This window comes from Chiloscyllium plagiosum, unplaced genomic scaffold, assembly GCF_037043375.1.
Source record: "Chiloscyllium plagiosum isolate Xiang-an unplaced genomic scaffold, Cpla_swu_hap1 HiC_scaffold_24, whole genome shotgun sequence".
Taxonomy (NCBI): domain Eukaryota; kingdom Metazoa; phylum Chordata; class Chondrichthyes; order Orectolobiformes; family Hemiscylliidae; genus Chiloscyllium; species Chiloscyllium plagiosum.
Window position 1 is genome coordinate 24,959,032 of NW_028270162.1, and position 70,679 is coordinate 25,029,710.

Below are 70,679 nucleotides of genomic sequence, written 5' to 3' on the forward strand. Positions count from 1 at the left end.
GAGGCCAGGCTCCTGCTCAATGAAACTAGAGACTACATTAGGGTATTGTGGCAGAGAGAGGGAAAAGGAAATCTGTTGAGGATATTTTGGAGACATTGCAATGTAAATGAGTTCTCATGTTTGTGTAAGTTTCTTGGTTTTCTACAAATGTTTGTTTATCCCTCTGATTGGCCCTGAATGTGATTGCATCAGTGTGATGTCTGACTTCATGGTCACACAGGATGTTCCATGGTTTAAATTCTGTGTCAACGGCTTTCTACAGTGTCTGGGGCCGGTATCTGAGGATGCCTTTGACTCACTGTGTTAGGGCCCCTTGATTGATGGGTACCTCTACGGACTGTGCTAAAGACTCCTGCCCTGAAACCATGCAACATAGCTGACGGCTTGCTGTATACATGCAGTGTGTTTGCTGCATTAGCTGCTGGCATGTGGTGTAGGTGCGAGATTGACCTAGCACAGAGCCATACAGAGGTGCACTCAACTTCCAAATCCCCTTCCCCAATGGAACATTGCTGTGCAGCAAGGCAAGCTGCCATGTTGTGTGCCAGGTATAGCCAGGCAAGGATGCTGTGAGCATGAAGGTAAGCAAGCACGGAGAAAGACGATGGCCAATCCTGACATGCACCCTGCTCCAATTCCTGCCCTGGGTTCTTTTCCTCACATGCAAAGCAGCAGCTTTTCAATGCAAGTGGCCACTGCATCTTGCACTGAACGTCTCTGCTTCTGAAGCAGCATATAGCTGGATTGGACTGGTGACAGAGTTGAAAAATGTGATACTGGAAAAACACAGCAAGCCAGGCAGTATCCGAGGAGCAGGAGAATTGACGTTTCGGGCATAAGCCCTTCTTCAGGAAGCCCTTCCTGAAGAAGGGCTTATGCCCGAAACGTCGATTCTCCTGCTCCTCGGATGCTGCCTGGCCTGCTGTGTTTTTCCAGCACCACATTTTTCAACTCTGGTACTCCAGCATCTGCAGTCCTCACTTTCTCCTAGTTGGACTGGTGACAACAGGGTTGTCCAATGTTAGTTGCTAATGTAAATGGAAAGGGGCATTGTGTGGCTGATGCCCATGGATTGTGCCCTGAGATACTGATTGATGTTTAATAATGTGCAGCCCGACCACAGAGAGCAGCGATCTAAGGTCACCAGGTACCAGCTCTGACTTCCATGTTAAGAATTCACGTACTTTTTTCTCCCAGCATCCCCACCAGTAACCTTCCACTGACACTCTCATTCATTTGGCTGAACTGGTCCTCACCCTTAATAATTTCTCCTTTGAATCCTCCCACTTCTTCCAGATGAAAGGGGTAGCCATCGGCACCTGCATGGGCCCAGCTCTGCCTGTCTCTTTGTTAGTTACAAGGAACAGTCCATCTTCTGCAGTTACACCAGCACCATTCCCCACTTTTTTCTCTGCTACATCGATGACTCTATCAGCATCACCTCGTGCTTCCACGAGAGGTTGAACAGTTCATCAACTTCACCAACAAATTCCAACCTGACATTAAATTCACCTCGACCATCTCAGACACCTTCTTCCCCTTCCTGGACCTCTCCATCTCCATCAATGGTGACTGACACAACACTGACATTTTCTACAAACCAACCCACAGCTACGTCCCACCCTGCCTCCTGTAAAAACGCTATCTCTTATTTCCAATTCCTCCACCTCCACTGCATCTGCTCCCAGGAGGACCAGTTCTACCACAGAACACACCAGATGGCCTCCTTCTTTAAAGAATGCAATTTCCCCTCCCACATGGTCAATGACGCCTTCCAGCGCATCTCATTCACTTCCTGCACCTCTGCCCTCGAACTCCACCCATCTAACCGCAACAAAGACAGAGCCACCCTCGTCCTCACGTTTCACCCCACCAATCTCCATATACATTGCATCATCCTCCACCATTTCTGCCACCTATGAACGGACCCTACCATTAGAGAATATTTCCCTCCTCACCCCTATTCGCTTTCCATAAAGACCATTCCCCCGCGACTCCCTTGTTAGGTTCGCTCCTCCATCAATCCACCCTCTCCTGCTGGCACCTTCCCCTGCCACCTAAGGAATTGCAAAATCTACACCCACACCACGCCCTTTACCTCCATCCAAGGCCCCAAAGGAGCCTTCCATGTCCATCAGAGTTTCACCTGCATTTCCACACATGTCATTTACTGTATCTGTTGCTCCTGCAGAACGCTTCAGAGAATATCTCTGGGACACCAACCAAGCCCACAACCCTGTGGCTGAACACTCCAATGCCCCCTCCCAGTCCACCAAGGACATGCTAGTCCTGGGCCTCCTCCATCGCCACTCCCTAACCACCCAATGCCTGGGAGAAAAATGCCTCATCTTCCACCTCAGGACCTTCCAACCCCACAACATCAATGTGGATTTCACCAGTTTCCTTATTTCCCCTCCCCCGAACTTACCCCAATTCCAACCTTCCAACTCGGCACTGTTCTACCTGTCCATCTTCCCTTCCATCCATCCACTCCACCCTCCTCTCTGACCTATCACCGTCACCCCCACTACCATCTACCCATCACACTCTCAGCTACCTCCCCCCATCAACCCCCCCAGGCCCCCACCCTCCCACCACCCCCCCAACTCCCATTTATCTCACCACACCCTCAGCTCACAGCCTCATTCCTGATGAAAGGCTTTTGCTCGAAATGTCAATTCTCCTGCTCCTCAGATGCTGCCTGCCCTGCTGTGCTTTTCCAGCACCATACTCTCAACAAGAATTCAGATAAGAAACTGAATATTAATAGGGGAACTTCTGACATTAATAAAGTGCTTAACAAAAAATCGCTCCCTAATTGGGTGGCACAGTGGTTAGCAGTGCTACTTCAACAAGTGTCAGGGACCTGGGTTCGATTCCACCTTCAGGTGTCAGTTTTCTATATTCTCCCCAAATCTGCGTGCATTTCCTCAAGGTGCTCCAGTTTTCTCCCTCAGGTTAGGTGGATAGGTCATGAGAAATTGCCCATAGTGTTCAGGGATATGCAAGCTAGGTGGGTTAGTCATGGGAAATGCAGGGTAATAGGGATAGGGTAGGGGGATGGATTTGGTTGGCAGCATTTCAGAGGGCCAGTGTGGATCTAATGGGCTGAATGTCCTGCTTCCAAGCTGTAGGATTCCATGATTCTTAATTGGCAACTCTTCACTGTCTAACAGGGAACGTAGCTTGCTACTCAGCAAGTAATAAAAGATTAAACAAATTGTTCCCGACGTTGACAAAGACCTTACTGGACATTCCACCCGATTCTGCCTCAGACCTTGCTACGGCCCATAGTATTTTGTCAGATCTTAACCCGAGGTCTATCGTCATCACATTTGGTTGCATTATCTCTGTTGTTTCCCTTAAGGGTATTTGTTTTGCTCTCTCAGCTTGGTAAATTCAGAATGTTTCATTTTAATAGACTAGAAAATTGGCATCTCTTCATCAGCACTTTCCAGGTTTCCCAAGATATATTGAATGTCAAGCTTCCAAACAGGGACATGAGGGTTTTGGCCTGCATCCCGCTGCAGTCAAATCATTTTGTGATTACCAAAAAGAATAGATGGTAGAAAGAGCTGTTGAGTGACAAGACTCTGCTATGTGGAATGTTTCTGCTTGTGACACCCATTATTGATGCCCCTGTCACTGGATATCTCCATTGAGATGAACTGATCAGCCACTCTGTTTAATGAGGAGCTGTTGAAGCTGGTGGTCTCTTCACCAACATCTGAATATTTACGAGAGGTGTACAGACCAATAGAAAGGCTTGAGGTGCTGCACTATACAGAGCCTTGAAACTGCAACTCTCTCCAAGGCTGATTACTCCTCCCCTTTGCACCCAGCAACGCTCAATTTCTCAGAACACTGCAGGGGGGGTGGAAGGGTTTATACCCCCTTCACATTCTCCGTGGATTAGCAGGGGATCACACCCACAGGGATGGCAGAAAAAGGTTACCCTTCCAGCTGGTGGAACAATGCTCATGAAGTGTAAAAGAACAGAATTGCTTTTCCACCCTCATCACTCCGTTTCCTATCGGAATGCTGGATGGTCACTAATGTGGGGCACCATGGAGGTTTATCATGTTGAAAACAGTTTATAAATGCAACCTGTAGGGTTCATGGGGTGCTGTGGTAATGTCACTACCTCTGGATCTGGAGACTGCATTTAAGCCCACCTGCTCCAGAGGAATATGGTACTGTCTCTGAACAGATTGAATAAAAATATCTATGAATGCAAGTTGTTATTGTTGCATCAGGCATGTTCTACTTCACTGTCTGTCACTAATGAGTGCTGACTTGAGAAATTAGCTCGGAGGTGGAGTGGGTCAACTAGCAAGAGGAAGCTCTATCCTGCTGCGTCTTGGCCTCCATTTATACTCACTCAATATGTGGGAGTCAATGTCCATCTCTAAATATCCTGGAGAAGGTGGCTGGTGAGCAGCCTTTGTGAATCATTGCAACACTGAGGGTGTAGTGCTGTTAGGAAGATCATTCCAAGATTTTGACCTGGTGACAGTGTAGGAACAGTGATGTCATTCCATTTCATCATGAATGGCTTGAAAGGAAACCTGAAGATGGAGATGATCGTGGGAAATGATATTCTCAATCAATTAAAACATACCATGACGATTTCCCAAATGCATCATGCCAGTGAATTGTTAAATCATTCTGTTCAGGAAAAAAGTATGACTTTTCTTGCATTAGTAAGCTAAGGAAATATTCTCCCATTAATAGGGCAGCATCAAGTGATCGACACTATGTATCTGACCTGTGCTATGTTTGACCTGGGTGTACTTCATGAAAATTGTAAAGGGAGCATTTCTTTGCACTGAATGATTCTTCATGCAAAGCCAAAATAGAACAGATTGCAAAGGTTAAGGATGAGTGCTTGTTTTTTTTATTCTCGAAGCATTTCCCACACCAAGAAGCAGACATTCAGCTCGAGCCCTGACTGTTGACTGCCTTTTAGACTCGAACATCATCCGTGCATTTTGGAAGTCATCTCCACACTGAATGTGCAGTCACCACTGTGCATGACATTCACTGACTTACAACTCATCTCGTGGAGCTTTTAGTGGAAAATGCTGGAATTCCTTTGGGACTTCTTCTCCCTTCGCTGACTTTTTGTAGAATCCCAATGATTCAAGGAGAGCTGAAAGCTGGTCGGCCGTCATATCCCTTACCAGGTAACGCTGGAGGAAGGAGAGCAGAAGGAGCTCAGTGGAAAGACATCTCTATAAGACATCAGTTGGAATAATTATCTTCAACTGCTAGCAACTACTTTTGATAAAATTACATAGAGAAAGTAAAAGAAAAAATCAACTGATCACTAATTGTCATTTCCTAGAGAAGTTGGGATTGCAGAATAGGTTAAGAGGGGATTTAATAAAAGTGTTCAAACACATGAGGGGTTTTGATAGAAACTGTTTCCATTTCCAGGTCAGTCAATAGCTAGAGGACGTATTGGCAAATGAATCAAAAACAATACGGGGATAAATATGGTCTAGTGAGTCATTATGATCCGAAATGCACTGCTTGAAAGAATGGTCAAAGCAGATTCAGTAGTACCTTTCAAACAAGGAATTGGATTGCAATGCAATGGGTAAAGAGTAGGAGAGCAAGATTAATTAGAGAGCTCTTTCAAAGTGATGACACATGTACAATGGGCCAATTGGCCTCCCTCTGTGCTGGAAGATACTATTATTTGTAACTGTTAGCTTGTGGTCTGAGGCCATCAGCAGAGTGAAATGCTGCACAATAATCTTTTATTTTTACATGGGATGAGAGACACTCTGCGCAACAAGGGTCAGGTGTGGATGCTCTTGCATTAGTCAACTGACTGACATAAACATGAGAAATGGTTTTTTATTGTATCACTAGAAAACTAAAGATCAGATCCCTAGCCTACTTCTGAGATCAACTGAGAATTTGTTAGCCTCTGTTAAATCATTCTTTGTTAAGTGCTGACTCTAATTACTCACTGCAAGACCTGTCCTGACACAGGTCAGTGTATCAATGACAAACCATTCAGCTGCAGTTCCTGCTCCCTTTTCTTTCTTAGCGATAATGAGCGAAAGCATTTATTGAGCAGCATCCTTTGTGCATATTTCTCAGTGCTCTGTCCATCTCTTTCCCCATCTGTATTATTCATCCTTTTCTTTGCAGACTTCCTTTGTTTTTCTTTTCTCACGCGAACGTTTGCATGTCTGCATGTCTTCCCCTCTCCTGGTTTAGTGTAGCATGTTTAGTACACCCTTGTTTCTTAATCCACACTTGTTTGTTCTGTGTGCTGCTGTCTGACTGAACAGGTCATTAGACACAAGAAAGACTCAAAGTATTGAGTAGGTAAGTCTAAATCCTTTCTTTTAAAGATTTGCATAACAAACCAAATCGAAGCAAAAACTGACCTGAACAACTTCATCCTTCAGGTTGTAGAAGAGGAGCTCAGGTTCCTTATCATCCTGTAAATCATACTGCAGATTGTGACTGAAGGATAGAGTTAAGGAAACTGTCTAAGAGATCCACTTGTGGAGAGCATGGGATCTTTTGCCAATTTTTGAGAGGTCATTGCTCACTATGCAAGCTTACATTCGACTAGAAAACCGATGACTCTACCAACCAATTATGTAGGAACTATCCATTGCTGCTTGAGTAATGTTGAATATCAGAAATATCAAAGGGCACACAGAATTGTAAGGATATAACTTAACCTGTTAACAATTACTCCAGAATTTGGAAGCCTTAAATCCAGAGGATTACACAGCGTGTTTACAGCTCCAGTGAATCCCACACGTGAAAGAAAGAACAGGAATGAAAGTGCACAACACTTGTCTCCTCATTAAGGTCATACTAAAGGATACTACAATGCCAATCGGTTCAGAAGAAACTCATACAACTCTGGCATCTTCTTAATTGATCATCCAACCAAACTAGGAGCCTAAAAAACAAAAGCAAAATGCAGGATTAACTGGGTGCAGAGTGGGTGAAATGATCTGAATCAGTTATTGGGTCAGTTACCGTAACCCATGCCTCTGGTTGGTGCATCTCACTGTGCACACAAATACAAGCCAATTCTACTCCAGATTCTTCCATTCTTAGAATCAATATCAGACAGCAGCATTGGAACCAAAACCTGGTGTATCATTTAAGTTGAGCTTTAGCTGCTGGTCTGCTCCACTGTCTTACATTAAGGTCTTACATTGCAACCCGTCAATGATGTGGGAGACCATCAAAGCTTACATGCGAGGTTTGATCATCTCCCACTCAGCGACCCAGAAGAAATTGAAGGGAGAACAACAGCGTCTGCTTGAAGCCCGCTTAAAAGCGGCTGAAACTGCATACACTGATAGACCTTCTATTATTAAATTGCAAAGGATTACAGCTCTTAGGACAGCTCTAAACACTATGCTTACTCAAACGGCTAAGAGGGAAATATTATTTGCAAAACAAAGGTTATATGAATATGGCGACAAACCGGGTAGATACTTAGCATTTCTTGCAAAGAAGAAAAAGGCCCCTCAGACTATTACATCTATCAAGGAAAGTACGGGTATTTTGACTCATGATCATAAAAAGATTAATGCGATCTTTAGAGAATTTTATTCTGAGTTATATAAATCGCAGGATTGTGAAGGACGAGGAGGATGCAGTCATTTTTTAAAAATTTGACTTTTCCAGGCCTAACTCCGGAGCAAGTATCGGTCTTAAATGCTCCTCTTACACTCCAAGAAATACTTGATGCAATTAGGCAACTTCAGAATGGTAAGGCGCCGGGCCCAGATGGTTTTCAAGCTGAATTCTATCAAGAATTTACAGAAATATTGGCTGGTCCACTTATGGACATGTATAACTATGCATATAGTCAGGGCTGTCTCCCGCCTTCGCTGAAAGAGGCAAATACCTCTCTTATCCTTAAAAAAGGAAAGGACCCAGAAGATTGTACATCATACAGGCCAATATCCTTGCTAAATGTAGATTTGAAAATCCTTTCTAAAACGTTAGCACTGAGACTAGAAAGGGTACTGCCACATATTATAAAGGAGGATCAGACGGGGTTTATTAAGGGCCGTAGATCATCCAATAATATTAGAAGGGCTCTGAATATGATTCAAGCCTGTCATCAGGGAAAGATACCAGGAGTAGTGGTTTCATTAGACGCGGAAAAGGCATTTGATAGGGTCGAATGGTCATATTTGTTTTACACATTGGAAAGGTTTGGCGTTGGACAGGTGTTTACCAAATGGGTCTCAACACTGTATAGTGATCCCAAAGCAGTTGTGGTTACCAATGGATTAGGTTCGGATAGCTTCAGTGTGGGTAGGGGCTGCCGTCAGGGATGTCCCCTCTCGCCATTGTTATTTACGCTAATAATTGAACCATTAGCAGAAGCTATACGAGCTGATCCTAATATAGTGGCCCCAAGGATTGGTACAGGTAAACATAAAATTACCCTTTATGCAGATGATGTTCTTCTATTCCTCAGTAATCCTCTGATGTCCATACCTCGCCTAATCCAAGTTATCAATACATTTAGTGCATTCTCAGGCTATAAAATTAATTTATCAAAATCGGAGGCTATGCCAATGGGTGGCTTTGCTATGATACCCCACAGCGGATGGATCCCTTTTTCCCTTTTGTTGGTCCCTGGAGGGCTTCTTATATTTAGGCATTTTTATTACTCCAGTATTTGGTCAGTTGTATAAGGCTAATTTTGTGTATTTACTGGAAAGGATAAGGCAGGCCCTCCAGCGATGGGGAGACCTGCCAATTTCCTGGTTGGATAGAATAGCACTAATCAAAATGAATGTCCTGCCCCGTCTCCTATATCCTATGAGAATGCTTCCGGTGATGCTGCCGAGGACGGCTTTATGTAAATTATATGGCTGGCTGGGTTCCTTTATCTGGAATCATAGGCGGCCCCTCATTAAGCTGAAGAAGCTACAGCTTCCACAGGCAAGGGATGGATTGGACTTCCCAGACTTTAGGAAATATCAGTTAAGTTCCCTATTAACTTACATAGCTGATTGGGTCTTGTCTGATCCACAATCAATCTGGTTGGACATCGAGGCCTCTCAAGTAAAATACCCACTTATTAACCTTTTATTCTCAGACAAGAGGAAAATCATTACAGATCACTGTAAAAACCCTATAGTACTAAATACAATCAAGGCTTGGAATATAATGCGGCAAAATGAGGGCAATTCACATAAAACATCCCCCTATGCACCGATAGTGGGAGCATGGGGATTCCAACCGGGGTTAACAGATGCCACTTTTAAACTCTGGAGATCCAGGGGTATCTCATGTTTAGGGGATCTATTTAAAGATGGGGTCCCAATGTCTTTTGAACAGCTGCGTCAGAAATTCAGATTACCTAATGGAGACCTCTTTCGATACTTCCAAATTCGAGATTATATACAGAAGAAGACTACGTTATTAGATAGTCTTTATAAATCAGATAGAGAATGTAGTGTCCTACGACCAGTGGGGGTATCTTCCGTCAGTACTATTTATCATTTACTACATGATGAAGTATTGGGAGATATGGATAATTTGCTTAAAACATGGGATCAGGATTTGGGACTAGAAATCTCGATAGAAATGTGGAATGATATTTGGGAAAATGCTAGAAGAATTACTATCTGTAACAGAACCCAGGCTATCCAGCTGAAGATACTTCATAGGGCCCATATAGCACCGGTTCGATTGGCAAAATTTAAGGCAGGAGCATCTCCAATGTGTCCTAAATGCAAAATAGAGGTGGGCACTCTTGTACATTGTCTATGGACCTGTCATAAGATCCGTAGATATTGGACTAAAGTAGCAAGTACCCTGACAGAAATTTTAGGAACGGAAATTAAAGTGGACCCTGTATCTCTCCTCTTGGGCTTTTCGAACTTTCCCTCCCTGGACACGTACGGGAAGAGATTATTTCCTATTCTTTCTTTCTGTGCAAGGAAAAATATTTTGGTGAACCGGGCGGCTGAGGACCCCCCTGGACTTTCAAATTGGCACAGATTAATTATGGAATGTATTCCCCTTGACTTCCTTACAAATATGGTGCACCAAAAGACCGAATTATTTTATAAAATATGGCAGCCCTTCTTGAATTACATAAATACAGATATTTCAGCTATCCTAACAAGGGCTTTTATTTAATTGAGATTACAAACCTGGCTGGTCCAGGGCCCCTCGGGGGAGGAATTCCGCACGAATACGGGTTTTATTACATCTGATGTTAACACATTCCGAGCATGTAAGAGACTTAAATATACACTCTGGTTAGTTGTAGGTTAGATTAGTAGATAGTTGAGTTTTGTTTGTTTTTTTTCTTCTTTTTCGTTTTTTTTTTGTTTTTTTGTTAAATTTTGGCTATTGTATATTTGAGCTAATTGTATATAAATGTTTATATCTGAGAGTTTTGTTTATTTTTGTAAACTTGTAAAAATATTAAATTTCTAATAAAAATATCTATTAAAAAAAAGGTTTTACATTAAAGCCTGGTTTACACAGCCAAAACCGGCATACAGGGCTGGGAAACTTCCCAACACATTTCACGCAGCACTGGAGAAGTCTCCTGAGTAATGGGTGGGGTTTGGGGGAGGGAGTGTGGGTACTTACTGGAGTCAAAGCCGGAAACAGTCTGGGGGGTAACTGTGGGCTGCTGTGCTGACATTCTGATGCCTTGGTGCTCTGGAGCTTTGTCTCAGTTGTGTTTTGAATCTCACCCTTGCCCATTGGGCACACACTCTCCTCATATGGTCCTTCTCCCTGTGAACCCCTCTGTCTATCACCTACTTCCCCTCATACTTACAATAAAATCTATGTCCCTCATACCCTCCGTGCCAACAGATTCCCCTCGTCTGAACCCCATGGCCTCTTGTACCATCCATGTATATTCAACCCATGATATATTATGGCCCCTATGTCAACTTATGTCCTCCACTGATTCCCATTGCTACCTACATCCCAACTTCACCTTAATACAAAACATACCAATACATGATTCCCTGCCTGCCATCACTTGGCCCTACACACTCCATATCAACTCATCTGTATTAAGATTAGACAAAGGATGTGGGCTTTGCTGTCTACTCCCATCTCTAGCTGACCTTCATAAGGTGCTGCCTTCCTGACCTACTGCAGTCTCTTTGTTGTTGCTACACCCACAATGCTTTTACAGATGGTGCTCTAGGATTTTAACCCAGTGATGCTGAAGAACGGCGATATATTTCCAAGTCAGGATGGAGAGTGGTTTAAGGGACATTTGCAGATGGTGAAGTTCCCATAAAGCTGGAGCCCTTGTCTTTCTGTATGGAAGAAGATCTGTCTCAGGAATCTTGTTGAATTTCTGCAGTGCATTCTGTAGATAGTGGTCACTGCTGCTACTAAGTATCAGTGATTGTAAGAGAGAATGTTTGTTGATGAAGTGGCAATAAGTGGGCTGCTTTGTCCTGAATGATATCAAGCATCTTGAGTGTTGCTGGAACTGCACCCATTCAAACAAGTGGAGAGTATTCCATCACACTCTTGACTTGTGCCTTGTAGATAGTGGACAGGAAGTGGGTTACTCACTGCAGAACTCCTGATCTGTAACCAGCTCTTGTCACCACAGCATTTATTTGGCTAATCCAGTTCAGTATCTGACCAATAATAACGCCTAGCAAGTTGATAATGGGGGAAATCAGCAATAGTAATTCCATTGAATCTCAATTGGATGATAGTTGGATTCCCTCATGTTTGGGATGGTTATTACCTGTCACGTGTTGTGACATGAAGGTTACTCACCACTTGTCAGCACAAGACTGGATGTTGTCTAGATCTTGCTGTGTTTGGACATGAACTGCTTCAGCATCTGAGAAATCATGAATGGTGCTGTAAATTATGCAGTTGTATTCTGACCTTATGATGGAGGAGAGTCATTAAGGAAGTGGTTGAAGATGGTGGGAGCTGAGACGGAGATGACCTGGAGCTGAGACGGACCTGCTACAACTTCAACCATCTTACTGTGGGCCAGGTAAGACTCCAGACTGTGGAGATATTACCCCCGATTCCTACTGACTCCAATTTTGCTAGGGTTCCTTGATACCACACTCAATCAAATGCAACTTGGTGTCAAAGGTAGTTATTCTCACCTTCCCTCTGGAATTCAGCACTTTTGTCCATGCTTGAACTAATGCTGTAATGTGGTCAGGAGCTGAGTGGCCCTAATGGAAGCCAAACCAAGCATCACTGAGCAAATTATTGCTGAGTAAGTGTTGATGACACTGTTGATAACCTTTCCATCAGTTTACTGATGATCAAACGTGAACTGATGGAAATTGATCAACAGGCTATTGCATTAGAGACAGTGCAGAGGAGATTCTCCAGGATATTGCCTGAGCTGGTGAATTGCAGGTACAGAGAAAGACTAGATTAGATTAGATTAGATTAGATTCCCTACAGTGTGGAAACAGGCCCTTCGGCCCAACAAGTCCACACCGACCCTCCGAAGAGCAATCCACCCAGGCACATTCCCCTACATTTACCCCTAACGTTACGGGCAATTTTGCTTGGCCAATTCACCTAACTTGCACATGGTTAGCTTCTTGTCCTTAGAACAAAGGAAGCTGAGGCAGGACCCGGTTAAGACGTATAAAATCCTGTGTGGATATGCAGGGTAAATAGGAGGAAACCCTCCCTTAGTAAAGGGATCAATAATCAGGGGGCATAGGTTTAAGGCAAAGGACAGGAAGTTTAGAGAGGTTTTGGGGAAGAATTGGGATGGGGCGGGTATCTGTAACACACTGCATGAAAAGGTGGTAGAGATGGGAACTCTCACAACATTGGGTGATTCTTAATTTGATGTAACATGCAAGGCTACTGACCAAGTGCTGGACATGGGACTAGAGTGGATAGGTGCTTGATGGACCGAAGGGCCTACGTTGTAAGACTCTATGACCATTATTATAAGCATGAAATTCACTCCTGTTCTCCTCCCTGAGCTCGCACCAGATAAAAGCCAAGATATCCCCCTCAGTCTCAGCTTCTAACTGAGACTCAGGATTGGGGAATCCTACCTCCCCATTCTTCTACAACACACAGGTTTTTATTTTAAAGGATAAGGCTTCTCCTTTCATTATTTCATGCTTTTTCTAGAATTGGCAATGTCCTGCAATGTGGGCTTTGCCTTTCTCTCAGCTGCTTAATGGTGAAAGAGGGTACTTACAGCCAATGTCGCGCGAGCTATCTCCATTTCTTCACGATTCACCTCTTCTGCTGCCTTCTGTGCATTGGCATGATGGATAGTCAATGCCATAGCACACAAAAGCAATGCCAGTGACATCTTCCCAAAGAGATCGACTGAGGACCACGTGGCACATTCATGACTTATAACCAACTGAAGGCTCAACCATTGTCCAGAGGGAGAAGACCCAGTGAGCACTGACACAAATTTACATTACTCAGACTCAGGTAACTGGTAGGCAGAAAACTGGTATGCAGAAACAAATTAACTGTTGCACTGAGTTCATTAATGAGTACAGTGTTTCACTTGGCCTGTGCTTTCTGCAATATATCTGTATGAAGATGGTCTAGTCCTTGTTCAGCCTGTACCAGGTGTCAGCTCACTTTCTTTCCCACATAGGTATTAATGTTTAATCAAGGCAATAACCACACGTCAGCACAATGCCTGATGAGAGATGCCAAGCTGACAACAGAAAGCTGCTCCATACTTCAGACCTGAGTCAGGCCTCAGACACCCTGCCAAGGACCAGCTTAAAGAGAAGCTGGAGTTTTATTTTCACCAGTAGACCAGCACACATCAGAAATGTAAAGCCTATGGATGCAAGTGTATAAGCTTGCAAATTCAGTGATATGGAAAACCCATTATTGACTTCCAGAAAATTATCGCCAAAATCTCCATCCCTTTTCACCCAACAGCTGTTAAGGTAGAGTCATAGAAACAGACACAGTGCAGAAACAGACCCTTCGGTCCAACTCGTCCATACCGACTAAATATCCTAAACTCATCTACTCCCATTTGACAGCACTTGGCCCATATCACTCTAACCCTTCCTATTCATATACCCATCCAATTGCATTTTAAATGTTGTGGTTGTACCAGTTCCACCACTTCCTCTTGCAGCTCATTCCATACATGCACCATCCTCTGTGTGAAAAAGGTACCCCTTAGGTGCCTCTTAAATCTCTACCCGATGCCCTCTAGTTTTGCTGTCCCCACCCCAGGGAGAAGACTTTGTCCATTTATACTATCCATGCTCCTCATGATTTTATAAACCTCTATAATGTTATCCCTCAGCCTCCGATGCTCCAGGGAAAGTAACTCCAGTCAATTCAGCCTCTCCCTATACCTGAAATTCCCAATCCCAGCAACATCCTTGTAAATCTTTTCTGAACCCTTTCAAGTTTCACAACATCCTTTTCATAGGAAGGAGACCAGAATTGCATGCAGTATTTCAAAAATGACCTAACCAATATCCTGTACAGCCAACCATGACCTCCCAACTCCTATACTCAATGCATTGACCAATAAAGACAAGCATATCAAATTCCTTATTCATTGTTCTATCTACCTGTGACTCCACTTTCAAGGAACTATGAACCTGCACTCCATGGTTTCTTTGTTCAGCAACACTCCCCAGGCCTTACCATTAAGTCTAGAGGTGAAAATGTGTTGCTGGAAAAGCGCAGCAGGTCAGGCAGCATCCAGGGAACAGGAGAATCGACGTTTCGGGCATAAGCCCTTCTTCAGTAAGTCTAGAGGTCCTACCCTGATTTGCCTTTCCAAAATGTGAACACCTAGCATTTACCCAGTATGTAAATTAAACTCTATCTGCCACTCCTTGGCCCTTTGTCCCATCTGATCAAGGTGCTGTTGCACCTTCTTTGTTATCCACTACCCCAACTATTTGGGTTCATCTGCAAACTTACTAACTATACTTCCTATGTTGACATCCAAAACATTTATATAAATGACAAAAAGTAGTGGACCCAGCACCTATCCTTGTGGCACTCCACTGGTCACAGGCCTCCAGTCTGAAAAGCAACCCTCCACCACCACCCTCTGTCTTGTACCTTCGAGCCAGTTCTGTATCCAAATGGCTAGTTCTCCCTGTATTCCATGTGATCTAACCTTGCTAACCTGTCTACCATGAGAAACCTTTGACTTTATTTTTGTTCTTTCATGGGACATTACCCATCCCTAATTTTCCCAGAGGACAGTTCAGAGTCAACCACATTGCTGGGAGTCTAGAGTCACATATCTGCCAAACCAAGTAAGAACAGCAGACTTCCTTTCCTGAAGGACATTAGTGAGCCAGATGGGGTTTTCCTGACACTCAGTAACGGTTTCATGGTCATTACGTCAGATCTCAATGTTTTTCTTATTGATTCAAATTCCACCATCTGCCACAATAGGACTTGCGACTGGGTCCCCAGATTAATAATAGGCCATCATCTCTCCGACACTGGGAATGCCATTTCCTGTCTCTGAATAAAGGAGATGTCTTAGCAGAGGGGCCTGGGTGTAAGTGCACACAGGTCATTAAAGGTGGCAGGACTGTATGACTATGATTCTATGACTGGTGGAAAGGTAGTTACAAAGTATGCAGTGTTCTCAGCTTTGTTAGCAGGGGCAGAGAGTTCAAGAGGAAGAAGGTCATGTTGAACTTGTACTAGACACTTGTCCGACCTCAGCTGGAGTAGTGAATACAGTTTCAGGTGCAACATTACAGGAAAAGTGTAAATGTATTGGGGAGAGTGCAGAAGACAATTATAAGACTGATTCCAGGATTCAGTTATGAAGAGAGATTGGAAAAGTTGGGACTGTTCGCTTTACAGTGACGAAGGCTCAGAGGAGATTGCTAGAGGTTTTCAAAATCATGAGTAAGCGTGTTTGTAGAATAGATTGGAAGGAGGTAAAAGGAATAAGAAGGCATAAGTTTAAAGTGATGTGCAAATGAAACAAGGCATGATGTGAGGAAAAGCTTTCTCAAACTATCTTTCTCAGGTAGTTCAGACATGGAATGCATTAGCCAGAGATGTGGGGAGGCAGGTTCAGTTGAGGCACTCAAGTGGGTGTTGGGTGATTATTGAATTGAATTAAATTGAATTAGAATTCACTTTATTGTCACATGTATTCAAATGAGTACAGTGAAAAGTTTATAAGCCACCATTACTGCGCCATCTTAGTTACAAGGTACCTAGGTACAAATTCTTCAGTACAGTTCTCAGAAAAAAAAAGAAAGTTAAAGAAATAAAAGTCCAAATAAAAATAAATAAAAGGAACATAGAGGTAAGTTAGAAAATAGAGTAATAAAATCTTCAGAACAACAGTCCTTCCAACCCAGTCCATGCTGGCACCTAATTCTGAGACACGATCAGTTTTACTCAGCAAGTTAAGAACCATGTTGGGATTTTTGATGAGGTTACGATGACTGGCAGAGGCATGTGATATTGGCTTAACCCTTATAGAGATGCTAAGAGACTGTTTGATATGTGAGATTAATGATGTGACCATATAAAAATGCCTTATAGGTGAAGCCCAACTGGACTTGAAACAGGCACCACAACTGGCTTGATGATTGGAAAATGCAGCAATTGGAGTATATGAGTTACAGGGTATTCCGATGGAAGCAGACAGCCTCGCCAGTCTGACTGAGCTCGGGGAACACAAGATGAGTGAAGGCAATTGCATGGTCTCATTCAAGACACATCCTGAACGGAGGGACTCTAGGCCAGCCCACAGCAAAACCCCAAAACAAAGCCACGCCTCAGCCAAACAGTTAAAACTTTCTTCAGAGTGCAGGCTGGCAAGCCATTGTAGTTGCTGCTGGTGCTGAATGGCAAAATAGTCCCACTAGACCCAAACTGAGTAAGAAAACTCATTGGCTGCTGTCCAGGAGATTGCATTCCTAGAAAGCCCCCTTACCTCCGATTTTGAGAAAGTTAAATTACTGAGCAACGTCCAAATCAGAACTAATCAAAATAAACGTCTGGTTAAGCGGTCACCCAGTTCAAATAGAGGACAATACCAGAGCAGCTATTTCAGTGATTGCAGAACCAATGTTTAACAAAATTAACTGTGGATGCCTATCCTTAGGTTTGCACAAGACCTCAGCTGGACTGAGAACCTACACTGGGAAACTGTTACTGACTAACTTCGGTTCCAGTCTCTTATGAGAAGCAGTTGGTTGAGTTACCACTGACTGTAAGATTGATGGGGTGAAATAGCTTGAGAAAGATTCACCTGGATTGGCTCCATATTTTTTTATTAGACAATGGCTGCCTGAATGAAGTCTTAATTAAATACCCGGAGGTTTCTCAGGAAGGTCTAGGAACTATCAAAGGAGCCAAGGCCACCTTGCATGTTGACCAGGAAGCAATTACACGATTGTGCAAGGTCAGTGCCACTTGTCTTACAGGCAAAAGTAGAGGCAGAAATCAGGAGGCGGGAAAGTGAAGGAATCATCATACCAGCTGCTCTGGTGTTGTCCTCCATTTGAACTGGGTGACCACTTAACCAGTCCAGTTTGCCGGATGTGCAGCACCAGTCGTATTGATTGTAAAGACCTGTGGGTCAGTTCACCTTTGTGGGAATTTTAAACAAATGGTAAACCACTTTTTGCAGCTGGATAAATAGCAAGTCCCTCACAGAGAGGATTTCTACACAAAGCCAGCGGTGGGGGGGTTGTCCCTCACAATGCTGGACATGTGTACTTGCAATTGTGGTGGATTGAGGATTCTCAGAAGTGAACCCTCAATTAATACCCCTAAGGGTTTGTATCAATATATAAAACTGCCATTTGGGGTATTGTCAGCCTTTACCCCAGGTTGTCATTTATCGAGCTGACATGCTAATAACCGAGAAGACCAATATGGAGCAATTTGAGAAGCTAAACGTAGTCCTTAGATGTTTCTTTCAGGTGGCCGTACGCCGAAGGAGGAAACATTTGTTCCAGGCACCCAAAGTGATCTAGATAAAAACAATGACTGCAGATGCTGGAAACCAGAGTCAAGATTAGAGTGGTGCTGGAAAAGCACAGCAGGTCAGGCAGTATCCGAGGAGCAGGAAAATCGATGTTTCGGGCAAAAGCCCTTCATTAGGAATAGAGACAGAGTGCCTGCAGGGTGGAGAGATAAATGAGATGGGGTTGGGGGTGGGGAGAAAGTAGCATAGAGTACAATAGGTGAACGGGGGTGGGGATGGAGATGATAGGTCAGAGAGGAGGGTGGAGCGGATAGGTGGAAAGGAAGATAGGCAGGTAAGACAGGTCATGAGGGCGGTGCTGAGCTGGAAGTTTGGAGCTGGAGTAAGGTGGGGGGAGGGGAAATGAGGAAACTGGTGAAATCCACATTGATGCCCTGGGGTTGAAGTGTTCCAAGGCGGAAGATGAGGCGTTCTTCCGCCAGGTGTCTGGTGGTGAGGGAGCGGCGGTGAAGGAGGCCCAGGACCTCCATGTCCTCGGCAGAGCGGGAGGGGGAGTTGAAATGTTGGGCAACCAGGCGGTGGGGTTGATTGGTGCGGATATCCTGGAGATGTTCCCTAAAGCGCTCCGCTAGGAGGCGTCCAGTCTCCCCAATGTAGAGGAGATCTCATCGGGAGCAATGGATACAATAAGTGATATTGGTGGATGTGCAGGTGAAACTTTGAAGGATCCTTTGGGGCCTTGGATGGAGGTGAGGGAGGAGGTGTGGGCGCAGGTTTTGCAATTCCTGCGGTGGCAGGGGAAGGTTCCAGGACAGGAGGGTGGGTTGTTGGGGGGCGTGGACCTGACCAGGTAGTCACAGAGGGAATCGTCTTTGCAGAAGGCGGAAAGGTGTGGGGAGGGAAATATATCCCTGGTGGTGGGGTCCGTTTGGAGGTGGCGGAAATGTCGGCGAATGATGTGGTTGATGTGAAGGTTGGTAGGGTGGAAGGTGAGCAAGGGGGGGTTCTGTCCTTGGTACAGTTGGAGGGGTGGGGTCTGAGGGCGGAGGTGCGGGATGTGGATGAGATGCGTTGGAGGGATCTTCAACCACGTGGGAAGGGAAATTGCGGTCTCTAAAGAAGGAGGCCATCTGGTGTGTTTTGTGGTGGAACTGGTCCTCCTGGGAACGGAGGTGAAGGAATTAGGAATAGTATTTTCCAGCACCACTCTAATCTAGAGCCGAAGTGAGCTACCTCACTACAGAGTCAACAATGCCAGGTTATACCCATTGGAAGATAAAGTGAGAGTGGTGAAAGGTGCCCTGGCTCCCATGTCTGTACTGGAGCTTAGGTCTTTTCTTGGGCTGGTGAATTATTGTGGAAAGTTCATACATAATCTTGCCTCCATCCTGGCACCTTTGCAACAACTCCTAAAACTGGATCAGCTTTGGAAATGGTCACATAACCACACCATAGCTTTCAGGGAAGTGATAAAACACCTATCATTCTCTAAGGTGTTGGCACACTATGGTCCCAAGCAAGATCTGGTGTTGATATGCAATGTCTCCTCATATGACATTGGCGTAGTATTAGCTCACGAGTGGCCCAATGGAGAGGAACTCTCAGTTACATATGAATCCAGGATGTTAGCTAATGCAGAGCGAAAATACACCCAGATAAAGAAAGGAGGTTTGGCTCTTATATTCACCAATACCTTTACAGAGGTAAATTTATATTAATAACGGACCACAAACCCCTGTTATGTCTGCTTAAAGAGGACAAGGCAGTGCTGCCCAGGGCTTCAGGTTGATTCAGTGGTGGACTCGAATACTAAATTTGTGTAATTGCAAGTTGGGACATTGTCTGAGAGCTGAAAATGTGTTGCTGGAAAAGCGCAGCAGGTCAGGCAGCATCCAGGGAACAGGAGAATCGACGTTTCGGGCATAAGCCCTTCTTCAGGGACATTGTCTGAGAGGCCAATTAATGAATGTGGATGCATTGAGCTGCCTCCCGCTGACAGGTACACAACTGTGGTGGTACTGCCACAGGAAGAGTCCGTAATTGTTTTACAATTTCTGGCCACACTTCCAGTCACAGCTGATGATATCAGACTTGGGATGCAGAAAGATCCGGTCCTGGCAAAACTGAAATACCTGGTGGCGATGGGGGAAAGCAAAGGGCCATCACAACCAGAACTGAAACCCTTTTTGGACCCAGAGAGAACACAGTGGAGGACGGTATATCATGGGGATCAAGAGTGATTGAGTTGAACAAAGGTCACTGCCAGATACTGACTGAACTCCACCAGGATCATCCAGGGGTTTCCAAAATGGCAAGAGGTTATGTCAGGTGGCCAGTCTTGGATGCAGACATAGTCACAATGGCGGACAGTGCCCAGCATGCCAACCAGGACAGAGATTACTGCTAGCTTCTCTGCTACATTCATGGGATAGCTGGGTATACCCTGGAATTCGCTACACATGTCTGTGCAGGTTCTTTAATGGGCACAATGTTCTTAGTCATTGTGGACGACCATTCAAAGTGGTTGTACATGCATAAAGTTAATTTCTCAAACATGGGGACAGCAATAGAAAAACCATGAGTATCTTTTGCAATACATGGATTCCACAGATAACAGGTCATTGTTTACCAGCATAGAATTTGAGTATTTCCTAAAGTCGAATGGTATTTGTCATATAAGGACAGCTCCATACCCACCGTCATCCAATGGGGAAAAGAGCAGTCCAAACCTTGAAGGCAGGCTTACAGAAAGAGCCTACAGCTTCTCTAGATACCAAACTGTCCTGGTTCCTATTTGACTATAGGACAGGGTTAGCTCATGCAACTACAGGGATAGCTCCAGCAGAGTTACTCATGAGACAAAGACTCTGCACCAGGTTAAATCTGATCTTTCTGGGGGAGAGGTGAAACAGCATCAGGAATGCTAATGCTGGACACAAGACTCCAGTAAGCGAGAGAAAAGCAAGAGAGACAGTTTACTTCAGGGGATGAAGCTTGTTGTGGGAACCATGGGATTGGCCCTGCATGGGTAAGAGGCGTGGTCAATGCCAGGTCAGGTCTCGTGATGTATAAAGTTCAGGTTGGTGCAATGGTCCTGAACAAGCACACGGACCATATGAAAGCAGCAAACTCACAAACAGTGCAGAAGCAAAACCTGCCCAACCCCTCAGAACAGTCGGAACAGCTATTGAAACCTGTGGGTTCTCCCTCTCCATCAAGCATTGAAAATACCTCTGAATCTGAGAGGGACATGTTAGATGTGGCTGCCTCAATGTTTTTGCCATCTGAAGATGAGAATGAATTTCTTCCAAGATGCTCCAGGTGCAAGAGGAGAACAACTAACTGGTACGCACCACCCGTATCAGAGGCAGGATGGGAGGAACCTGACCCAGTGCTCCAAAAATAGAGATCCAGTCTATGTCCTCAGACTTAGAGGGGGAGGCATACAGTGATTGTAATGAGGTCAGCCAAATGGCGCTCATAGAATACGAGTTCCCCTGATTGGGGCTGTTAACCTGGTCATCTCAGGAAGTCCTGGCTGACAGATATAAACAGTAGTGTCAGAGGTTTTTGTTATTCTGAGTGCTGGCTCTGAGGGAGCTGGATCAGTATCGAGGACTCTCCACATGTGTAAATAAAGGGGAACTTGGTAATGGGACACCAGCCTCTGTGGAGTATTTCAGTGACCACTTTGTTAAATGTGTTACCTAGTTACCTCTCAGCTTCAGTGGGTGCACCAGAGTAACACCAGACACTGCGCCAATTACAGAAAGCTGATCTCACATTTTTGCAGCTGCAGAGACTCGCTGCATGTGCGATCATCTGAGATACATGGAGAAACCAACACTTCCCAGATGGCACAGGATGGGCACTCCACAGAGCCAAGAGGATATTTCCTCTTTGCGGGCACTCTGGCACTAGTGGAGACAATTTAAGGAAAACAGGTCTCACTTTCAAGATGTAGATGGGGAGAAATTAGTGTTTGGAATTCTCTTCCCCTGAAAAAAAGTGCATGCTGTGTCTTTGAACTTATTCAAAGCATAGTTCAATAGATTTTTGATAGGCAAGGGAGTCATGAGTTACAGGTGACAGACAGAAAAATGATGGTGCAGTCACAGTCAGATTAACCACAAATTCATTGAAAAGTGGAGCAGGCTTGTAGTCCTGGTCCAAGACCGAGGTTCCTCTGTCCCTGTGATGCTGTAATACTTTTAATAGACCAGCATATTTTACAATTCATTTATCAAACTCTGTATGATTTGGGAGTGAAGTCTGAAAGTGTAAGATAAGTCCCAGAGGACAAATCCAGCCGTGTACTTTAAATAATTAATGCAACTCACCGCTCCAAAATGTGCTACATGGCAATACAATATTAATTACAAATTTCACAATGAAATATTCACATTGCTTTAACTTCAATTCCCAGATGTATGTTAGAGGATGCAATCTAATCAAATAATCAGGAAGGTTCATATTTGAATAACAGATATCAGGAGTGAGTCACATGCTGGAAGGATCAACAATAATTCATATGTAAGATTGTGAAGATGTGGGTGTCATTTAAAATCTGGAATCTAATTAAAGGGTTTGAATATGGTTTATATGTGGAATCATGGATGTGAGAGACTGAGATAGAGACCAAACAGTCACTCAGACTGAGGTCTAGATGTTCTGCATCATATTTTTTTGTTAAATATGTGCCACTTGTTCAAACTATTTGTTCATTTATGAAGTTTATTTCTCTATTTATAAGACACTGTTTGTTTAGATCAGATCTGGACTCTATAGCTATCATTTTCGGATTGACTGGTTGTGCCAACCTTTCTGAATGTGATGATTTGGAGATGCCGGTGTTGGACTGGGGTGTACAAAGTTAAAAATCTCACAACACCAGGTTATAGTCCAACAGGTTTAATTGGAAGCACTAGCTTTCGGAGCATCGCTCCTTCATCAGCAGTGCTCCCAATTAAACATGTTGGACTATAACCTGGTGTTGTGTGATTTTTAACTTTGTACACCCCAGTCCAACACCGGCACCTCCAAATCATAAGTCATGAACAATTGCAACAAATGTCCATTGGATGGTGCTGTCTACCCATGAACCAAACATTAAGTGGCAAACTCAAACCACAAGAGAAAAACTTCTGTAGCACCATCAATAAAATGCAACCTGAATCATAACGCCACAGAACTCTCCCAGATCCAGCAATCATATCAGGGACACCCTTGACATTAACAGAAACCTTGTGAAACATTTTACAACACATTTATAGCAAGATTATTAAAGTTCCAGACTCAGTTTTCCTATAGTATGGAAGAGGAATCTTCATGACTCATGTCTGTTAACAGGAAAATCAGCATGGCCCACATTTCCCAGAACCACAAATCTATCTTTTTTTTCCCCTAGAAATTCATTGCTCTTGATTTACTTTTATGTTCTCTCCAACTTTGATAATATATCCTTTGCACTATAATTGATCCTTAATTAAAGTTTCTTCATTGAGCAATTCCTTGACTATAGTTGACAACATGGGCCTACTAAGTGGGATGACCAAATATTTACTCATGAAGATGTTGACCTTGAATGAACCTGACTGTCAGTACAGTGTATGCATGTTTTACCCATCTCAGATAAATACTGAGGTAGCAGTGTGCAGATTGTTTACTTACAAGAACTTTTAAATATTTCTGCAGTCAGGAAATGCAATTACAGCTTAGCATCTGAATATCTTCTGTGGTTGACGCTTTATTTTGCTCTGAGTATCCTCCCAGGCTGAACCAACTGAGCACAGATCAGTTACCAAACTCAAATAAACAAACACAAAAGAATCGAATCTACACTGTGCAGACTCTCCACTGTTGAAATGTTGACTACAGTATAGCAGTCTAAATACTCAGTTGGCAGCTTCAGATCCAGCCAATTGCTGTCCATACGATCACACCTTTAATGCATATGTTCCTTTGTTCACTCACAAGTGCACCAGCTCTTCACAAGGACACTCCAGCAGAACAGAGACATCCCAACTCTGCAATTGCAATTATTGAGTTAACGCCCCATATGTGGTTTGATTCAATCCTGCAATCACTTGGTGCCTTAAAAGGTACTGATGGAAAAGATAAACCACATCAGTGGTGTCAGCAGAAACTCACATGATTTGAAGAAAATTTTCACTATAATTAGATTAGATTCCCTACAGTGTGGAAACAGGCCCTTCGACCCAACAAGTGCACACCAACCCTCCGAAGAGTAACCCACCCAGACACATTTCCCCCTGACTTATGCACCTAATACTATGGAGTGGGGTTTAAACCATGATGAGAGGGCAATGCATTGACACACAGAGTGGCAGTGGAGACAGCATTTTGATTCCTACCAGACTGAGCTGTCACTTAATTACCATAAACAAGCAAGATGAGGATTGGGCTGAGGAGGGGAATGGAGGCACAGGTAAGTTAGTGCCCACCGGGTTTGGTATTATGTCATATTTTGTACAGTTTCAATGCTGTTTGCAGGCTGATTCTGATGAAGTTTATAAGGTCTTTGCCTGTGAGGCAGCTGGGAGGAGCATCACTTCTCCCATGTCTAAGAACCCAAAAGCCCAAACAATTTATCAGCACTCGGGAAGTGGAAATCAAAACATGAGATAAGGACCAGGGAGCTAAGTATGTTAATAATCTTCGTGTGAGTTTACTTATTTACATGTGTTTTCACAGCAAAGAGAAAGAATCGGTCTATTCCGAAAGAACTTTGCAATCTAAATGAAAACTACACTAAACAGCTTGAAGTATGACACAAGAGGATATTTTGAGTGTTGAGACTAGTCTTATGAGAACTGCCAGCCAAGGACCTAAGCACCGTCCCATTCAGGGTAAACATCTAGTGAAGCATTTGGCTTATCTGAAGGTCAAGGAGTTTCAGAGTACAGTTTATCTACAGGGAGGAGCAGAGAGAGACTTAAATTTAACATGCCACAATAAAGTGCAGAAGGACATAGCACAGTAATGTGTGACAGCCTGTATCAAGTCACATTGGCAAAGCTGCAAATCAAAATGGGCCAGAACTGTGTCCTATTGCCATTCACTTCAGGAGCTTCACTTGTTACTAGTTAATTGGGTCTCAATATTAAAGCTACTACTGCAGCTCTGACACAGCAACTCACTAAACTAGTTTAGAAAGGTTTGGCCTAACATTTTCTCAATGCACCTTTAGTAAAGGCTACAGGTTCCAGAACCCTGCACACCCTCTGTTGAATTATGAAGCCCACACTTCAGCAGTTTAACTGGCCTGCTGGCCTTACACAAAAACATCGAGCTGAGTCCGCTCAAAGGTCTCTGACCTTCAGCAGAAAGTGGCAATGCCTCTCCTCCAGCTCCAGTCTGTGCTAGAATTTTCATTTGTTGCTACGAAAAGTATCTTTTTGATGGAACGATCTCTGACCTTCTGCTGCATGTGTATTTCTGAAATGTGGAAGATAGGTTCACAATGTTTGATTCTGCAGCTACATGTAATGATTTTCTTACAAGTGTGAATATCCTCCATTCTGTATTCAGTTTCACTCAGACTGAGAGGGAGCAGTCTGATACACTAGGGTTAGAGAACTCACTGTCTAAAGGGTAATTTTTTTTCTTGTAATCAAAAAGATCAATCATCACTCTGGTTAGTAAGTTTGCAAATGACACAAATTTGGAGGTGTGGTGGACAGTGAGGAAAGTTGCTTCAGAATATGATCCACACAGTCATGGTGGAGCAGACGATGGGGTTGCTGCCAATGTGCTTCTACTGCTCGGGCAGTCTGGGTTGGGAAGGCCCACCCCGCCCTGTACGGTCCAGACAGAGTGTGCCACACCATCCTGGTGTGCTGTCCTCTGCACGATTGGAGCAAGCAATAAGATGATCCACTGGATGCTGAGGAACTTGTCCAGTCTTCTGAGGGGGAGGAGGAGGACGAGGATATTAGAGTGGAGGAAGCCTTCTTTATCCAGAACTCGGCTACTACAAGCCAGAAAGGACCCGACTAACACCCGGTTTCAGTAGGTGTTAGCTGGGTACAGCAGGCCATCATGGAATATAAAGACATCTTCGGTCATTAGGACATCATTTGGCTTGCATTTCAGCCTCTATTGGTTTTGTTTGTTTTCTCTGTCACTGGCATTAATAATGTTTGGAATTGTCCAGTTGCTTGCCTGTGTGTGATGATCCCCTACTGGACAATGGCATAATGTGAGTGTCCAAGGGGCTTTGGAGATCCTTTGGAGTGGTGACTTAGAGGAAGATGCTTAAATGGAACATAGTTACAGACAGGTGCATTGTGTGGACCAGTGGTTTAACAGTGACTAGAGTGAGAGAATGGGGATGTAGGTATCAGGGAGTGTCAGCCATGTCAGCTACGTGCCATGGGCAATGCGGCTTTGTGACTGCCGTGCCATGATGTTGCCAATGAGGAGCAATTCTGGATTGCTGATTCATGCCTGGGTGTACAGCAGCCTTTGAAAAATGGCACAGTGACAAGGGTCTTCTGATGGATATTCGCTGAGTGGTGAGTTGTTCTGGGAACAGTCTGTGGTAAGATGGAGATGGAATTGGATGTGAAAGATGCCACAGAGGCAGGATGGGTAGTTAGTGGTGAGTCTGCTGAGACATGGCCAAGACTCCCAACAGGACTCACAGCAAGAAACCTTCCAAAAACCCCGATGCAACTTGCACTTAGATTAAAAAAAAATACAGATTCAACAAGTATCTATTGCAGAGCATTGTGATCCCTTCTTTCACCTGTGATGTATGTGTGTGAGTAAGTGAGTGATGTTTATGTGTGTATATTTGTGTGACTATATCTGTGGAGTGAATGCTTGTGTGCGTATGTTTGTGTGAACGAGTGTCTGTGGGTGTATTCATGTGTGTACGCACATTTGTGCATGTGTGTGTCTATGTGTGAGTATTTCTGTGAGAGTGTATGTATTTGTGCGTGTGAATGAATGTGTTTGAGTGTGTGAGTATTTATAGAGTCATAGAGATGTACAGCACGGAAACAGACCCTTCGGTCCAACTTGTCCATGCCAACCAGATATCCTAACCCAATCTAGTCCCACCTGGCCCATATCCATATTCATATACCCTTCCAGATGCCTTTTAAATGTTGCAATTGTACCAGCCTCCACCACTTCTGCTGGCAGCTCATTCCATACACGTACCACCCTCTGTGTGAAAAAGAGTTGCCCCTTAGGTCTCTTTATATCTTTCCCCTCTCACCCTAAACCTATGCCCTCTAGTTCTGGACTCCCCCACCCCAGGGAAAAGACTTTGTCTATTTATCCTATCCATGCTCCTCATGATTTTATAAACCTCTATAAGATCACCCCTCAGCCTCCGATGCTCCAGGGAAAACAGCCCCAGCCTGTTCAGCCTCTCCCTATAGCTCAAATCCTCCAGCCCTGGCAACATCCTTGTAAATCTTTTCTGAACCCTTTCAAGTTTCACAACATCTTTCTGATAGGAAGGATACCAGAACTGCACACAATATTCCAAAAATGGCCTAACCAATGTCCTATACAGCCGCAACATGACCTCCTAACTCTTGTACTCAATACTCTGACCAATAAAAGAAAGCATACCAAACGCCTTCTTCACTATCCTATCTACCTGCGACTCCACTTTTAAGGAGCTATGAACTTGCACTCCAAGGTCTCTTTGTTCAGCAACACTCCCTAGGACCTTACCATTAAGTGCATAAGTCCTGCTAAGATTTGCTTTCCCAAAATGCAGCACCTCGCATTTATCTGAATTAAATTCCGTCTGCCACTTCTCAGCCCATTGGCCCATCTGATCAAGATCCCATTGCAATCTGAGGTAACCTTCTTCACTGTCCACTACACCTCCAATTTTGGTGTCATCTGCAAATTTACTAACTATACCTCTTATGCTCACATCCAAATCATTCATATAAATGATGAAAACTAGAGGACCCAGCACCGATCCTTGTGGCACTCCACTGGTCACAGGCCTCCAGTCTGAAAAACAATCCTCCACCACCACCCTCTGTCTTCTACCTTTGGGCCAGTTCTGTATCCAAATGGCTAGTTCTCCCTGTATTCCATGAGATCTAACCTTGCTAACCAGTCTCCCATGGGGAACCTCATCGAACGCCTTACTGAAGTCCATATAGATCACATCTACCGCTCTGCCCTCATCACTCTTCTTTGTTCCTTCTTCAAAAACCTCAATCAAGTTTGTGAGACATGATTTCCCATGCACAAAGCCATGTTGACTATCCCTAATCAGTCCTTGCCTTTCCAAATACATGTACATCCTGTCCCTCAGGACTCCCCCCAACAATTTGCTCACTACTGAGGTCAGGCTCACCGGTCTGTAGTTCCCTAACTTGTCCTTACCACCTTTCTTAAATAGTGGCAGCACGTTAGCCAACCTCCAGTCTTCCGGCACCTCACCTGTGACTATCGATGATCCAAATATCTCAGTAAGAGGCCCAGTAATCACTTCTCTGGCTTCCCACAGAATTCTAGAGTACTCCTGAACAGGTCCTGGGCATTTATCCACTTTTATGCGTTTCAAGATAGCACATTCATCCAGTACTTCCTCCTCTGTAATATGGACATTTTTCAAGATGTCACCTCTATTTCCCAACATTCTATACCATCCATGTCCTTTTCCACAGTAAATACTGATGCAAAATACTTGATTAGTATCTCCCTCATCTCCAGCAGCTCCACACAAAGGCTCTCGTGCTGAACTTTGAGGGGCCCTATTCTATCACTAGATACCCTTTTGTCCTGAATATATTTAGTATCTCCCCCATCTCCTGCGGTTTCACAAATAGGCTGCCTTGCTAATCTTTGAGGGGCCCTACTCTCTGCTTAGTTACCCTGTTGTTCTTAATGTAATTATAAAATTCCTTTGGATTCTCCTTAACTCTATTTGCCAAAGCTATCTCATGTCCCCTTTTTGCCCTCCTGATTTCCCTCTTAAGTATACTCTTACTGCCTTTATACTTTTCTAAGGATTTACTCGATCTATCCTGTCTATACCGCACATATGCTTCCTTCTTTTTCTTAATCAAACTCTCAATTTCTTTTGTCATCCAGCATTCCCTATACCTACCAGCCTTTCCTTTCACCCTGAAAATGTGTTGCTGGAAAAGTGCAGCAGGTCAGGCAGCATCCAGGGAACAGGAGAATCGACGTTTCGGGCATAAGCCCTTCTTCAGGAATGAGGAAAGTTTGTCCAGCAGGCTAAGATAAAAGGTAGGGAGGAGGGACTTGGGGGAGGGGCGTCGGAAATGCAATAGGTGGAAAGAGGTCAAGATGAGGGTGATAGGTCAGACTGGGGTGGGGGCGGAGAGGTCAGGAAGAAGATTGCAGGTTAGGAAGGCGGTGCTGAGTTCGATGGATTTGACTGAGACAAGGTGGGGGGAGGGGAAATGAGGAAACTGGTGAAATCCGAGTTCATCCCTTGTGGTTGGAGGGTTCCTAGGCGGAAGATGAGGCGCTCTTCCTCCAACCGTCGTGTTGTTGTGGTCTGGCGATGGAGGAGTCCAAAGACCTGCATATCCTTGGTGAAGTGGCAGGGGGAGTTGAAGTGTTGATCCACGGGGTGGTTGGGTTGGTTGGTTGGTCACCCTGTGGCTCAACACTTCAACTCCCCCTCCCACTCCACCAGAGCAGAGAGTAGGATCCCTCAAAGATTTCCTTTCACCCTGATAGGAATATATTTTCTCTGGACTCTCGTTATCTCATTTCTGAAGGCTTCCCATTTTCCAGCCGTCCCTTTACCTGCAAACATCTGCCCCCAATCAGCTTTTGAAAGTTCTTGCCTAATACCGTCAAAATTGGCCTTTCTCCAATTTAGAACTTCAACTTTTAGATCTGGTCTATCCTTTTCCATCACTATTTAAAATCTAATAGAATTATGGTCGCTGGCCCCAAAGTGCTCTCCCACTGACACCTCAGTCACCTGCCCTGCCTTATTTCCCAAGAGTAGGTCAAGTTTTACACCTTCTCTAGTAGGTACATCCACATACTGAATCAGAAAATTGTCTTGTACAGACTTTCTCTCCATCTAAACCCTTAACACTATGGTAGTCCCAGTCTCTGTTTGGAAAGTTAAAATCCCCTACCATAACCACCCTATTATTCTTATAGATAACTGAGATCTCCTTACAAGTTTGTTTCTCAATTTGCCTCTGATTATTAGGGGGTCTATAATACAATTCCAATAAGGTGATCATCCCTTTCTTATTTCTCAATTCCACCCAAATAACTTCCCTGGATGTGTTTCTGGGAATATCCTCTCTTAGTACAGCTGTTGTGTTATCCCTTATCAAAAACGCCACTCCCCCTCTTCTCTTGCCTCCCTTGTATCCTGAAACATTAAGCTGCCAGTTCTGTCAATCTCGGAGCCATGTTTCTTTAATTGCTATGATATCCCAGTCCCATGTTCCTAAACCATGCCCTGAGTTCATCTGCCTTCCCTGTTAGGCCTCTTGCATTGAAATAAATGCAGTTTAATTTGTCAGTCCTACCTTGTTGTCCGCTTTGTTCCAGCCTTCCCTGACTGTTTGATTCGCCTTTGTTCTCAACTGTACCCGTCTCAGATTGAAATCTTTCCTCACTATCTCCCGGGGTCCCACCGCTCACCCCTCCACACCGCGCCCCCCCCCCACCAACCCCCCAACTTTCAAGTTTAAATCCTTCCGAACAGCTCTAGCAAATCTCCCTGCCAGTATAATCGTCCCCTTCCAATTTAGGTGCAATCCGTCCTTCTTGTACAAGTCACTTCTACCTCAAAAGGGCTTCCAATGATCCAAAAATGTGAATCCTTCTCCCATACACCAGCTCCTCAGACATGCATTCATCTGCTCTATCCTCCTATTCCTCCCCTCACTAGCTCATACCACCTGAAGTAATCCAGACATTACTACTCTCGAGGACCTCCTTTTTAAATATATGCCTAATCCTCTGTAATCTACCTTCAGAATTTCATCCTTTTCCCTTCCTATGTCATTGGTTCTGATGGGTACAATGACCTCCTGCTGGCCCCTTTCCCCCTTGAGAACATTCTGTCCCCTCTCTGAGACACCCTTGATCATGATATGTTTTTGTGGAGGTGAGTGATTATCGGGGGATCCTTCTATCAGATTATTATAACAGTAAGGAACACTGTCCCTTTTGTCAATGCTTCTTTCATTGCTGTATAAGACTGGAAGTTGAAAGAAGAAAAACTTTTCTGTTTGATCATGGGTGAAATGACAAAAAAAATCTCACTTTAAATATATCTTTGTAAATTCTCAGGCAAGAGCAAGCTTGCTGTTTGAATGTATGTCTGTACATGTATTTACATCCACACGTACATTTGTGCGTATGTCTATCCAATGTACATGTGTGACTGTGCAATTGTGCGCATGTGTCTGAATGCGTACGTGCATGTGTGTGTTTGCATGTTTGTCTGTCTTTTTGCATATCTCTGGGAGAGTTAGTTTGTATGTGAGTGTAATTGTGTATATTTGTATATCTATGTATGTATGTTTGAATGGCTCTGTGAATACGTGTATGTGAGCACCTGTCTATACCAGTGTTTCCATGTGAATGCATGTTTATGAATTTCTTCAGAAGAACTGTTAATTCCATTTCTGTCCACAGAAGTTGCCAGACCTGCTAAGGTGCTGTGCCAATGTTTGATAGCACTAGGACTCCTTGACTAACAGTGTGTTTTCTCTTGGCTAAACTGAGGACGAGACCCCACCTCTTTTCTGACGTGGCTAGTTGGTTGAATAGATGTGCAGTGTATTTGCCACGCAGTCACCTGGCTGTAGGTATTGGATTGACATCAACTTGGTGTGTCATTCCTAAAGGTGACCCCCTCAACACAGGACACATCCTAGAGACAAGCAGGGTGTCTTTGTGGTTGCACTAAAGAACACATCAACATATTTCCACTGTGGAAAATTCCAGTGCACGACTTGCAACCACTGTGCATAACCACTAGATGGAGCTTTCACAGTCAATACCAGTTTAACCATGAGGGAAATATCTTCAGGAGCAACAACATGGCTCCTTCAAAACTGCTCGTAATGAAAATCAACTAGGCAAAAGTGAGGACTGCAGTTACTAGAAACCAGAGTCTGGATTAGAGTGGTGTTGGAAAAGTACAGCAGGTCAGGCAGTATCCCAGGAGCAGGAAAATCGACATTTCGGGCAAAAGCCCTTCATCACGAATGGAGGCTGGGAGCCTACAGAACTCTCCACTCTGCTCCTCGGATGCGGCCTGACCTGCTGTGCTTTTCCAGCATCACTCTAATCCAGACCCCTGTAATGAAAATCGTCCAATCCACAAGTTCAATTCCTCTCCCTGCGGACAAAGTCTTCCTGCTGCTGCCATTCGTAGACCACCCAGGATTCCGGACCAAGTTGGGTTATTGCAAAGATTTTCTGTTTTTGGTGATGTATCAATGATAAAGTTGTGTTCACACACTTGCCTAATTACTGAGTCATAGAGTCATAGAGATGTGCAGCACGGAAACAGACCCTTCAGTCCAACTATTCCATACCGACGAGATATCTCAATCCAATCTAGTCCCACCTGCCAGCACCCAGCCCATATCCCTCCAAACCCTTCCTATTCAGTACCCATCCAGGTACCTTTTAAATGCTGTAATTGTACCAGCCTCCACCACATCCTCCGGAAGCTCATTCCATACACGTACCACCCTCTGCGGGAAAACATTGCCCTTTAGGTCCCTTTTATATCTTTCTCCTCTCACCCTAAACCTATGCCCTCTAGTTCTGGACTCCCCCACCCCAGGAAAAAGACTTTGTTTATTTATCCTATCCATGCCCCTCATGATTTATAAACCTCTATAAGGTCACCCCTCAGCCTCCTACACTCCAGGGAAAACAGCCCCAACCTGTTCAGTCTCTCCCTATAGCTCAAATCCTCCAACCCTGGCAACCTCCTTGTAAATCTTTTCTGAACCGTTTCAAGTTCCACAACATCCTTCCAATTTGCAGGAGACCAGAATTGCACGCAATATTCCAAAGTGGCCGAAACAACGTCCTGTGCAGCCGCAGCATGACCTCCCAACTCCTGTACTCAATATTCTGACCAAAAAGGAAAGCATACCGAACGAAATACAGTGATACACATGACCTGTTGGGAATGCTTGAAAGACAGTTAGCTCTGTGCCTCATAGCACTCAATGTGAACACTCAGAATATGTCCTACATTCCGTCTAATTGGTCATTGGCGAGGTCAAATCTTTGTTGACTGGGTTGTATTCCCAGTGTTTACCGCAATCATTTATAAACCGGAATCCAAACACAGAGCGTGACACATCTTTTATATTGTATTAGGTGGTGTAACAATCCTGTGATTCAAATGCACACAAACAGGTCACACTGTAGATGAGAGCTTGTGGGAGGAGTCAAGTATTGTTTTCAAGGCTCTGGTTCCTCGGTTACATAGCTCATTTTTAATCACATCTTACCCTTGACTGACACTATCGTCCCAGAGTCTCCCTTGAGAGAAATCCCTGGACTCTGAAGCTTTGTCATATAATAAGACCAGGAGGAAGACTTGGAGAGTGAGGCTCTAAAGTCAAAGTGAGATTGGACAATGATCTCCCCACAATTAAGGGTTTTCCTATCGGGTTATTGCTTAAATCCACACGTTCCTCGCCTTCAATAATATCTGCAACCTGGGAGAGATTTTATTCTCAGATTCTCATCATTCTTTTACCTTGTTGCTTTTTTCTTCTGGTTTTTATTCCCCAGAGGCTAGTGACAATACCATTATATCACCACCTCCTCAGAATGAAGGTACTGCTTTCTATAAAGGCCAAGGGCCCTGACAACAGTCTAGCATCGGTACTAAAGGCGTATGCTCCAGAACTTGCTGAAGCCCTAGCCAAGCTGTTCCAGTACAGTTACAACACTGGCATCTACACGACAATGGTGTAAATTGCCCAGGTATGTCCTATACAGAGAAAGCAGAACAAATCCAAACCAGCCAATTACCGTGCCATCAGTCTATTCTCGATCATTGGTAAAGTGAATGAAGGTATCATCAACAGTGCTATCAAGCAGCATCTGCTCAGTGATGGCCCATTTGGGTTCCACCAGGGCCATTCAGTTCCTGACCTCGTTACAGTCTTGGTTCCAACATGGACAGAAGAGCTGATTTCCAGAGGTGCGGTAAGAGTAACAGCCCTTGACAGCAAGGCTGCATTCAGGAATGTGATGGAATACTCCCTACTTGACTGCACGGGGGCAGCTCCGACAGCACTCAAGAAGCTTGACACCATCCAGTCCACTTGACTGACACAAATATCCACTCCCTCCACCAGCAACACTCAGTAGCAGCAGTGTGTACTATCTACAAGATACACTGCAAATTTACCTAAGATCCTTAGACAGTGCCTTCCAAACGCATAACCACTTCTGTCTAGAAGGACAGAGGCAGTAGATACCACCATTTACAATTTCCTCTCCAAACCACTTACCATTCTGACTTGGAAATATATCACTGATTCTTCATTGTCACTGTGTCAAAATCCGGGAACTCACTCCCTAGCAGCATTGTGAGTCTACTTACAGCGTACAGACTGCAGCAGTTCAAGGAGGCAGCTCACCATTACCTTCCCAATAGTAGCATAGTGGCTCAGTGGTTAACACTGCTGGCACACAGCACCATGGACCAGGGTTCGATTCCACCTTTGGGTGACTGCGTAGAGTTTGCACATCCTCTCCGTGTCTGCGTGGGTTTCCTCCGTGTGCTCTGGTTTCTTCCCACAGTCCAAAGATGTGTAGGTTAGGTGAATTGGCCATGGGAAATGTAGGGTTACAGGATGGGATGCTCTCGGAGGCTCAGTGTGGACTCGATAGTCTGAATGGCCTGATTTCATGCTGTAGGGATTCTGTGATTCTATGATGTAGTGTCAGGCAATAAATGCTGGGCCAGCCAGTGGCACCAACATCCCTTGAACAGAAATAGCGTTATATCTCGTGGTCAGTACAGCAGTATCTCTTTAAAGGACACAATATGTCAATATGCCTTTAAGAAACATGCTCGTGAGATCATCACTGTATCAGAGCATGTGACCTGAGGGAGTAAAGATTTCAGACTCCATCTTAACCCCAGGCCACTTGAAGCATGACACATAGATTCTACTCTTGAAACTGTAGTTTAATGTTTGCCTAGACACTGATGAGCCTATAAATGTCATATTGGTACATATTAATCAGTTGCAATAATCGTCTCTTGGATCTTTCAGCACTATGTGACCCACATCTAATTTTTTTATGATAGAAGGTATGACATAACCATTGCAACATCAGGTAAAGATATCCTGCGGGAGATAAAATATGCTTCATGGTTAGCAGTGGTGGCTGTCTATAAAATGTGACTGAAGCCTTGGTGGCAAATCCTTCAAAATTGAATTGACGATCAATTGGACAAAAACCCTGGGCATTGACAGTCAGCAGCATTAGCCATTGTGAGTACAGAGCTGGAGATAACATTAACCGGGCAGTAGGCAGACTACTTGCTCTCTGAGTAAAATGGAAGCTCTTTCGAGTTAGAGGACATGTCAGGTTCTATATAAATACAAGTTCTTGCTGTAGTTTAATCTTCTGAGTGTTCATTGTGATCCAACAGAAAGTGTTAGGTCTGAAGCTTCTGGAACTTCTAATGTGACTATCTACTTCGAAAGTCACTGCATTAATTGCTGCAACTGCCCCGAGCAAGGTCTGGACTGGAATGGGAGGCTGCCCTTGACTTAATGTGTTTGGAACCCTGGTCAAAGACTCAACCCCTTGACTGGACTGAGACCTGCTGACAGTCACGGGATCAACTTTGGCTTTGTGTCTGCACTAAATGACATGCCAAGACAAAAGTAGTAGAAGCATTTTATCTCTGGCTGAGGAGGCAGTGCACAAAAAGGCAAGGCAGTGAAAGGCAGGGAGGCTGTGAGAATCCAGGTCGGTTCAGAGTGAGTGAAGAGCCTGGAGCTGCAGCCTGGCATAGTCCAAGAGTTGTGTGAATGTCCCTGAGCACACAGCGTCTTTACAGCAGTATTACTATCAAAGTTGTTGGTGTAGCTCAAGGCACACCATTAATGTGTCCTGTAAGTGGTTTGGTAATGTGTCATCTGGACTATTACAGACTGGCACATATTGGATCCCAATAGCCATGGTTGCCTTTAAGAAACAGGGAACATTTGAACTCTCCAGCCACTGCAAAGAGAAAGATATGTATTTACAGTATTTTCATATATACATATCCTGCCCGAGATGTTGGTGCTCAATAGGAACCTTTTGGATCAAGTGACAAGTTGAACCCATTCTGGTTTCGACATCAGGTTTTCCCAGTAGCTGCAACGAGTTTCTGAAAGAATGGTCGGCCTGGAAGTGGTTACGAAGATAGGGGGAAGAATTTTCTTGCAGTTTATAGTTCATATCTCATGACCAAGAGATGTCTGAAAGCACTTTACAATGAATTTAGTACTTTTTTAAAAAAACGTTGCTAATTTGTGCACAGCAAATTTCTATAAACTGTTATGTGATAATGACCAGGTAATTTCTTGTTTTTTTTTCTCTCTGTGATATTAATTAAAGAATTTATTTGATTGCCAAAAAATATAGAAATAATATTGCTCTTCTTTATAGGAAAATTTATCTCTGCCTGAGAGGGTACGTTGCATCTGAAAGACAGCAGCCGTGATGGTGTAACATTCCCTCAGTACTGGGCTGGAGTTTTAGCCTTGATTTTTATGCTGAACGCCTGTGATAGGAACTGAACTGGGAACCTTCTGACTGAGAGGTAAGCATGTTTCCAACTGAGATACAGTTGAAAGGGACAACGTGAGAAACTGGGTCTTGTTGAACTAAGCAGTAGGCAGTTTTCGTGCTGTTGTTTATCTATAATAAAATTCCGAGTAGAGATCTGAGGTCTGAAATCCAGCAGAAATAATAACATTAGCATTCCACAGCTGGGAAAGCAATAGTACAGAGCAGGGCAGGGCCTTGGCAGATCTACATCGATTGGTCCCACTGGAATTAACTGTCTGACTGTCTTCCCTTCACAGGATTCAGGGCTAAAACAAAAATGGAAAAATACTTTTGAGTGCTGGAAAGTGCTTTGTTCCTGAGTGATTCTGAACTCTGACTCTGAACTAACCCCAAATACAGACTGTTTTAAAGAGATTGACTTTGAGCCTTCTCGGTGTTTGCCTCAAGCTATCAAAACTTAGCTGCAGACACTGAGTAAAACAAAATGATGATGGACTCTCACTTGCTTCCCTACGGCTTGTGTCTCAATTTTAGCTCCTGTCCAATGAATATTTATCAGTAAAAGGGAACATTTGAACTCTCCAGCTGCCACAAAGGGAAAGATGTGCAGGTCAGGTGAATTGGCCATGCTAAATTGCCCGTAGTGTTAGGTATAGGGATAAATGTAGGGGTATGGGTGGGTTGCGCTTCGGCGGGTCGGAATGGACTTGTTGGGTTGAAGGACCTGTTTCCATACTGTAATGTAATGTAATCTAATCTACAGTGTATACTGGTTAAAGTGCTGTGATTCATTTCTGTTTGATATTCACGCATATGGGCGGCACGATGGCACAGTGGGTAGCACTGCTGCCTCACAGCGCTAGAGACTCTGGTTCGATTCCCGCCTCAGGCGACTGACTGTGTGGAGTTTGCACTTTCTCCCCGTGTCTGCGTGGGTTTCCTCCGGGTGCTCCGGTTTCCTCCCACAGTCCAAAAAAAATGTGCAGGTCAGGTGAATTGGCCATGCTAATTTGCCCGTAGTGTTAGGTATAGGAGTAAATGTAGGGGTATGGGTGGGTTGCGCTTCGGCGGGTTGGTGTGGACTTGTTGGGCTGAAAGGCCTGTTTCCATACTGTAAGTAATCTATTCTAATCATCTGTCAGTATCAGTATCTGCTCATCTTTACTGTGTGGATCTGCCTTCAGAACTACTTAGAAAGCTCATTGTGGGACATCTTCCACAGACAAAGGTGCGGCAGATGCAAAGAAGGAGAGCACACTTATCAAATGGGTAATGCAAAAAACAATGGAGGTCCTTCAAGCCCACTGTGCATGCACCGGAATATAGAATCATTTTTCCCTGACAGCTACCCTGACAGGACAGTAATGGATGTGCCTGTCTGGATGTGCTCACATTTGAAGGAGCCCAGAGCAAATTCAGGGCCAGATACAATGAGTAAATGGGAGTGAATGAATCCATTCCTGCACAGCACCAAGAGGGTTGGCTTGTGGAGAGATTTGCTCAGAAAGCACAGCAGGTTAGGCAGCATCCTAGGAGCAGGAGAATCGACGTTTCAGGCATAAGCCCTTCATCAGGAACGAGGCTTGTGGGCTGGGGGCTGAGAGATAAAAGGGAGAGGGGGTGGGATTGGGGGGAAGGTAGCTGAGAAAGCGATAGATGGGTGAAGGTGAGGGAGAAGGTGATAGGTCAGAAAGTGATGGACAGGTCTGGAGGAGGAGCTGAGTTGGAGGCTTGGGACTGGGATAATGTGGGGGAAGGGGAAATGAGGAAGCTGTTGAAATCCACATTTATTCCGTGTGGTTACAGGGTCCCAAGGCGGAATATGAGGAAGAATGCCTAATGTGCAGCTTGTGTGTGACTCTGACAGTGTTGTTTGTGTTTATGTTGTGGCTTTACATTCTCACTGGAGGAGAAGCTGTCAGTAGAGCAAGGCGAGCTGTTATAGGTCTCAGAGTGTGGTACATAGAATGAAGTCTGGAAGTGGTCCCACATGCTAGGTTCTGTATCTAACATTATACTTGGAGCCAGTTTACCACGGAGCACTCAAAACTGCCATGGGGAGATCTGAAATTCCTCCAGCACATGATCAGTAATTCCATCAGATTATGATCTCCCCCCGCCATTCTACCATACACACACACAGAGACACACTATATCCTTCCTGTTTCATGTTTCTTCCTGCGCACGGAGCTAGGAATCTGACCCATTCCATCTACACTATGACCAATGTGCGCCAGGCATCAATGTGTTCAGTATGTCAGGTATTGAGGTGCCTGCCACATGAACTCTGTCCCTGCGTGTCGGCAGAATGTAGGGATGAGTGGCTACAGTGCTCACAGAATCAGACTGTATAGCTCAGCAATAGAAAGTCCATCGCTGATACAGTGGCATGAGCAACAAACACCAACGTCAGTGAGCTCCACAGAATGCTGCACTTAACGAGCAGTGGGTTATAAACCTGTCTTTCCATTTCTAGAAACCGCTTGAATTTAATTTGGATGCAACAAGTGGTTTCCTTCTGTGCTGATGAAAGTGAGCTGCTACAGTTTCAACCCAGATCCAAAGTCAACAACATATTTTAGCAGTCTGAGAAAGTCCACCCAATCAGGGCATCACAGGAATAATGGAGTGGGTGTGCTTTCCTTTATTATGATTGAGGTTAATGATTGCGACATTGTCGGGTGAGTATTACTCTGCAATTATAATCCATGTTGCACTTGACCTGGAAATATTAGTGGGTACAAAATAGAAGGAGCTTTAATTTGCCTTGAACCTTTTCTGTATCTTCTGGGAGTACTGGCTGGACATCTGGTTTGGAAGAGTGATGCCAAACAATGCAAATTGAATTCCCATACTGGCTGAGTGTCCCATGAAAATCCCACTTCCTTTAGCTTGCCCCTCACTTGTAGTGTGGTGAATCTCAGGTTAAACCACCATCAACTGTCTCGCACTCTCTAATGACCCCTCCAGTCCTCTGGGACTGTGGCAACTTGACCTTTTTTTATTACTGGATACTGACATGAATTCTATGCCCAATGCTGAAATCCCACTGATTTTTAGACCAAAAGTAAAAACTAAATTTTAAAATCTTTTTTCATGACAAATTTAAGAGCTGCATTGAATGTTCAGAGAGTTCAGTTTAATTATCAAATGATCTATGATGTACTCTTTCAACAGTAGATGGCAGACTGAGGTTGTTCCTGTCAGGTTGTAACCTACTGGGCAGTTATAAAATGGAAGTTGGAAAGCTAAATACTATATAATCAAAGTATTTCTTCTATTTACATTTTGGTCTGGTAGAATGGAGGTTTCCCTCGAACTTAAGGAGCATTCTAGTCACGATCCCACCCTTCAGCTGCTTTCCCATGCACTGTAACTTTTACCGAATCTCTCCGCCAAAGGTGATGACTGTTGCTGAGGGATAGTTTTGGGCATAGTCCAATCTCCTATATCTCAGTCCAGTGGCTATTCTTTCTGTCAGCCTGGTTAGTTACTATCAGGATAAGTGGAAATTTTAAGGGTTTAGTGCAGGTCCAATTCAGGCATCAGTCAATGTTCAGGGACCAGGGAGAGCAGAAGCATTGAGGGTAATTGTTGAAACTGTACTTCTATTCCAACATGAGATCAATTAATTCACTACAAGTCAGGAATTGACCCTTCTCGATCTGTCGGCCTCTGTAATTAACCAGGTAACCTCCATCTATTGGGCGATGAGAGGGTGGAACTTCTCTCGATTGGATGCAGATTTAATCTGAAAGCATTCCTGGTGGTTACAGTGAAAGAGGTCACAACTGAGGTCACTGTATCATTTGGAGCTCAAGTCATGAATCTGAGAATGGTGCATGGGCAATAATCTGAAAATTGAAACCTGTGAAACAAGCTCGATCTGTGTTGGGCAAAGCAACAGCCACTGTAAATTTCTCAATCCGGGAATACTTGCTATTCTTTTTCTTAAAATAAGTTAAGTGCAGTCTTTTTTGGGAGCTGTTAAAGAGCCTGAATGCTCTGAGCAACTAGAAAGCAAGGAGCCGATGCTATTTCCTCCCTAAGCAGGCCTCCCAGTAACCGAAGCCATGTGTGCTGAAGGCTTGTGGCTCCACAGGCACAGGGCAGCTCAGATACATGACAGGCAGCCGACACAAACTATGTGTAGCATCAGGAAATCAGGCAGAGATCTCAATCTGTGCAAGATCCTCTTGGCTCCACAGTTAGGTTTGTGTGTCTGAAGACAGAAGTAAGCCGTTCTCCACTCCTGCTAATTTAACCAATTTCTCCCTCAGAAATCTTGCAACTGACAGAGACACTGTTCTGGCATAGAACTCTCTGACCTTTTCCCTGTCATCTGTGTATTTTTCTTTGTCTCAGCATCTCATCTGTCCTGATTATTGGTGAGGATGCAAGGTGCACACATCCACGGATACCGTCTGGCACTGATTGTCCAAGAAGGTGATTTTTACCACGAGGGACATCAAATGCTGTCTTAACTCTAACCTGCACTCTTTCAGTAGAAATCATTAGGATAGGCAGGAAACCGTCCTCAGCTGATTTGGTTTACTCTCCAGCCCAGTAGATCCTTTCTGGCCGAATGTCCAGCTGTTGATAGCTAACACAGCATGAGTGGGGAATGGATCCTGCCCCACTCTATTTACCCAGTCAGGCACTGGGGAATTCTCCTTGTTTTCCCTTCCTACTCAACATTGGTTCTTGTGTGAGGCTGTGGTAGTGACATATGATGTGAGTTCCAACTTTAAATTACTGCTGTGTTTCCTGTCTCCAGCTAAGTGTTGGTGAAATTCCCTCAGGAAATGAAGCTTGTGTTTCATAGTTGCTATAGATTGTGCCACTGGAGAAGTGCTCAATGAGAGCCTCATATATTCCCACTAACCTGACATAGCTGTGATTGCCGCTGTCTGCACATCACTATTTGGCACGGCTCAAGAAGTTCAAATTGACCCAGATTTCAGGAAGAATACCAACATTTCTAATCCACATGCCTTTAATAATCTACAAATAACATAAGTATTTGTGGTAAGCAAGGGAAACCATGAATTGTGAATCATATATTTCTGGATAATTATTTTCCTTATTGTTGAGTTGTCGATGGTATAATGTGATCAGAAACATTTTCAAACATTACTATTATATCTCCTGATAAGGAAGGATAAAACACATTAAAAGCTAATAAAAGCAAACTACTGAGGATGCTGGGAATCTGAAACAAGCACAGAGAATGCTGAAGAAACCCAGCAGGTCTGGCAGCATCCACAGAGAGAGTTAGCCTTTCAACTCATATATGACTCTTTCAGAAAAGTAACACAGAAAGCTAAAATTTACATGAGCCGCAACAACATATTACCACCACACATTCTGAAAGATATGCACTTTAACAAGTGGTACTCCATGGTACAGCCTGTGAAAGGCCAGTTCACAGCTTTTAACTGATCACCGATTTCACACAGTGTCAGAATCACACAATAATCCCAAAATGCAAGCTCATATTGGTTTTGCCAATTATTCTCAATATCAACAGTTCAGCAAAGGCAAGACTATGGGTTTGCATAGACCTCAGTACAGTGGCAATTCATGCGATTCCAACCATACTCACTGTGATAGAACAGACAACATGTGATACAACTGAACCTGTGAATGATCTCAAACATCTCTCCCTGGACCAATTCAACATGATCAACAGTGTTAACTGGGATGCATAGCACAGAGATACAGAAAACACAGCTACAATTTAAAGCTGGAACTCACATCAAAGGTCCTTGACCCCATTTATTGATCCTCCAAGGATGGGCAATGCACACACTCAGGAGAAACTTTGAGCAGAACTGAATGAGATGGAACAAAATGATTTAATTCAGAACATCAATGACCACACAGCTTGAAGTATCTCAATCACATATGTTTTAAAGAAAGATTGAACCATAAGAGAATGCCTAGATCCAAGGTCTGGAAGAATCGAATGTTAAATTTTCCACAACATGTCTTTTTTCCAAGCATGATGTGAAGCATGGAAGCCTGTCTGCTTAGCGGAAGAATTCCAGGACCTCACATATCCAGGATGCCATTTGTACAGTATTATTGATGATGGTTAGCATTCGGTCTCTCAGTTCGCCAAGACCTATCCCAGTAGCACATGGATATGATTGTTGAGAATGTAGATAGCTATTTGCATATGTAGAAGATAAAGACAGAACAAGACCACTATTGACGCCTTGCCATTACTGTAGGCAACACTGTGGAGTGTTCGGCTCTATGTGTTGCCATGCCCAGGGCTGACAGTTGGTTGGACATTGAGTTGGTCAATCAAGAGTGAACCAATGCTAACCAGCCAACCACAGAGGATACTGATTAAAGAAAACAAAAGGAGGGAGAGAATTTTTTCTAACTAGTCTTGACAGGTGCAGAGTGATTTTTTGGAAGCTTTGAAACTGCCTGCATCGTTTTTACACTCATTTTCTGTCCTGTTAAATAATTGTTGAATGTTCTGACAAAAGAATCCCAGTCTGTAAGAAATTAATAAGTAATTCTGGAAGTTGTTTGCATTCACCAGTGACTCTGAAATCATACATGTCTGGGAACAGCACATTGTCCAAGAATTGCATGAAGGTTTGGCATCCATTGTTCAAAACTGCTTATTGGAATGACAAATTCCAATTATTTTGTTTTCTTTTAATTTATCCCTTAACTGCGTCTGTCTGGCTATTTATCTGTGTGTGAATTAGAGTTCTGACTCAAATAAATTTTGTTTTAATCATAGATATTTATTAGATTAACTTATAGTTTAGCATTGTCCAGCTAATGTTACTACATTAATAATAAATTGTTAATTTTTGTTCAAGTTATAAACTTGGTGTCCATGATCTGTTATTTGTAAAGTTTGATGAAGAACAATTGGGCAAATTTGAGGGTCACTGAACATTTTAATTTCACTATGTTGAGAATCCAGGAATAATATGGCTGATTTGGTTAGGCTTGGTACCCCTGGGTTGCAACACCATAACCTTCACTTGCTGATCACCGCAGTCCAAAAACATGGTTGGGTATTTAGCACCAAGAAGTGCCAGATAAACATCAGCCAGATAAACTACTTTGGGTTCATTTTCTCCATCCATGGTGACCATCCTGATCCAGATAAGATCAAGGGCACTCAACAAGTATCAACCCGACAGTATAAAGAAGATCTGCAACATTGCTTCAGAATTTTTAACTTCCTCTCTCCATATATTCTCAAAATATCTCCGCTGAAAGATTTACTCAACAAGGATGTCCCCAGTTTGTGGCAGGATGACTTTCAATCCGGTTTTGATTCTCTCTAGCAGTTCATGTCAGTAAAATCATGCCTGCTGCTAAACTATGACCTCAAGAAAGACCTCAAAGTAGATGCATCACAAAAAAAATCTTGGTTGCAACTTTTCCCAGACAAAAAAAAATTGCTTTTGGTTTGAAAGCCCTATTCCAGCATATAGTGGGAGACATTAGCTCATCAGCATTTGGCATCCTGCAGCTTGACACACTTGTTTGTTAAGAAATTCACGATTGAAACATCAAGTCTATACAAATAATCAGCTTGAAATTGCCAAGGAGTGCATTGTCACATCTACTTGGCAAATGTGAGGACTGCAGATGCTGGAAATCAGAGTCTGGATTAGAATGGTCATTGACGGGCTTTTGCCCGAAACGTCAATTTTCCTGCTCCTTGGATGCTGCCTGACCTGCTGTTCTTTTCCAGCACCACACTAATCTTGTCACATCTACTTGTCAAGGTGCAAGGATATGATTTTGAATTGAGCTGTAAGCTATGTACCAGGATGATTATGTCTGACACAGTGGTACCCGCACAAAAACCCAGATACTCTGCTTGCTCTGCACATTGGTGCTCTTGACTATGAATGTGAGGACATTCTCAAGATTGATCTGTTCCACTTCTGCTAGAGCGAGTGTGAATAGTTGATATTAGCAACTGCTGAAGATAATCAACTTCATGAATTGAAAAGAAAGTTGTTATTCAGGGATGTCCTGACAGTATTGAAAGGAGTATTTGAAAAGATTTTTTTATCTTGGTCTTACAAAGAAAACTTTGGTATACTATGACAAGTCATTTTCAACAGCAAACAAATTCTAATGCCAAGAGCAACCTTTCAAGATGTCATATCCACGTTACACCAGGGACACATGGGGTTTGAATGCACAAGACAACTAGCAAGTGAATCTACTTACTGGCCATGGATACATCAGGATATTCAACATCTCATAAATGCATATGAAGCATACCAAATATACCAAACCAAGCAGCGGAGTGAGCTTCTACACCTACACAATATTCCATTTCACCCCTTCAATGGAGCTAGCAACAAACCCATTCTCAGTGCGCAGGAAAGATGTTAATCCTGTGGCAGATTACATCTCTCAGTTTCTCACTGTTCACTGACCTAGCAACACAACAATCATAACCATCACTGATACACAGCACTATATTCAGTTTATTCCATAACCTAGAAGGGATGTTGCCTGCCATTGGAATGGATTATGCTGGTAAACCATTTAAAGTGGGGAGTATTAAGTGAGAAGTGACCCATAACGCATCATCACCCCACCATGCTCAAATGTAGAATGTATTGTAGAAAAAAAGGAGGAGAACTACATGACCAGGGAAAGAATTACTAAAACTGAGTACTGGGCAGAGAAGGTCAGTTCGAAATGCAATTACAAATACTTGATGAGCAGCAAATGCTTCTCAAGTATGCAGCTGGTCCAGATCATATGAAGCCATTACTGAATATAGCATTACACTGCAAAGGAACCTAAGCCAGCTCAGATCAATGTACGACACAATAATCATATATGAATGGAGTGAAGAGGAACATGCTGATGTTGATGATGATGCTTGTGTGGTGGTCTTCAGTAACAGCAAGCAGCAGAAAAACAAACAAGCTGTCAAATTAATGCAAAAAAAAGAACACTATGGACCTCTCCAGATAAGAGTCTGGTCACTGGATCAGGGCAAGTTGTAAAACCTCCCAAAAGTTACAGTGACATTTGAAATGTTAATAATGTATTATGCCTTACCTGTATATAATTATTGAAATTAACACATGCCTACTTACAGCCATGTAAATCTGCTTGGCTAAGGTTTTCTTAGGTAAAAAGGGGATGTTGTGTTATGTCTGTATATCAGTAAAAGGCACAATATCATAGATATTTATTAGATTAACTTATTGTTTAGCATTGTCCAGCTAATGTTACTACATTAATAATAAATTGTTAATTTTTGTTCAAGTTATAAACTTGGTGTCCATGATCTGTTATTTGTAAAGTTTGATGAAGAACAATTGGGCAAATTTGAGGGTCACTGAACATTTTAATTTCACTATGTTGAGAATCCAGGAATAATATGGCTGATTTGGTTAGGCTTGGTACCCCTGGGTTGCAACACCATAACCTTCACTTGCTGATCACCGCAGAGGCAAGCTTGTGGCTATGAGTCAGTTCCACAGGGCTGTAGTGAGACCACATCTGGAGTATTGTGCATCATATTGATCTCCTTATTTAAGAAAGGATGTAAATGCATTGGAGACATGTCAGAGAAGGTTCGTTAGATTCATTCCTGGAATAGGAAAGTTGCCTTCTGAACGAGGGTTGGGAAAGTTAGGTGTGTGTACACTGGTATTCAGAAGTGTAAAGTGGTGACTTGATTAAAACATGTAAAATTCTGGCGGGCGTTTACAGGATAAGTGTGCAGCGCTTGCTTCCTCTTATGGGTGAATCTAGAGTTAGAGGCCACTGTTTAAAAATCAGAGGTCACCAATTTGTAACAGAGATTAGGCAAACACTTTCTCTCTGAGATTTGAGAGTTTTCGGAGCTTTGACCCTGCAGAGGTGACGGAAGCAGAGTCATTGTGCTGAGCCTTGGGTTTCGTTGGCCAAGTCCAAGTGACATCATGTTTTCTGGAGAGATTTCCATCATGAGGGCCCAGCAGGTTTTCTTGCCTTATCTCACCAAACATTGCAACAACATTAGTCCAACCCTACAGAGTCTTGACTGCTATGGAAGTGAAGGCCTGACCGTGACCTCATCCCCAGTAAAGGGCACGCTTGGAAAAGCACCAGCAGCTCCTGGCAAAGTTCCCAGTAGTGGAATTGCATCAGAGGCTTTACTGACATGATGCCTCCCTATTTTAGGCCCTCTATCCCACTCCAAACACTAGTAGGCAGAGACCCTTAACATCCGCCAATTTTGTTAGTTGGTTGCCGCCTGTGTCCACTTGTATTTAGCCTTTTCAAATGGCTTCCTCAAATCTGAAGCTGCCTGTCCATCTCTTTGCTGCTGAATGATATTAGTTCAGATGCTCTTGAATTTATCCCTGTTCAAAGCAACAGAGAGTGCTGAAGAGTTTTCATTATCCTCTGCAGACAGGACTTCAAGCTATGCACATTATATGAGTTAATCACACTTTTCTAGTGTGATCCACTAATTGATTGGGATCATTCTGGAACAAATTCCTGGCTTCGAGTGCCATTTTTTTGTTTTCAGCTGAGTAGCCGAGACTCAGTGTGTTTACACAAACAGGAATAGATTGATGAGAATTCAAACCCCCAGCAGGATGGGAACCAAAGAGCTGCCAAGTCTCCCCACAGCAGCTGTGGTTTTACTCCTGACAGCAACCTCTCCCGTGGTGCACCTCGATTTCCTCTCGGGGGATTAGAATGTTATATTTAACAATCAGGCTTGTTGTTAGCTCTATATTCTAATCACGGTGACTCTCTGCACTGCTTCTTGACAGAACAAAAGCAACCGTTAGGGTCTCTGTAGATTTTGGACAGAGAGAGTATGGTCAGTGTAACTGAGCAACAAAACCACACGTATACACAGCCTGAATTCCAGTCAGACAGTAAAGAATGTACGACTCTCCTGTTGCTTTCTGCCTCAGTCTGTTGCCTCGTCTTTTGTTTGAATTTCTGTTACACTTTGCCTCGCTTGCTCATTTTCTGTTTCAGTCTGTTTCTCTGCCTGCGTCTCTCTCACTCACTCACTCTGCGGTGGTGCCTTTCCCTTTGGGAATCTGTCTGTCTCTAAATCTAGCACATGCAATAAAATATGTCTCCATGCAACATTTCTCTATCAGTCTATTAGGTAGTAATATTCCGTCCTGTGTTTGTGTGTCTCTGCTTTTCTCCCTCTCTTGATTTCTTTCTCTGGCTCCATGTCTTCCATGTAGCTCTATTTGTCTACATTTCACCAGGTGAAATCTTATAAGGGTCTGAGCGATATGGGCTATGGTGAGATTTGTGGCTTGACGAAGACCCTCTTGACATTGAGGTCATCTTGCTCCATCTTTGACACTTTTCACGAGCAGCGTGGCGAGATGCTTATCGGTCATTAGTGATTTGCCAATGGATGGCATTTAATGCTTGTCAAGTTACTTGTCACGGTCACACTCACCTCATTAATATTCTGATTGCCATCTTGCCAAACCCACCCAACCAATGAGCCATCAGGAGAAGACATCAAGGGAACCGGGGCAGTTATTTGGCAGAGTCAGCTCTCTTCCTTCTCTGAGCAGCCCCCATCTTGTCTATGGACAACTTGCATTCCAGAGTACAGTACATAAGCACCAACCATGTGTACCCTTCCACTACCGACATTGGCACCTGATATTCCGGGAACCTTCACCATCATCCTGGCACCTCTGCAATGCCATGCCAGGCCATACTTGAAGCTAAGAGTTGCCCAGCAGGTCATGTCGGCAACCAACAGTCTATGCCTGCACTGGGTGAAGTTACGTGAAAGGGTATAGGCTCCCAGTCAACCAGTATTAAGCTGGTACCTGCTGGCATGCCTTGCCTTGCTTCACCATGCTTTGCAATGGGAATTGGCAAAGCAGTCATACAATGAGGCAGTTGGCATGCTGTTTCACAGACTGCCGTCCAGGGTCAGTATGTCTTGTCATACATCTGTATGCCAAGCCAGATTTGCAACTTACCATGCAGCAGCAATATTTATACCAAATACCAGGCACCTGCAGCAGGCAGTAAGATAGGTCTGCACGTCTCAGAGGAGTACTGAGGCCCATGGGGGTTACCTATCCGTCAGGAAGGCCCAGCACAGTTAGTCGAGGACAGCCTCTCATATCAGTCTCAGGCTTCAGGCATGGTTATGTGCCAGTCAGGATGATGCTGCATGGGGAAGGATCGCCATGCCTCTGTGCTCCGGGGTCAGGTCATGGTCAGTCCTTTGCCCCCATAGTCGCCAGTCCGGGGAAGGAGTGGGTATAGTTGGGCTCATGTGTGGCCATGGTGTATGAGCTGGTGCTGGCCAATTGAGAGGATCAAAAGCCATCCCTTCACCTCCATTCATAGAAATTAATGGGGAAAGAGGAGGGTGGATGTTAGGGAGGGTGAAGAAGCAGACAGCTGTAGGCTAATGTATATGGGTTGCCTGATGACCCAAGGAGGTTTGAAGCCCTTGGGTTTAGAGAATGGGCACCTTGGAAGGAGAGGGTGGTGTTTGGCACCACCTTCGTGCTGAGGTTGAGAGCCAATGGTTATTGTTCCCATTGTGAAGCACATGGATATTACTCAACATTGTGGAAAATGGCTATGAGTGTCTCGGCATGGGCAGGATAAGTGAGCCAATGTGTGAGTGAGGGCCTGGATGGCAACATGGAGAGTCCACGGGGGAAGAACCTTGGTTATGAACACATGGTGTATGAGCAATGGAGGGGACGTTGTCTCGAAGCTGTACAGTTTCCTATTGTGGAGATCACTGCCACGCACAGGCCTCAGAGATCTACCAGGAGACACAAAAAATAGTGGGAACATTGCATACAGCGTTCCTGAGAATGACGATTCTCTCCTTGTATGAGGTTCAGACATAGATATCTGACAGCCAGCTGGCATCATTCTAGCCGGTTATGTGAGGTATCCTCCTGCAATGACATAAAGGGAAGGAATGAGCAAGATGCCAGTGGATGACATTGCTGTCAATTCTAGTATATGTCAGGTCAAGGTGTTCCAAGAGAATGAGGAGGCAGCGTAGAGAGTTATCGGTGTGAGAGTATGGGTCTGTCAGGCAAGTGACTGAGGGTATGTGTCTCATACAGCAGAGGATGTGTTGGAACATGACCTGTGATGGGAGCTGGGTGTACTGATGAGGATAGAGTGAGTGTGAGCTACGGGAGAACAGAATGTAGCACTTACCTAGGTAGAATGGAGAAGATCATTGACCTGCTTTCAGCACTGATGCCCAGTCCTCTGCACCGTGAAAATGGTACTGACCCAGGTGGTGATCTCTGACCTAGGCTGGCATTACCTGGTGGTGTGGGCTTTTGTGACGGACTTTCAGAAAGGGAACACACTTCTGCTGTGCCACCCCGTCCACCAGGATCACCAAATCCCTCCGGGAGAAACGCGGTGCCAGCCTCTCATTTTCTGCCATTTCTTCTCACTGTTTGTAGGACCAGGTAGGACAGCTGCCAATTGCCAATGTTTTGGCAGCTGAGTGACCAACTATCAAAGATGGTGCAGTCACAATAGTTGCTTGTCAGCTGCGTGGTAAGTTCTTCTGGGAACACCGCGTAGTAGGAGGGGGCAGAAATTAGGGGTCATAAACATCACAGGAGCAGAAACAGCAATCAACATGTCAAGTTTGGTAAGAATGGTGAGAATACCCACACCAAGAATCCCTCCGACAAACTCAATGTGACACACACTTAGCCACAAAAACTTATGGTTCAGCTCTTTGTCTTTATATGTCTGTGTCTCTCATTCTTTCCCTCCCTTTCCGCCTGTCTGTCTCAATTCATTCCAATATATACAGTATTAACTGTGCCTGCAGGCTGTAAAATCTGTTTTGAATGAAAATGTCATAATTAACATTCTCCATGTTTGAAGAAAAGCTGCAATTGCATTGCATTGCATTTCATTTTAAGTCCCACAGATATTGCTGGAATGATATTGTCTGCAATGAAATTTTTGCACAAGGATAACATAACCAAATTGCAGATTGAAAAAGGCTGTTTCAAATTTCAAACCATCCCAAGGCTGGGCAACATCAGACATAGATATGCAGTTTATTGGAACTGTAATCCTGAGAGGGAAAAGCCGAAGGAGGAAGTGGCCTTACATGTCCTGAGCTCTGGAAATTCCTCTGGAAATCTCTCACATCTTTAGGTCTCCTCTGTAACTAATAACTGCTATGCTAATAACTACAATGCATCATCAGTGATGCAGATAGTGTTAGATCACATTGAACTGAGACCAGAGTTAAGAAGATTCTAATGGAGTTCTGCAAAACCATGTTTCTGTAAATAGTTCATACAAGTTCATTCATTTGCGTTATTGTCTAAAATATCCAGAAGTTGGTTGTTATATTTATATATCCTACTTTAAGTTGCTCCCAAAAGCAGACCCCTTTTACCCAGGTTGTGATCAACATCTCCCAGTAAGACCTTGGCAAACTAAAACAGAAATTTCTGGAAAAACTCAGCAGATCTGATGGAAAGTTAACAATGTAGGTCCTTTGACCCTTCTCTAGAAATGACATGTGAAAGTGGAATGAGTCTTTGGTGAGCATCTTGCCGAATACTAGAAGGGAAAACAAAACTAATGATGGTGAACAAAAGAAAGATTTAAATGGAAATGCTGAGGGAGGAATATAACTTCTTCAAGATGGGCATACCTGGAAGAAATGTGGCACTGAATTAAACACTAAACTAAAACAAAGAATTGCAGATGCTGGAGGTCTAAAACAAACAAAAACAGAAATTGCTGGAAAAACTCAGCAGGTCTGGCAGTATGTGTGGAGAGAAAGCAGGGTCATCATTTTGAGTCCAGTGGCCCTTCCTCATTAACTTCTCAAAGGTCTTGGTGTCAAATTTATTTTGATTACGCAGCTGTGATGTAACTTGGACTTGCTACATTAAAGAAGCTACAGAAATGCAAACTTATTGTTCTTATGAAAAATGCTAAATTTCAACTGAGAGGATTTAACGTATTCTCAGAGAACAAATCCATTTCACTCTCTTTATTACTTGGAAATGTTTTCTTAAAAAGTGCACATTTGATTAATCCTCTGCATCTCAATCTGCATCACTTAAATAAATATAGGCCAACATTAAGGAACTTGGATCCTTATACCCTCCTTGGATGTTGCTGGCTTTAAACTCACTGTGACATGTTTATTTGTTGGTGTTCAATGTAGTCAGGCAGGCTTTGTGAAAACACACATCCCTCCTAAACTCTGCACTGGAGGTTAGAATGTGGCAATTGTTTACCACAAATGACTATAAAGGTACAAACTTTAAAACAGAAACATGAAGGATGTGAAAGGATAAGAAAGTGAAATAAGATTAGAAATGAAAGTTTCAGCAGGCTGAGTGCACTGAATCTGGTGGTTTATTGGCTAAGTCCAAGTTTTGTCAAAGTTTTTTGGAGTAATTTTCGACACAAGACCAATTGGGTTTTCTCCCTGTTTCTGACCAAACTAGCCTTAATAACCATTTGGCCTGCCTCATGGGATCTGTCACATCCAATCCAGTCCCATCTTACCACCTGCCTTACCCCGAACAACTGGCCATTTGGCAGCTATCCCAGAACTCTCCAACAACCCAATTGCCCCCACCATCTTTAAAGGTCCATTGTGTACTTGGATGAGCACTGCTGATCTGAAATTGCCTTTTGTGGCTCCTATCATTTGCTCCAGACATGACAGACAGAGGGAATTTCACCTCACTTTGAAGAGAGGATCCTGGAGGGTCTACTTGATGGGTTGGGACATTCATGGGATTTCCTCTTTCCCCAATGGAGGCCCAAAAAGCAGACCATGCCAGCCTGCCCTGAGGTTGCCAGTCTTAGCCATCTGGAAGAATACACAGCAATGTAGGAAGAAGGTCAATGATTTCGTCCGCTCTGCCAAGGTCAATGTCACCACTTTCTGATGATACCATGCACACACTGCATCTCTGCTACAGCATCCTCTTACCCCCAATTCTCATTATCTACAACTCTCACTATAGTCTGCAACATCTTTCCTCATCTCTGTCATCCACCCAACCTCTGACCCCATTAACCTTCTGTGCTGCCTAATCACTAACTTGCGACAACTCCCCACCTGCACCCCCAAATGTAACAGCAGTGCCATCAACTTTCACCTCCTTTAATGTATGCCTCTGTCTCATTCCAGGAGGAAAACAGCCCACAATGGGTGGTGTGCTGCCCATCATTCTGCCCCTCACCCCCTACCTGGGCAGAATCCTGACTCTGACCATCCCTGACTGACCGTGCCCAATCCCAGTAACTGACCTTGGTTTAGTTTTGCCCTCCTGAACAAACATTCTTGCCCTAGGCTTGACTGAGATCTGCTGACAACTGTCTCATGCTTCTTTCTTTTGTGTCTGAGCTAAATGTTTTGAGTACTCAGAAGGTAAGGCACAAAAAAGGCAAAGCAGAAATGCTGTGAGCACCCAAGTAGGCTCAAAGTGAAAGAGTGCATTGAATGATGATCGAAGATCCCAGAGATACAGCCTGGTCCCGTCCGTGAGCTGGGTGAGTGTTCCTGAGTGCACAATGTCCTTGCTGCAGCATTACAATGAGAGTTGCCAGTGCAACCTGAGGTGCAGCTTTGAAGTGTAGAAACATCCATCAGAGATGTACCATGGAGGTTCTTAGAGACTGGCACATATCTGATGCTAATGTCCATGGATGCTAGGTGCATGTGGCTGGTGCCCATGAAGCATGACTTAAGCTGTTGGTGCCCGTCAGACCCAGCAGCAAGCTCATATTGCCCGGTATTCATGTTGTTTTCTTGTTTGCTTCTTAACTCTTTTTGGAAATTTTGACTATATAGAAATTTGGATATTAATGAGGTGAGTTGGGCCATCAACAAGACATTGAACCAACAATAGTCCCCTTTAATTGAGAACCTCACCATGCCACTTCTGTAAAGTGTGAAAAAGGGAGCAAGACACTCCAGTCTGCTTCATCAAACTTCTCATCTGGTTCGACCACAAGTCTCATCATTACCTATAATATTCAGACCACTGTAAGTTACTGCCCAGAGGTTATATGGTCGGTATGTAGATTGTGAAGCCACCAGCATGGGCAAAGGCACATTCTTTAGTGCAACACGTTCTAATCAGTCTGACTGAGGCTTGTTGTGTTAATACTGAGGAGTGCCTTAAGTACCACCCACTATGAAGACATCACATAAACTTGATGGGAGAGCAACTTTGGGCCTGACATGTTTTTATTGTAATGGCATTTCTGATATTGGCCTTCTATATAACCCCCAGGACATTGGAAGGAAATCTGCCCAATAGCTTATACATCAACTTTGTGAGGATTCATTTTACAACACTGTTGGCCTAAGAACTACTCAAGAAGGCCACATCCGCTCATCAGTTTACTTCTTTGTTCAGACAATGGCAGGGGAGATCAGCAGTAAGAAAAAAAAATGTCAAGAAAACATTTAATGTAAAAATAATTATTGTCTGCTTTTTCAGAGGACATTGCTCTGTTTTCTCTATTAAAATTTCACAAACCTCTTCCTCCCAAAAGCTAACAAGTGAGGTCAAAGGAACAGGAAGGCAGGAGGCTACATCTCTGGTCATTACTAAATACCAGAGGGAGTAAAAGTTAAAATTTCAGGCTTGTTTTGGTGATCCTGTTGGAAGTTTGCATTGGCCAAGTTAATTTCCTTTTGAGGTCGATGGCACAGGTGTTCAGCACTGGGATCATGGGACAGACTGAAAATTCCAACCAGTCTTAAACATCACAGTGTTGCTGTGAATGCCTTTTGACAATGGCAACTTACCCCTAAACTGATAAACAAAAAACAGCACAACCACAATAGCACTCACAAATCATACACCAGGCTTCCTGTTGTTTTGTACCCAAAGTCATAGTGCCAATACCTAAAGATGCAAAATATAACCTTGTCAGCCAACTGGCACGCTAGAGGAATATACACAGGACATAGAGGAATGTTGGCCATTAATTGAGATTTTTGAATGAAATTTCTGCCTCCACAAAACCCGCCAGAGAACATCCTGTATTTAAAGGTGACCCTGGTTGTTGGAGTTATGGCATGAACTCAAGCCTCTGCATCCTGAAATTGGCTCAAATTTTAAGCTGATTTTTTAGAATCTAAAAGCCTTCTCGAGATTTTGTATAAACATCAGCAAGACCAGAAGATTTTATTCTTTTAACCCTTCAGTTTTCATAACAAGAAGTGGTATGATGCCTGTCCTCTTGGTGAGGGATCTGCTGGTCCATGAAGCAAGGATTAGAGATGTACAGCACGGAAACAAACCCTTCGGTCCAACTTATCCATCCCGACCAGATATCCCATCGCAATCTAGTCCCACCTGGCAGCACTTGGCCCATATCCCTCCAAATCCTTCTGATTCATATACCTATCCAGATGCCTTTTAAAATGTTGCATTTGTACCAGCCTCCACCACTTCCTCTGGCAGCTTATTCCATACACGTATCGCCCTCTGCGTGAAAAAGTTGCCTCTTAGGTCTCTTTCATATCTTTCCCCTCTCACCCTAAACCTATGCTCTCTAGTTCTGGACTCCCCCACCCCAGGGAAAAGACTTTGTCTATTTATCCTATCCATGCTCCTCATGATTTTATAAACCTCTATAAGGTCACCCCTCAGCCTCCGACGCTCCAAGAAAAACAACTCTAGCCTATTCAAACTCTCCCTATAGCTCAAATCCTCCAACCCTGGCAACATCCTTGTAAATCTTTTCTGAACCCTTTCAAGTTTTACAACATCTTTCCGATAGGAAGGATACCAGAACTGCACATAATGTTCCAAAAATGGCCTAACCAATGTCCTATACAGCCGCAACATGACCTCCCAACTCCTGTACTCAATACTCTGACCAATAAAGGAAAGCATACCAAACGTCTTCTTCACTATCCTACCTACCTGCGACTCCACTTTCAAGGAGCTATGAATCTGCAATCCAAGGTCTCTTTGTTCAGCAACACTCCCTAGGACCTTACAATTAAGTGTATAAGTCCTGCTAAGATTTGCTTTCCCAAAATTCAGCACCTCACATTTACCTGCCACTCCATCTGCCACTTCTCAGCCCATTGGCTCATCTGATCAAGATCCTGTTGTAATCTAAGGTAACTTTCTTCGCTGTGCACTACACTTCCAATTTTGATGTCATCAGCAAACTTACTAACGATACCTCTTATGCTCATATCCAAATCATTTATATAAATGATGAAAAGTAGTAGAGCCAGCACCAATCCTTGTGGCACTCCACTGGTCACAGGCGTCCAATCTGTAAAGCAACCCTCCACCACCATCCTCTGTCTTCTACCTTTGAGCCAGTTCTGTATCCAAATGGCTAGTTCTCCCTGTATTCCCTGAGATTTAAGCTGTTTAACCAGTCTCCCATGGGGAACCTTGTTGAACGCCTTACTGAAGTCCATATAGATCACATCTACCACTCTGCCATCATCAATTCTCTTTGTTACTTCTTCAAAAAAACTCAATCAAGTTTATGAGACATGATTTTCCACACACAAAGCCATGTTGACTATCCCTAATCAGTCCTTACCTTTCCAAATACATGTACATCCTGTCCCTCAGGATTCCCTCCAAAAACTTGCCCACCACCGATGTCAGGCTCACTGGTCTATAGTTCCCTGACTTGTCCTTATCACTTTTCCTAAACAGTGGCACCACGTTAGCCAACCTCCAGTCTTCCGGCACCTCACCTGTGACTATTGATGATCCCAATATCTCATAAGAGGCCCATTAATCACTTCTCTAGCTTCCCACAGAGTTCTAGGATATACCTGATCAGGTCCTGGGCATTTATCCACTTTTATGCGTTTCAAGATATCCAGCACTTCCTCCTCTATAATATGGACATTTTCAAGATATCACCATCTATTTCCCTACAGTCTATAACTTCCATAACCTTTTCCACAGTAAATACTGATGCAAAATACTCATTTAGTATCTGCCTCATTTCCTGTGGCCCCACATATAGGCCGCCTAGCTGATCTTTGAGGGGCCCTAGTTACTCTTTGTCCTTAATGTATTTGTAAAAACACTTTGGATTCTCCTTAATTCTATTTGTCAAAGCTATCTCACATCCCCTTTTTGCCCTCCTGATTTCTCTCTTACTGCCTTTATACTCTTCTAAGGATTCACTCGATCTATCCTGTCTGTACCGCACATATGCTTCCTTCTTTTTCTTAACCAAACCCTCAATTTCTTTAGTCATCCAGCCTTTCCAGCCTATACCTACCAGCCTTTCCTTTCACCCTAACAGGAATATACTTTCTCATTTCTGAAGGCTTCCCATTTTCCAGCCGTACCTTTACCTGCAAACATCAGCGCCCAATCAGCTTTTGAAAGTTCTTGCCTAATACCGTCAAAATTGGCCTTCCTCCAATTTAGAACTTCAACTTTTATGTCTGGTCTATCCTGGTCCATCACTATTTTAGAACTAATAGAGTTATGGTCACTGGCCCCAAAGTGCTCCCCCACTGACACCTCAGTCACCTGCCCTGCCTTATTTCCCAAGAGTAGGTCAAGTTTTGCACCTTTTCTAGTAGGTACATCGACATACTGAATCAGAAAATGTTCTTGCACACGTTTAACAAATTCCTCTCTATTTAAATCCTTAACAATATGGCAGTCCCAGTCTATATTTGGAAAGTTAAAATCCCCTACCATAACTACCCTATTATTCTTACAGATAACTGAGATCTCCTTACAAATTTGTTTCTCAATTTCCCTCTGACGATTAGGGGGTCTGTAATACAATCCCAATAAAGTGATCATCCCTTTCTTATTTCTCAGTTCCACCCAAATAACTTCCCTGGACGTATTTCCGGGAATATCCTCCCTCAGTACAGCTGTAATGCTATCCCTTATCAAAAATGCCACTCCCCCTCCTCTCTTGCCTCCCTTTCTATCCTTCCGGTAGCATTTGTATCCTGGAACATTAAGCTGCCAGTCCTGTCCATTCCTGAGCCATGTTTCTGTAATTGTTATGATATCCCAGTCCCATGTTCCTAACCATGCCCTGAGTTCATCTGCCTTCCCTGTTAGGCCTCTTGCATTGAAATAAATACAGTTTAATTTATCAGTCCTACCTTGTTCTCTGCTTTGTTCCTGCCTGCCCTGACTGTTTGACTCGCCTTTGTTCTCAAATGTATCAGTCTCAGATTGAAATCTTTCCTCACTATCTCCCTGGGATCCCCCCCCTCACCTTACTAGTTTAAATCCTCCCGAGCAGCTCTAGCAAATCTCCCTGCCACTATATTAGTCCCCTTCCAATTTTGGTGCAATCTGTCCTTCTTGTACAGGTCACCTCTACCCAAAAGCAACTTCCAATGATCCAAAAATGTGAATCCTTCCCCCATACACCAGCTCCTCAGCCATGCATTCATCTGCTCTATCCTCCTATTCTTGCCCTCACTAGCTCGTAGCACTGTGAGTAATCCAGATATTACTACTCTCGAGGACCTCTTTTTTAACTTCCTGCGTAACTCTCTGTAATCTCCCTTCAGAATCTCATTCTTTTCCCTTCCTATGTCGTTGGTTCCAATGTGTACAATGACCTCCTGCTGGTCTGCCTCCCCCATTCTGCACCTCTCTGAGACATCCTTGATCCTGGCACCAGGGAAGCAGCACACCATTCTGCTTTTTCACTGCAGGCCGCAGAAACGTCTGTCTGTACCTCGGACTAGAGAGTTCCCTAACACAATCGATCCCTTGGAATCTGATGTATCTCTCATTACATTAGAGTTTATTTTCTTCTCAAAATAATTGCATTTCTGACAGGATGTCAATGGATTGCCAATCTGTGGTGAGATGTTTGCTTCTCAAGCTTTATGCTCTTTAAAAATTGCATACCAAATATTTATTGTACTGTGGTACTTTCTCTGTTTTTATTTGCTGGTTTCTCACTCTTTTATTATATTTTGTTGTGTCTGTACAAATGGCAAGCTTGAACCTTGAAGTGGAGTTTGCCTCCCTACCCCCCCGCCCACCCCACCACCACCCCCCAATAAAACCATTTCACTATTTGTGAAAGGGAAATGGCAGAATTTACTATTTGGACAGAGGAAGGCCTCTCTCGTGTAGAATTTTTTTTCAGTGTTTCCATCTGTATTTTGTCCAACAGCACTTTCTTTGGTTTGAATACTTCAGTACTTTAGAGGCGCCCTTTTTAAAAGAGAGAAATAAGGTAAAGTACTCATTGTGCTTCAGTGTGGGGTTTATAGTTTTAGTTTTGGTTGTAGCATTTAATCTTTGTTGTAGTTTTAACATCAGGTCTAAACTCAGATTGATAGATGATTGTTAGGAAAAAAAGACTTCTCAATGGCTACTCTGTTGTTCCCTAACAGCCTTGAGCATCCATTTCTGCCACTAATTAGCTGTCATCTCAAGCTTTTCATGTCCTTTTACTGCCACCATTATGCAGTTTGTGAGTTTTTGATATGTTAATCTATGTACAAATACACAGTGTGGTTCTTGGTGAGTCAGATATCTGATGTTTATTTGTACTACTAACTATTTAAAAGGTTACAATATCACAGACTTACACACATTATCTTGGTTCTTTGTTTACTGATATTACTGTACATTATGTATGTAAAACTGACTGACTGAAGTCACTATGCTTATTCAAGAGGGAGAGATTAAAAGTGGGTACCTTTTTACTGGAATATTGCACCTCATAATATCATGTAACTTCTTTAAAAGTACATGCCTGTCTGCTTTGAAATTTATGCCATAAAACAACATTATAAGACTAAGAAAAAAGACCAAAGATGGAACAACAGGACTAATCAATAAAGCTTTCAGCAAGACAGCACAGGCACAATGGGTCAAATGGCCTTTTTCAAGGCTATATGATTCTGTGAACTACAGCAATGCAGCAAAATGCTAGAACACTGTGCTGTGCTACATCAGGATTACCTTCCTTACAGCTGGTAAGTCTCATTTTGGCTGGTGACATCTCCATCCCTCTCATAAATGTGCAGATAGCTACTCTGATACAGTGATGAATAATGAGTCTCATCAAATTTCACAGCAGAGAAAACCCATTCCAATTTAAATTTTGATGCAATTATTTTCTCTCTTTGAGAACCAGTTTAAAAGAGTTTTTCTACAAATTAAACCCAACTTCTTGCTGTGCATCAGGGGATACCACAGGAAGGTTGTTTGTCCTTTGATTGTATACATGGCTACCAAGTAATCCCTCACTCATCTATAAAACATAACTTGTCCATTCTAGTTATTTACTTACTCCGAAAAGCTACTTTGGCGAGTTACATAATAGATAGAAAGAATCAGAATTTAACTGACATTTAGATGATCTGGAAGGATTTTAATATTCTCATATTTCAATCTGTACTGCTTTGTTCAAGTAAATGGTCAATTAAGCTAAATGGGTTTTACAACTGAGTCACAAATGAATGAATTCATCCTCAACCTCAATCGAATAAGCAATGTTAATGCTCCAGGAAGTAGTGCAAAAAACTGCAGATCTTTTCCTGTGGCTGTAATTATGACATGATTGACAGTTTGATTTGTTTTACATCATAGGGTCTATCTTCAGAAGATAAATCTCAGGGAACATGTTCCCAGATCATCAACTCTTCTGAGACCATCAACATAAAAACTACACATAGATCGTAAGAAGAGACAAAGAGGTTCATATATTGCAAATGTTAAAAGAAAATGCCACACAGTATTATACAGCATTGATGGAGGCTATTCAGCCCATCATGTCTTTCGCAACTCCAAGAAAAGAACAATTCAATTAGTTCTGTTTACTGCTGTTTGCCAATGACTGTGATTTATTTCTATTTCAAGTACATACCTAATTGAGTTTTGAAAGTTATTACTAAATCCACTACCCTTTCAGGCCGTATATTCCAGATCATAACAATGCACCCAATCTTCCATCTAATCTTTTGACAATCACTGACCCACCCTCTGGTGGAAAGAGATTTTTGTTATTTCTTTCCCCTTGAGCCCTCACGATGTTGAACATTTCTATACAAATGTACTCTTAACTTTCTCTGTTTAATGGATAATGATCACATCTTCTCCACTCTCTCTGCATAATTGCACTTCCTTTTTACTGGAATATCACATGTCATGATATCATGTAACTTCCTTAAAAGTACAATGCCTGAGAAATCTCCTCTGGATGGTTTGCATTTTTTTTTCAAGACCTTGCCATCCTTCCATAAGATGATGGCGTTTTTCATCATGGTTTTGTGCGAGCGAGGGAAATCATGTCTCACAAACTTGATTGACTTTTTTTGAGGAAGTAACCAAGTAGATTGATGAGAGAAGAGCAATGGGCATTGTTAACTTGGAAGTTAATAAAGCCTTTGATAATGTTAATGGTAGACTAACTAGTAAAGTTAAATCACATGGGATTCAGGGGGAGCTTGCCAATTAGATACAGAAATGGCTTCATGGCAGGAGACAGAGGTGGAGGGTTCTTTTTCAGACTGGAGGCCTGTACCAGCAGAGTTCCACAAGGATCAGTGCTGGGTCCATTTTTGTTTATTATTTATATAAATGATTTAGATGAGAATATAGAAGGCATGGAGTCATAGAGTCATAGAAATGTACAACATGGAAACAGACCTTTCGATCCAACCAGTCCATGCCAACCAAATATCCCAACCCAATCTAGTCCCACGTGCCAGCACGTGGCCCATATCCCTCCAAACCCTTCCTATTCATATACCCACCCAAATGCCTTTTAAATGTTACAATTGTACTAGCCTCCACCACTTCCTCTGGCAGCTCATTCCATACACATACCACCTCCTGTGTGAAAAAGTTGCCCCTTAGGTTTCTTTTATATCTTTCCCCTTTCATCCTAAACCTATGCCCTCTAGTTCTGGGCTCCCTGACCCCAGGGAAAAGACTTTGTCTATTTATCCTATTCATGCCCCTCATAATTTTGTAAACCTCTACAAGGTCACCCCTCAGCCTCCGACGCTCCAAGGAAAACAGCCCTCGCCTGTTCAGCCTCTCCCTATAACTCCCATGGTTAGTAAGTTTGCAGATGATACCAAAATTGGTGGTACAGGGGACAGCAGTGAAGATCATTGAAGATTGCGAAAGGATCTTGATCAATTAGGTCACTGGACTGAGGAGCGGCAGATGGAGTTTTATTGGGATAAATGTTTGCATTTTGGTAAATAAGGATAAGACTTACACAATTAAAAGTAGAGTCTTGAGTGGTGTTGTAGAACAGACAGACCTAAGGGTTCATGTACATAATTCTTTGAAGTTTGTATCACATGCAACCAGGGTGGTTAAGAAGCCATTCGGTATGCTTGTTTTCATGCTCACACCTTTGAGTATAGGGCTTAAGACTTTATGTTGAGGTTATACAGGACATTGGTAAGGTCTCTTCTGGAGTACTATGTCCAGTTCTGGTCGCCCTACTATAGGAAGGATATTATTAAACTGGAGATGGTTCAGAAAACATTTACCAGGATGTTGCCAGGAATGGAGGGGTTGAGTTATAAAGAGCGGCTGGATAGATTGAGATGGTAAGAGGTTGAGGGGTGACCTTGTAGAGGTTTATAAAATCATGATGGACAAAGACAGGGTGAATGGCAGATGTTTTTTCCCTTCGGTGGGGTAGTTCAAGACAAGGGGCATATTTTTAAGGTGAGAGAAGAAAGATTTTAAAAAGACATGAGAGGCAACCTTTTTACCCAGAGAGTGGTTCATGTATGGAATGAACTTCCAGATGAAGTGGAGGATACAGGAACAATTACAATGTTTAAAATACATTTGGATAAGTATATGAATAAGAAATGTTTGGAGGGATATGAGCCAGGACCAGGCAGGTGGGACTAGTTTAGTTTGGGATTATGGTTGGCATGGACTGGTTGGACCGAATGGTGTGGTTCTGTGCTGTATGACTCAATGATGTTTTGAATTGGTTAACTTTGCTTTATATGGATTTAACAATCCCAATATTGGCCAATGGAATTACTGAAGCAGTGATTTCTATTTAGTTTACTGCATTTGGGCAGGGACAGATGTGCTCCGTGAAGTATTTGCTATCTGGCTTATTGTTCCTAAGTTTTCTCTCATTTGTAGTAAATGTATGCCAAAATATTTGGCCTATATCATGGCTTAAGAATATTTATTCTACCATTTGCAGTGTATGACAGATTGTGAGTTTCTGACTTATCGAGTTGCCAAAAGATTAGCAAAGGTGGAGAATCAATCTGGATAATGCTACAACATCAGAGACTGGGCATATAGAGTCACACTGATCATAGGGAGTGAAGGATCTGGTACAACACATGAAAAAAATGTAATGGTAAAGCCGTAACAGCCAATACATCCAGACGCAAGCAGCAACCAAACAGCTGATTGGTCACAACTTCGTCAAAGCTTTTCAATATTTTCCATTCAAATGGTTCAGAGATCTTATTACATACCCCTTGAAACTGGGCCTCCTGGCTCAGAGGCAGGGACATTACCACAGCATCACAACATCCTTCATCACTCCTTCAATCATAGGTAGTGATTGTGTGGGATGTCCAAGTCAATAACTGACAGCTTTGTGACGTTTACCAGGAGCAGCTGGATCTAGTATTTTAACCAACAATTCCAACAGACATGATAAATAGTTTAATGGGCTCCATCGTAAAATGTGTATTGCCCAGTCTAACACTCAGTGTAATGCTTGTCTCAAATTAGCTGACCTTAGTCACTTGCAATTGAGGTGTTGCAATAGATTTCGGTATCCCTGGGCTGGCAAAGGAAGGACCAGAAAGCATTCTTGCTTCAAGTCATTAGTCAGTGGCTGCTATTGGACTGCTCACATACAGACTGGATTGGGCTCAGCTGTACAGTTTGCATAGCCTTGTTGATACTTATTAATGCAAAATGAGGAGAGACAGGAGGGAAAACAGCAGCAACGCAACAATAGACCTTCAACCATTAGCAGAGAGGAATGGAAATCAAGGCCTAATATTAAGGCTAATTTCTAAAATATGTTCTACTTCAGAAATTAACTCACTCCGGCTTCAACATATTCTAACACAAAGTCCTGTGGATGTATAAATGTCCCTTTTAGGCCTGTTGTTTAGCTGTTGTTTTCTTGGTGAGGAGTCACTGGTGTGGTCTGGTGCACTGCCAGCCTCTTGGAACAGAGCCAACAGTCTCCAGGTTTCTCCTCAAACACTGGGAGTTGTGTTATTTGAGTTAACATGTGTCTGCATTGATGGAGACTGGAGGTTTTGACCTGATAGTTCAGCATCAGCAAACCGCCTCCACAAAAATGAGCCAATTCACTGTTAATATTTTGTTTGTACAATTGCCATCTGTATACTGGCGTTCAGTGTGCATACAAAGACTGAAGGGGATTATGGTATTTGAAGCCAGTCTCAGGCATTTTCCAGGTCATTCCTGTGTTAACAAATTCCTGACTGAGATCTTTGTGTTACTTTCACTGCATCAGATTCTGTGCTTATTATTCGCTGTTTTGTTCTCTGTGCAGTGGCCCTTGTACTTGGTGCCTGCATGCCAATCAAAATGGAGCAGTTACTAATGCCCATGTTAGGTTTGCTGCTGCACTAAGGGGTGCGTCACCTGTCGAGAAGCATAACCTATTGAAATGCCTCCACAGAGGCCGTGATATTATCACCAAGTCCCCCTTGATTTACACATGGAATGTCCTTGACTCAGGTCCAGCTCCCTCAGAGTCAGCACTCAAAGAGAACAGGATTTCTGACACTGCTGAAAAATGTGTTGCTGAAAAAGCGCAGCAGGTCAGGCAGCATCCAAGGAGCAGGAGAATCAACGTTTCAGGCATAAGCCCTTTTTCCCGAAACGTCGATTCTCCTGCTCCTTGGATGTTGCCTGACCTGCTGCGCTTTTCCAACAACACATTTTTCAGATCTGATCTCCAGCATCTGCAGTCCTCACTTTCTCCAGGATGTCTGACATTTCTGTTTATATCTGTCAGCCAGGGTTCCCTGATTGGAGCAGGTTAACAGCCCTAATGAATTCATTTTCTATAAGGTCCTCTTGGCTGACCGAGTTAAAATCAGTACATCCCTCCCCAACTGTGTTCAAGGACATAGGCCAGTTCCCCTTTTATTTATAGCTCCTCCTGGGGTGTTTTAGCACCGGGTCAGGTTCCTCTGATATGGGTGACATGTAATGCACAGGATCTCGCCTCTTGTGCACAGAGTGCCTCAGGAGAAATTCCCTCTCCTTTTCCAGCAGCAAAAGCACCCTTGCAGCAATATCCATCATGTCCATATCAGATTTAAAGGTCTTTTCAATGATTGGTGGGGAGGGAGAACTTATGGGTTCGAGAAAACTGAAGGAGCCAGGGAGGTATTGTTCCTGTATGGTTTGTGAGTTTGCAGCTTTCACGTGGTCCACGTGTTTCTTCAGAACTGTTGCACTGATCTGAACTTTATGTGTCACTGCCCCTGACCTCACATCAACCATGCCTTTTACCCCTGCAGGGCCACTTCCATTGTTGCTGCACCAAAATGTATCTGCTGTAGTAAACTGTTCCTCTCACTTGGCAGAGTCTGGCATTAGCATTCCTGATCTTCATCTTCCACCCAGGTCCAGGAAGGTCAGATTTAACCTGGTGCAGAGTCTTTTTCCCATCAGCAACTCTGTTGGAAATATCCCTGTCGGGGTAGTCCAATAATCAAATAGGATCCAGTACCATTCAGTATCTAGTGAAGCTATAGGCTGAATCTTCAAGCCTGCCTTCAATGCTTGGACTGCTCTTTCTGCCAGACCATTGGATAATGGAAGGTATGGAGCTGTCCATAACAATCGAATGCCATTTGACTTTATGAAATACTCAGATTTCCTGCTGGTAAACGATGGCCTGGTTTCTGTGACCAACATGTCCGGGAGCCTGTGTATTGCAAAAGATGCTCACAGTTTTTCTAAGAAATGACTAAGAACATTGAACCCATGAAAGGACCTGCATAGACACGTGCAACCGATGCCAGGGTTGTTGGCACTCTGGGTACTGCCCCACCAACATGGCCATGTCTGCATCCAATCCCAGCCACCTGACATAACCTCTCACCAACATCTTCATTTTGCAAACTCCTGGATGACCCTGGAGGAGTTCAGCCAGTATCTGGCAGCGACCTTTGTTTGGGACAATCACTCCTGCTCCCCATAATATGCCGTCCTCAACTGTGATGTGGTCTCACTAGGTCCAAAAAGGTTTCAATTCTCGTTGTGACAGCCCTTTGGTTTCCCCATCACCTCCAACTGTTTCAGTTTTGCCAGGACCGGAACTTTCTGCGTCCAAAGTCAGCTATGACTGGAAATGTATCTAGAAAATGTAAAATCATTATGGACTTTTCCCGTGGCAGGACCACCACAGTTGTGTATCTGCCAGTGGGAGGTGGCTTAATGCACCCACATGCATACTTGATCTCCCAGACAGTGTTGCATTTAGTATTAGTGTCCACCGCTGAATTCGACCTGAAGCTATGAGCGGCGCTGCTTTGACCTCTTTATGATGTGGAGGAGCCCCAGTTGGACTGGGGTGAGCAAAGTTAAAAATCAGGTAAAAACAAAAAACTGCAGATGCTGGAAACCAGAATCTAGATTAGTGTGGTGCTGGAAAGGCACAGCAGGTCAGGCAGCATCCAAGGAGCAGGAAAATCGACGTTTCGGGCAAAAACCGTTAATCAGAAATAAGTTAAAAATCACACAACACCAGGTTATATCCCAACAGGTTTATTTGGAAGAACAACTTTTGAAACTAGTGCTTCCAAATAAACCTGTTGGACTATCACTTGGTGTTGTGTGATTTTTAACTTTGTTTCTTTAAGTCGACCTATTAGGAGTTTGTGGTCCATTATTATCATGAACCTACAGACATAAAGATATTGGCAGAACTACCTGCCTCCAAATATGACCGCCAAACTTTCCTTCTTTATCCGGTCATATTTATGGTCTACATTAGCCAAAATCCTGGATCCATGCACTATTGAGCATTCCTCTCCATTTGGCCACCTATGAGCTATTCCATCCCGATGCTGTACGGGGAGGCATCTCATGCCAATACCAGATCTGGATTGGGATCATAGTGTGCCAGCACTTTAGAGGAAGATAGCTATTAATTCACTTCTCTGAAAGTTACACAACCATTTCCAAGGCTGACCCTTTTTTAGGAAATAATGCAAAGGTGTCAGAATGAAGGCCAAGTTATGTATGCACTTGCCATATGATCAGCCCAAGGAAACACCTAAGCTCTGGTACAGACGCAATAGCTGGGGCATCTTTGATCACCCTCACTTTATCTTCCAACAGGTGTAGCCTGGTCTTGTGAACTTTGTAGCCCATGTAGGTTATTAGGGGTGCCTGGAACTATTTTTTCCCTTCTTTAGCATGCACCCACCTGGGAGAAACATCTAAGGCCCATATCCAAGTTTTCTAAGTGCTCCTTATTGGCCTTCTCTGTTATTAGCACTTCAGCTAGATTAATAATAACCTCAGGTAGACCTTGTCAAATGTTTTCATTGTTCACTGAAAAATTGCACAGACTGACAATGCCCCAAATGGCAGTCTCATATCTTGCACAATGTTAAGGGTTGGAGTCCAGTCTTTGTTAAAGATTGCTTCTGCAGTCACTGAAATGGCCATGCCAGTATTAGCCTCCATTAGAACCAGATGACTATTTAATCAGAAGTTTATTTTAACTAGTTCTGGTTTGGATGTCGCTAAGCAATTTAACTGTCCTAAATCAAATGTTGATGGATTTCCCATGCTGTGCAATCTCCTGGATATGACCTATGAGTTCTCTTCCTCAGTTTGGGTTTGTTCTGCTGTCTTGAGTCTGCATACTGACAGCAACTACAATAGTTTGCTAGCCCAGATCCTGAAGAACAATTTAACTGTTTGGCTCAGGCTTGGCCTTGTTTTGGTGTTTTGCTATGGGCTGACCTAGTGTCCCTCTGCTCACAGTATGTTCAGAGTGAGGCTCTGCAGTTGCCATCATTCAAGTGGTGTTCCCCAAGCTCAGTCAGAGTGGCATCAGTGTCCACTTCCATTGGAATACCCTGCAACTCATGTGCTCCACTTGCCTCATTTTCCAATGATAATGCTGGTTGTAATGCATGTTTGACATCCAGTTGGGTTTCAGCTATTAGGTGATTTTGCATCATTACAGCATTAATCCCACATATCAACTGGTCCCTGCGCATTTAATTTAATGTTAAACCAAAGTCACATACCTCTGCCTGTCATCTTAACCTAGACAAAAATCCGGATTCCCCTGGTTCTCAAACTGCTGAATAAAAATGACAATGTCTCAGAATTAGAGGAGGCTAGGGTTCATTATATTCCTTAACTAAATCCAATAATTCTTGAAAGGTTTTACTATCTGCTGCCTCCAGGAAAGTCATGTTCCTAATAATGAGAAAAGCTACAGATCCACAAGCTGTTCTGGAGAATTTCTCGTTGCTTTTCATCTGTCCCAACGTCATTTTCCTGGAATAAAAATGACACATTCTTTGCACATAGTGGTCCCAGTCTTCGACATTAAGAGTCAAATGAGTCAAGCTTCCCAAATGGCAACATAATGCCAGAAGTACCTCATCACAAAGATGACAGTTATGAGCAAATTTCTTCAGGAGTGTGCTTTATTTTCATTGCCACTGAATTAATTCCACAGAGGCTGATATACCATCACCAAGGCTCCCATTATTTACATGTGGAAAGTCCTTCACAGTGGTGCAGCTTGCTCAGGGCCAGCTCTCAGAGCATCAGAATGTCTGTCACTCTTGTTTTTACCTGTTAGTCAGGGCTCCCTGATTGGACCAGATTATCAGCCCAATCAGGGAACTCATATTCTATGAGGTCCACCTGCTGACCTCACTACAGTCACTACAGCTGTGTCAAAAATCATACCAGGCTCAAGCTACACCTGTCTTCCCTGATGTAACACTGGGAATTGGTTCTGGAGTGAACTCTCCTGTTTGATGGCTATGCGTTTAGAAATAATACTGCACATCTGCTTATATTCATATTAGATTCCCTACAGTGTGGAATCAGGCCCTTTGGCCCAACCAGTCCAAACCGACCCTCCAAAGAGTAACCCACCCAGACCCATTTCCCTCTCACTAATGACCCCAACACTATGGGCAATTCAGCACGGCCAATTCACCTGACCTGCACATCTTTGGACTGTGGGAGGAAACCGGAGCACCCAGAGAAAACCCACGCAGACATGGGGAGAATGTGCAAACTCCACACAGACAGTCACCCGAGGCTGGAATTGAACCTGGAATTCTGGTGCTGTGAGGCAGCAGTGCTAACCATTGAGCCACCGTGCCACCTCTTGTGAACTTTCATTCTGTAGCATCACCCCACTGCATGTGGAAAGAAAGCCGAGTTTCATGCCAAGGTGGCCATTTCTCCCCCATGCTATCAGGTAGCAGCAAGTGTCCCAGCAACAGTTGGCACAATTCTGTCTCTCTGACCCTGAGGAGAGAAAACTCCACAATCATTGACAGGCGTTTATACTAAGACCCACAGGTATGTTTGATGACATCGTAGCGAATGAGGAGACACTGACCTTTGACTCTGCCACAAAGTGGCTATGACTATGACTCACTGCTTTCTGAAGGAAATTTGTTAAGGTGAGGGTAGAGTTGGAGGGATGATCAATTGATTTAGATCTGCCATTACTTTGTCCGAATGAGGAGGACCAGGCCTTGAATCTCTGGAGTATATATGGTAAATAGTGCAAGCTACAATGGATTTGAGCTTATTCGATCTATAACTTATGTGTCTGCTCTATCTGGGAACCACAAGTACTACCGGCAATTTCCAAATTTGCTTCTGCTTTACAAACTGAGTTCAAGAAAAATGTAAATAAGTATGTAAAATATTTCATTATGGTTGTGCAAAACGCAATTATCAAATGGAAAATATTTTTAAAAATTAAATTTTCTTACCAAACAAAATTCAATCCATAAGGTCTTAGCAAAACCACAATAGACAGTTTGAAGCCAGCATGACATCACTTCCATCAAATAATTATTTCGAAATAGCGAGCATCAGCATCCTACATTGTGTATGGTACAAGCCTTGTCAGTTCTTAATGTTTTGACAATGCAACACCAACGAAAATTACAATATTCAACACAAGTTATAACAATCACTCTGAAATGTATGCAAAGATTAAAATTGTGTTTGATACCTTCAAGAATAGAGCCAGCCCTATGTTATCAGGGAGTGAATGCTCATTCTCAATTACTGTCCAAAATCAGAGTGTTTTGCATGGAAAGACCTGTGCCTTTCCCGTATTCAGCAACAAGCTTGTGTAAATTTAAAATGAAAGGAAATTCATTGTTACACCCTTGCCCTTCATGCCCACACAATGTCACATACTTGATCTCTCGCTCTCTCACTCTCTCTCTCACTGTCTCACTCATTCTCTCACTCTCTCACTCATTCTCTCACGCTCTCTCACTCTCTTACTCATTCTCTCACTCACTCACTCACAAAGACTAGATGCAGATAAATAGGGCACTTTTACAGATTACAGATTCTTTCACCCCTGATTTATGATCTCTGGTCTCCTACGTGATAGACCTGTGGTTCCTTGAAAGGACCTAATTCTCTAAAGTTACAATGAGGGTCTAGTAAAGCAAAACAGATCACAGCAGGTTGTGGGACTTCTTGTAGTTGAATGTAATTGTTGGTTTGCAAATGAACTGTAAAATTGGAAAAGGTAAGTATTTTGGCTGCTCAATGACTTGTATCTAGTTCCAGAACCTGATTCTCAGACAGGCTGATGACTAATAGTGGATCTGCTAGGTCCTGAAATAATTTGGGTGCAGTTCCTAAATGTGGTTTGATCACATGTGGTTAACATTTTTAGGGCACACCCCAGTCTAGTTTGG

The 70,679-nt window shown here is 43.4% G+C and overlaps 1 protein-coding gene and 1 long non-coding RNA gene across 2 annotated transcripts; one reads left to right on the forward strand and one right to left on the reverse strand.

Annotated features, from left to right (window-relative positions):
- Positions 1-4,874: 4,874 nt before the first annotated feature.
- Positions 4,875-13,353, reverse strand: selenoe (selenoprotein e). Its single transcript, XM_088000308.1, has 4 exons — positions 13,208-13,353; positions 6,861-6,937; positions 6,408-6,486; positions 4,875-5,192 (listed from the first exon to the last, which is right to left on the reverse strand). Exons 1-4 carry the CDS (start codon positions 13,322-13,324, stop codon positions 5,049-5,051), a joined length of 417 nt encoding a protein of 138 aa, XP_087856434.1. The 5' UTR covers positions 13,325-13,353; the 3' UTR covers positions 4,875-5,048.
- Positions 13,354-32,246: 18,893 nt separating this feature from the next.
- On the forward strand, positions 32,247-60,428 carry LOC148145377 (uncharacterized). The gene is made up of 3 exons (XR_015761300.1): positions 32,247-32,346; positions 36,602-36,755; positions 60,325-60,428. It is a non-coding gene; the product is annotated as an uncharacterized LOC148145377 (long non-coding RNA).
- Positions 60,429-70,679: the final 10,251 nt, after the last annotated feature.